This window comes from Tachyglossus aculeatus, chromosome 3 (assembly GCF_015852505.1).
Source record: "Tachyglossus aculeatus isolate mTacAcu1 chromosome 3, mTacAcu1.pri, whole genome shotgun sequence".
Lineage (NCBI taxonomy): Eukaryota > Metazoa > Chordata > Mammalia > Monotremata > Tachyglossidae > Tachyglossus > Tachyglossus aculeatus.
This window is the reverse complement of record NC_052068.1, coordinates 109,487,282-109,559,370: the sequence shown is the minus strand read 5'-3', so window position 1 is coordinate 109,559,370 and position 72,089 is coordinate 109,487,282. Positions and strand designations below refer to the sequence as shown.

At 45.5% G+C, this 72,089-nt stretch overlaps 2 pseudogenes; both read right to left on the bottom strand.

The window, feature by feature from the left end:
* Positions 1-29,257: 29,257 nt before the first annotated feature.
* LOC119925400 lies at positions 29,258-31,358 on the bottom strand (annotated as a pseudogene).
* A 10,894-nt stretch (positions 31,359-42,252) lies between these two features.
* On the bottom strand, positions 42,253-48,728 carry LOC119925399 (annotated as a pseudogene).
* Positions 48,729-72,089: the final 23,361 nt, after the last annotated feature.

Sequence of the window (72,089 nt, the reverse complement as noted above, 5' to 3'; positions counted from 1 at the left end):
TACAAAATGTATTCCGTGAGGCGAATTGAATTATTTAATTGTTTAGGTGCAGGGAATTGAACTTCCCTTTCGGGAGGAATGTGATGATTTAGTAATATTAGAGCTTCCCTAACAAGAGGAATACACTTGTACGTTACCCACACTTGGTGAGGCGGCTGGCCCTCACCACCTGCACTCCCGCTTGGGGTGGAATTCACTTATGATTTCCCCACCCATAATGGAGCAACTGGATCCCACCCACCAACGTTGGGCGAGACACTCACCCGTCCCGTGACCCTTCCTCGTTGGGTTGGTCCTCGTTGCAGAGCGGGCATCTGGCCTTCTGGGCAGAGGAAGACATGCTGGGTCGCTGCTGCAGCTGCTGCTACTGCTGCTGCTGCTGCACGTCTTGGTCTTCTACCCAGAAGGTCAGAGGCGACAGGTATTTATTACGTGTGATTTAGGCCGTCCCGGCTTCTGTCTTCTGCTTGCTCCATCTCCACCCCTTTCATCCACCATAACTTATTTGGTCGGCACTGAGGTGAGGGGCACCTATCTTTCTGCCACGCCCTCTCTGGCCAGAGAAGTTGTGTCACAGGTAGCATTTTGACCTAGGGATAGCCGGTGCCCAGGATCACATGGGCACACGGCCCTAGTACACATGGTCCCTGGCCCAAGGAACTGGACAATAAAAATGGGAGGAGGAACAAAAAATATATTTCCCAGTAGGAGGACGTCGTATTGGATGACGAAGTATAAAAGGACTGAAGCATAGGTTGAGCGCAGTTGTAACCCTCAAAAGTTGCCATAAGAGGGCAGTTACCAGGCCTCATCTGGCCCCAGCCGGCTTCTGTGAATTCCCAGAGCCCCGCTGCCATCGAAACGACCTTGCATCACCCTTAAGAAGCAGCGAAGCAATTTGGAAAGGGCACAGGGCTGGGATGTGGCAGACCTGGGACGAAGTCCTGGTTGCGACACGTTTGTGCTATTTAACCTTGGCCGAGACACTTTGCAATCTGTGTGACTTAGCTGCTACAGCTGTAAATCCAAGGATGAACTACCGTGTTAACTCTCTTCCACAGGCTGCGAGAACCAACGTGGGAGGCAGGCTGCCTCTGCTCTGGTCGTATGGTCCCGAAACCAGCGAGTGGCCAAGAGTAATCGCTGAACTACAGCACTGCGAGAAAGCGAAAGTGACAGAGGCCAGCCCAGGCATTTACCCAAACAGTCCGGGTGGGTGGTGGTGGAAGGGAGTGTGGCGTAGTAGATCGGGGACAAAGACTTATGGGAGTCGTAGTCTGATGGTCGCCCTTGACTGGCGTTCACCTCCATCTACCGAAATCCCACTCCCATCATGCCCCGAGAGCAGAAGGCATGGGCGGCAGTTGGTTAAAACGTTTTTCGCTTGCAATGGATAGTAATTATGATATTTCTTTAAGTACTTGCTATCACTCCCTGTGAGGTGTAGCACAGAAAACACACAGAGCCCAAACTCGGCCCAAATCGGACTCCTTTCATCCCATTCACTCTCGGAAGTTTTTACCACACAACTAACCACCAGGGCATTGAGTGGCCCCATGTACTGCAGGACGGCCCCTTAAATCACGAAATAGTTTTTATACAGCCTTTCAATGGCATGAGCCTGCTCCCCGCTAGTCCAGGCAGCTGCCCTTTTCCCTCCCCAAAATGCTCCCACAAGAGCGAACCCTCATTAGTTCCCGAGGAGGAGAGTGGTGGGGCGGCCCGGGGCACAAAGTCTTCTGGGAGTTGTATGATGCTCTTTCTAGGCAGCATTCACTTATGCCTACTGAACTATCACTCCCGTCATGCGCCATGGCTGGGCCCGTGGCCATGTCTGGCCCTGCTGGGACCAGAGCCTTCAAGACATCTCCATCTGGATGTCTGCCCGCATCTAAAAGTCAACACGTCCAAGACTGAACTCCTTATCTTCTCTACCAAACCCTGCCCTCTCCCTGATTTTACTGTCACTGTAGACGGCACTACCATTCTTCCCATCTCACAAGCCCGCAACCTTGGTGTCATCCTCGACTCTGCGCTCTTGTTCACCCCTCACATCCAATCCGTTACCAAAACCTGCCGGTCTCACCTCCACAACATATCCAAGATCCACCCTTTCCTCTCTATCCAAACCGCTACCTTGCTTGTTCAGTCCCTCATTTTATCCCGACTGGATTACTGTATCAGCCTCCTCTCTGATCTCCCATCCTCCTGTCTCTCCCCCGTTCAGTCTATACTTCACGCTGCTGGACGAATCATCTTTGTGTAGAAATGCTCTGGGCATGTTACTCCCCTCCTCAAAAATCTCCAGTGGCTGCTTGGCAACCTACACATCATGCAAAAACTCCTCACTCTCGGCTTCAAGCCTCTCCATCACCTCGCCCCCTCCTACCTCACCTCCCTTCTCTCCTTCTACAGCCCAGCCCGCACCCTCTGCTCCTCTACTGCTAACCACATCACTGTACCTCGTTCTCAGCTGTCCCGCCATTGACCCCCGGCCCACGTCCTTCCCCTGGCCGGGAATGTCCTCCCTCCACATGTCCAGCAAGCTAGCTCTCTTCCTCCCTTCAAAGCCCTACTGAGAGATCACCTCCTTCAAGAGGCTTTCCCATACTCAGCCCCCTTTTTCCTCTCCTCCTCCCCATCTCCCCCGCCCTACCTCCTTCCCCTCTCCATAGCACCTGTATATGTTTTTGTACAGATTTATTACTCTATTTATTCTACTTGTATATATGTACTATTCTATTTATTTTGGTAATGTTGTGCTTTTAGCTTTAATTCTATTTGTTCTGACGACTTGACACCTGTCCACGTGTTTTGTTTTGTTGTCTGTCTCCCCCTTTTAGACTGTGAGCCCGTTGTTGGGTAGGGACTGTCTCTATATTTTGCCAACATGTACTTCCCAAACGCTTAGTACAGTGCTCTGCACTCAGTAAGCGCTCAATAAATACCATTGAATGAATAAATGAATGAATTAATGAGAGGGAGAGTGACATGGCGGCTCGGTGCACAAAGGTTCTGAGAGTAGTAGTATGATGCTTGATCTAGACAGCGATCACCACCACCTAAAGGACTACCACTCCTGTAATGCCCTGAGGCAAGGCATGTGGCCATGTCTGGCCCCACGTAAGGAGAGAGAGATTGGCATGGCAGCTCGGGGCACAAAGACGTCTAGGAGTAGTAGTGTGAGGCTCGCTTATTGAGCGTTCACCTTCGGTAAAGGGTAACACTCCCATCATGCATGCAGGAGAACCGCGTCCAGTTTGTGGCGTGCGGAAGGTGCGGGAGGCCGATGTTCAGTGCGTTTTTTCATTCATAATGATAGTAATTATGGTATTTGCTAAGTACATGTAGTCACTCCTCTTGAGGTGTCGCATAGAGAACACGGAGACACCATTCTCGCTCCAAATTAGGTACCTTTAATCTCATTCCCTCCCAAAAGAGTTTGCCCCTCTAACAAGTGTCAAGGCACTGAGAGGGTCCACATTCTGTATTCGGGCATCTTACCCGAGCTAGGTTATAACACATCCTTGCATTTGAATGAGCCCACTCTGCGCTATCCAATGCAGATGGCTTTGTCTCTCTTGAAGATGGTCTCACAAGAACTTGAACCTGGTTCTTGCATTGGATTTTGAGAAGCAGTGTGGCCTAGTGTAAAGTGAATAGGCTTGGGGGTCAGAGGACCTGGACTGTAATCCTGGCTCTGCCACCTTTCTGCTGGGTGACCTTGGGCAACTGCCTCAGTTCCCTGACCTGCAAAGTGGGGATTCCACGCTCTGGGATCCGTGTGCCTCAGCTGCCACACCTCTAAAACTGAGGATGAACTACCTGTTAACTGTCTTCCACAGGCTGCGAGTCCCGATGTGGGATGCAGGCTGCCTCTGCTCTGGTCGTACAGTCCCCACAACCGCGGTTGGCCAAAAGTAATCGCTGAACCAATAGCACTGCGTGAAAGCGGAGGCGACAGAGGCCAGCCCAGGCACTCACACAAGCAATCCGATAGTGCGGCGGTGGGAGGGGGCGTGGCGTGGTGGATCGTGTCACAAAGATTTTTGGGAGTCGTTATCTGAACCTCGCTCTTGACTGCCGTTCATTTCAGCCTCCTGAACTACCAGTCTCATCGTGCCCAGTGAAGGGGCTATGGACCAGAGCGTGGAAGGCACAAGCGGGGGTTGTTTAGAACTTTTTCCGGTTGGGATTGATAGTAATTATGGCATTTTAAATATAATTGCTACCACTCTCTGTGGGGTGTAGCGCAGAGAACACAGAAACCCCAAACTCGGTACAAATCGGGCTCCTTTCATCCCATTCGCTCTTGGGCGAGTTTACCACACAACCAACCGCCAAGGCACTGAGCGTCCCAATATAATGAAGGCCGGGCCCTTAAATCAGGAGGGGTTTTACACATTCTTTCACTGGCATGAACCCACTCACCACTGGTCCAGGCAAATGCCCTTGGTCCTCCACAAGAGGCTCCCACGGGAGCCAACCCTCATTAGGACCCCGAACTCTCCATCAGATCCTCACGAAGCCCAGCACAGGCACTGACCCAGTCTATCAGACCATGTCAGGAGGTTTCTGTGGAGGCTTGAGTCCCAAAGGCTTCTGGGAGTCGTAGTCTGATGTTCTCTCTGGACAGCGATCACCTTCACCTATGAAACCACCATCCCCGTCATGACCCAGGGCCAATCTCGAGGCCGTTGGGGGGTCACAGCAGGCTCGGGTGGCTGATATTCAGTCACCAAAACACAGACTTGTGAAACAGGAAGAAATAATAATAATAATAATAATAATAATAATAATGGCATTTATTAAGCGCTTACTATGTGAAAAGCACTGTTCTAAGCGCTGGGAAGAAAGAAAAGAAATGTCGTACGATTTACAGTGATTTGAAAGGAAAGCAGCTGGATCTGGTAGTGAGAGCTCTAATTCCGGCTCTTGACTATGTCAACCTGTGGGCAGGTCCCCTCTTTGTAAATGACTGAATGATTAAATTTTTTCTTTCCTTATTTATTTCTGTATATTAAGTTCTGTCTCCCCCTCTAGACTGTGAGCTCACTGCAGGCAGGGATTATGCCTGTTCTTTGTGATAGTATACTCTGTCAAGCTCTGAGGACAGTGCTTTGCATACAGGAAATGCTCAATGAATGGTATTGAATGAATGAAGGAAGGAAGGAAGGAAGGAAGGAAGGAAGGAAGGAAGGAAGGAAGGAAGGAAGGAAGGAAGGAATTCTCGGGGCCTCACTGATCTCATCTGTAAAACGGGAAGGTGAAGTCTGTGAGTCCCATGTGGGACAGGAGTGTGCCCAACCAGAATAGCTTGAATTTACGCCAGCTCCGAGGATGTTACCTGGCACCTAGCCAGTGCTTAAGAAAAATATCAGTAGAAGAAAAAGCAAAGAGATAAAAATGCAGGTGTCGGGAGAGGTTTTGAATTGGAAGAGAAGGAGGACGGTTTTGGACCTGTGTAGTTGGAGGTGTCGGAGGGCCCTAGAACAAATGAACCCTGGCCCAAGGAACTGGACAATGTAGACGGGAGGAGGGACAAAAAAATATGCTTTTCCAGTAGAAGGACGTCATAGAGGATAACGAAGTACAAAAGGACCGAATCATCGGTTGAGGGCTGATGTAATACTCCAGAGTTGCCACAAGAGGGCAGTTCCCCGGCTTCATCTGGCCCCGGCTGACTCCTCTGGATCCCCCGAGGCCCGTCGCCATCGAAACAACCTCGATCACCCTTAAGAAGCAGCGAAACAATTTGGAAAGGGCGCAGAGCTGGGATGTGGCAGACCTGGGACCAGGTTCCGGTGGCGATACTTTTGCGCTGTGTGACACTTTGGTCAAGACATTTTGTGATCTGTGTGTTTCAGCTGCCGCTCCTGTGAATTTGAGAATAAACTGACTGTTAACACTCTACCAAAGGCTGCGAGCTCCGATGTGGGACGCAGGCTGCCTCTGCTCTATGCCGAAAGTCCCCACACCCGCGATTGTCCATGAATGATGGCTGAACCAACACCACTTCGATAATGCGGGTAAACTGGGGCAAGTCCAGGCACCGGCACCCAGTCAATCGGGCCGTGTGGCCAGGGGAGGGAGGGAGGCGTGGCAGTACGCGGCACAAAGGCTTCTGAGAGTCGTACTCTGATGCTAGCTCTTATGGGTGGAACAACCTGATCACCTTGTAACCTCCCCAGCGCTTTGAACAGTGCTTTGCACATAGTAAGCGCTTAATAAATGCCATAAAAAGGGTTGTCACCTCCGCCTAAAGAACTACCACCTCTAAGGTTTCCTGCAGTGCTGCCCGGAGCCATTGAATGGAGCTCCCCAAATGAGGTGTAGCGTAGTGTATCGAAGAGAACACAGAGACCACAACTCCTGGAAGAGTTTACCAAACAACCAACGTTGAGAACACTAAGCCCCTCGAACGGAGGGCGGGCCTCTTACACGGGCGGGGTTTTACATCACCCTTTCAGTGGCATAATCCCGTTCTGAGTTGTTACAAGCAGCTGCCCTTGGCCCTCCGCAACATCCTCCCACAGGACCAAACCCTGATTAGTCTCCCCACCTCGCTCCGTCTGGTAGACATGTAGCCCAGCCCCTAAAACCACCCAGACATCCAGACCTTATAATAGGGGTTTCAGTAGTGGCTCGAAGCCCAAAGTCTTCCGCTCGCTTTGGAAAGCTTTCGTCTCCGCCTACCAAAATACCAGTCCCCTCGTGCCTCTCGAAAGGGCTCACAGCCGATTCTTTCTTTCTTTTTCTTTCTTTCTTTCTTTCTTTCTTTCTTTCTTTCTTTCTTTCTTTCTTTCTTTCTTTCTTTCTTTCTTCTTTCTTTCTTTCTTTCTTTCTTTCTTTCTTTCTTTCTTTTCTTTCTTTCTTTCTCTTTCTTTCTTTCTTTCTTTCTTTCTTTCTTTCTTTCATTCTCTTTCTTTCTTTCTTTCTTTCTTTCTTTCTTTCTTTCTTTCTTTCTTTCTTTCTTTCTTTCTTTCTTTCTTTCTCTCTTTCTCTCTTTCTTTCTTTTTCTCTTTCTCTCTTTCTTTCTTTCTTTTTCTCTTTTTCTGTCTTTCTTTCTTTCCTCTGTCTCTCCCCCTAGCCTGTCAGCTCACTGTAGTAGGGAAAGTGTTTATTGTAATAGTTTACTCTCCCAAGCACTGACGACAGTGCTTTGTATACATTAATTACTCAATCATTTCCATTGAATGAAGGAAGGAATGAAGGAATGAACGGGAGGGGATTAACATCATCCTATCAGTGGCATGATCCTGCTCTGAGCTGGTCCAGGCAGCTGTCCCCGGCCCTCCTCAAGATCTTCCCACACGACCGAACCCTCAGTGGTTCCCACCCTCTCGTGGGGTTCCCATATAGCCCAGCCCAGGCACCAATCCAGACATTCATACTCTGTCATAGGATTTTTAGTGGAGGCTTGAGGCCCAACGACTTTTGGGCATTGTAGTCTTTTGCTTGATCTGGACAGCTTTCCCTTCTGCCTACGGAACTACCAGTCCCGTTTGGGCTTAGGGTCGTTGTCGGGAGGTCGATATTCAGACTGGCAAAGAGCGGCGGTGAGCGACGCTCCGGTGGCGCTGACATCTGCTGATCTGCTCCCCACAAACCTCAGCCCCCCAGCACTTCTGTCTATACCAGGAATCCAATTTTCCCTTTAGGTGTCTCTCTCTCACTACTGACTGAAAGATCCTAGTGGCCAGGAAATGTGTCCGTTATGTTGTTGGATTATATTTTCCCCAGGAGTTTTGTACAGTGCACTAGGTAACCCTGTGGGCAAGTCACCTTTCTGTAATCTACTGATTAAGTTTTTTCTTTCCTTCTTTGTTTCTGTATATTAACCTTTGTCTCCCTTTCTAGACTGTGAACTCACTCTGGGAAGGGAATGTGTCTGTTTATTGGTAGAGGTTACTGTCCTAAGCTCTGAGGATAGTACTTTGCATACAGTAAGTGTTCCGTCAATATGATTGTATTAATGAATGAATGAATGAATAAATGAATGATTTCTGAGGGCCTTGGTTAGCTCATCTGTTAACGGGACGGTGAAGACTATGAGTCCATGTGGGAAAGGACTGTGTCCAACAAGATTAGTTTGAATCTACCCCAGTGTTTAGGATTAGGGTTAGGGTTAGGAGTAGGTTTAGGACAGTTTGCTGCCCTGGGAAACTTATAAGTTGAATGGCATTCTTAGGGATGAAACGGCCTAACCACAGGAGCCCCGTGGTATGCTTCTGCAGTCCTGGTGATTTAGGGTTACTGTTATCTTTAGGGTTAGAATGAGGATTAACGTTAGAGCTAGGGCTAGGCAAGGGTTGAGATTAAGTTTAGGGTTAGTGTTAAGGTTAGGGTTAGGGCTAGGGCTAAGGTATGAGTTATGGTTAGGTCTTGGATGAGGATGTGCATTGGGTTAATGTTAGCATCATGGATAAGGCAAAGGTTAGAGTGAGAGTGAGGGTTAGGATTAGGGCTAGGTTTAGGGTTAGGGTTAGTGCTTTTGTTGGGCTAAGGTTTGCATTAGGGTTAGAGTTAGGGTTTAGATTAGGGTTGAGTCTAGGACTAGACCTGGGCCTAGGGATAATATGAGAGTTAATGTTAGCACTATTAGTAGGGCAACGGTTAGGTGAAAGTTTAGGTTAAGTCAAAGGTAAGTTCATGATTGGGGTTAGGATCATTATTACTTTTCAGTTCGGGTTAGGTTTAGGTTTAGGGTAAGGGTTAGATATAGGATTAGGATTACTTTTATTGCTAGGCCTAGGTTTTGGATTAGGTATAGGGTTAGAGCTAGTGTTAGGATTATAGGGAAGATTAGGGTTAAGTTTAAATCTAGAGTTAGAGGTAGGTTTACGTTTAAGTGTAGGTGTAGGTTTAAGGTTAGGTTTAGGGATAGGTCTAGGGCTTGGGTTGGTTTTGGGTGTAGGGTTAGGAATAGGGCTGGGGCTAGGATTTGGTTTAGGGTTAGGGTTAAGTCTCAGGTTAAGGATAGTGCTAGTGTTAAATCTTAGGTTAGGGTTAGAGTTAGGATTAGATTTAGAACAATTTGCTGTCAAGGAAAGACATTCTCAGGATTGGAAGAGTCTGGACTCAGTAGCCTACAGACCTGTTTATGTCAATCCGGGGAGTTAGGGTTAGGGTTATGTTCAGTGCTAGTTTTAGGGTTATAGTGAGGGTTAAAGTTAGGGTTAGGTTAGGTTTAAGGTTAGGGTGAAGACTAGGGTTGGAGTTCAGGCTAAAGTTGAGGTTAGGGTTAAGATTTGGTATAGAGTTAAACCTAGATTAGGCCCTCACCTAGGGTTAATTTTAGGATTAGGTTTAGCATTCGCACTATGAGTAGGGCAAGGGTCAGGGTGATGGTTAGGGCTAGGGCCAGGTCAAGGATTAGGATTAGGATTAAGTTTAGGGTTACAGTTTTCTTTAGGGCTAGGGTTAGGTTTAAGATAGGGTTCGGGTTAGAGTTAGGGATAGCGATAGGGATAGGGATAGGGTTATGTTTAGGGTTAGAAGAAGGTTGAAGAAGGAAGAAGCAGCGTGGCTCAGTGGAAAGAGCCCGGGCTTTGGAGTCAGAGGTCGTGGGTTCAAATCCCTGCTCCCCCACTTGTCAGCTGTGTGACTTTGGGCAAGTAACTTAACTTTCCTGCATCTCAGTTACCTCATCTGTAAAATGGGGATGAACACTGCGAGCCCCCCGTGGGACAACCTGATAACCTTGTAACCTCACCAGGGCTTAGAACAGTGCTTTGCACATAGTTAGTGCTTAATAAATGCTATCATAAAGAAGGTTGTTCATAGGACTAGGGTTGGGATTAGGGTTAGTGTTAGTTCTAGGGTTACAATAACAGTTAGGGGTGGAGTTAGGGTTACATTTATGGTTATGGTTTAAGTCAAGGATAGGGCTAAGATGTAGGTTAGGGTTTGGGTCAGGGTTAGGGTTAAGGTTAGGATTAGAGTTAGGGATACTGCTAGTGATAGGGTTAGGAGTAGGACACTTGGTTGACCTGGGAGATTAACCAGTTTAATGGCATTCTCGGGGTTGGCAGAGTCCATGGACATGGGCCCTACACATGTTTTCCTTCGGATTAGTGGTAGGCGTTAGGCTAAGCCTAGGGGAATGATTAACCTTAGGTTTGGAGTTAGACCCAAGGCTAGATTTAGGGTTCAGATTAGGTTTAGCATTAGTGGTAGACTTAAAACTACTCCTATGGCTAGGGATAGGTTTCAATTTAGGGTTGGGGTTAGGTTTCAGGTTAGTGGTAGGCTTAATCTAGGCCTAGGGTTAGTGTTACAGTTAGGGTTAGGGCTAGGCCTGTGGCTAGTGCCAGGATTAGGGTTAGAGATAAGGTTAAGTTTAGGTTTAGGGTTATGAGTAGGGTTATTATTGGGGCTAGGTTTGGGGTAGGGCTAAGATTCATATTAGATTTAGATTTAGGGTTATGGTTAGGGTCAGTCTTTGGGTTAGTCTTTGGGTTAGTGGTAGCCTTAAGGCTAGGCCTAAATTTAGGATTTTGGTTAGGTTTAGGGATATGCTTTGGGCTGTAAAGTTATGATTGTGATTAATTTTAGGGATAGGGTTAGATTAATGGCTACGGCTAAATTTAGGTTTAGGATTAGGGTTAGGTTTAGTTGTAGATGTAGAACAAGTCGAGGGCTAGGGTTTAGGATTAGGGTTAGAGATAAAGTTAGGATTAGGATTAAGATTAGTGTTCAAGTGAGGTTTAGGGACAGGCTTAAGGTTAGAGTATGGGTTAGGATTAGGGTGAGGTTTAGGGTCATGGTTAGTTTTAGAGCTAGGGTTAGGGTTACAGTTAGGTTTGGGATTAGTTCAATTTGTTGTTGGCAGGGTTTCAAGGTGAAGGACATTTTGGGGGCTGGAAGAGCCCACCCACACAAACTGTATGACACACTTTCATAGCCTCAGGGATTTAGGGTAGGGTGAGAGCTAGAATTAGGGTTAGATTTAGGATTATGGCTAGACTGAGGATGGTGTTTAGGGTTAGGGTTAGGTTTAGTATTAGGGTTAGGGTTAGGTTTAGAGGTAGGGGTAGGTTTAGGTCCTGGTTAGGGCTAAGGTAAGGGTTATTGACAGGGTTTGGGTTAGGGTTAGTGTTAGGTTTAGAGTTAGGATTAGGGTTGAGGTTAGAAACAAGCAACAGTTTGTTGCCTTGGAAGAGTTGCAAGGTGAAAGCATTTTCACGGCTGGAAGAGCCCACCCACATGGACCCCCAGACATGGTTCCACAGCTCAAGGATTTCGTGTACTGTAGGAGGGCAGGGGTCATGAGGTCTCCTGGGATTGTAGGGAAGAGAACTACAGTCTTCCTTGAACTCCAAGTGTGGATGGAGCTGCAGCTCTTTTGAGACTGTAGAAAGTGGTGGAAACAGCAGCTCTCTCAGGGTTGTAATGGAGGATAGAGCTGCCCTTCTCTTGGACCTGTGGGAGGAGAATGAACTGCAGTTCTCCACAGTTTCGGGAACTGAGCTATGTACAGCTCTCTTGGGAGTGTAGCTTGGGAGGTAGCCGCAGCTCTCCAGGGACTGTAGATGGGGAGGGAGCATTAACTCGCCTGGGACTGTATGAGGAGAGGCAGCCGTATTTCTCTTGGGACTGTGTGAAGGAAGGGAGTCACAGCACTTCTGGAACTGTAGGAGGGGAGGGAGTTGCATTTCTCCAGAGAATGTACGACAGGAGAGAACTGCACCTCTCCTGGAACTGTAGGGTAGAAGAGGGAATACCAGCTCTCCCGAAACTGTAGGAGGAGAGGGAACTGCAGCTCTCCTGGGACTGTAAGAGGAGAGGGAGCCACATCTCCTCAAGGACTGTAGGAGAGGAGGGAGGCACAGCTCTCCCTAGACTGTGGTGGGGCTGGGAACTGCAACTTATCTTGGACTTTAGCAGGACAGGGAGGCAAAGGTCTCCTAGGACTGTAAAAGCAAAGTGAGTCACAGCTCTCCGGAGACTGTAGAAAGAGTAGGAACCCCACTGTGCTGGGAGTGTAGAGGGTAAGGGAGACAGCTCTCCTGGGACTGTAAAAGGAGTGTAGGTACAGCTCTCTTGGAACTGTAAGAGGGGAGAGAGCTACAGCTTTCCTGGGACTCTTGGAGAAGAGGGAGCCACAGCTTTCCTGGGACAGTAGGATGGCATTCAGTCAATTGTATTTATTGAGTGTTTTCTGTGTACAGAACACTGCACTAAGCGCTTGGGAAAGTACAATATAGCAATGCAATGTACACATTCCCTGCCCTCAACGAGCTTACACTCTAGCGGGGAAGACAAACACTTATATAAATTAATGAAATAACAGTTATGTACATAACTGCTGTGGCTGGGAATGAGGATGAATAAAGGGAGCAAGTCAGGATGACGCAGAAAGAAGGACTTAGTCAGAGAAGGCATCTTGAAGATATGTCTTCAATAAGGCTTTGAAGTTGGAGAGGGTACTTGTCTGTTCAGATATGAAGAGGGAGGGTGTTCCAGGGCAGAATTAGGGTGTAGGTGAGAGATTGGTGGTGAGATAGACAAGATTGAGGGACAGTGAGAAGGTTAGAATTAGAGGAGTGACTTGAGCGAGCTGAGAATAGTTAGGTGAGGTAGGGGGGGGAAAGGTGATTTAGTGCTTTAAAGGCAATGGTAAGGAATTGTCGTTAGATATGGAGATGGATGCACAATTACTGGAGGTTCTTGAGAGTGGGGAAGTGTGACCTGAACATTTTTGCAGAAAAATGATCTGGGCAGCATAGTGAAGTATGTACTGGAGTCGGGAGAGAAATGAGGCAGAGGGTCAGTAAGGAGGCTGATACAGTAATGAACATATGGTAGGCTAAGTGCTTGGTTTAACGTGGTAGCAGTTTGGATGGAGAGGAGAGGGAGGATTTTAGTGATGTGAGGATCAACAGATAGGATTTAATGATAGACTGAATAGTCATTCAATCTGATAGAAAAGAGTCAAGGATAATGCAAAGGAGGGAGACCTAGATCTCCATGGACTAGGTGGTGAGAGAGTGTGCCAAGGTGACCCTGGGCAACGGCTATCCCAAGGTCAAAATACTATCTGTGATGTAACTTCTCTGGCCGGAGGGGGTGGGTAGGAAAGATAAGTGTCCCTCATCTCCGTGCCGACCAGATAAGGTATGGGGGATGAAAGGGGCAGAGATTGAGTAAGCATGGACAGAAGCCGGGACAGCCCAAGCCACCTCTGTGGCAGAAGACCGAGACATGAAGCAGCAGCAGCAGCAGCAGCAGCAGCAGCAGCAGCAGCAGCAGCAGCAGCAGCAGCAACAGGAGCAGCCGCAGCAGCAACAACAACAGCGGCCCAGGTGTCTTTCTCTGCTCAGAACTCCAGATGCCCATTATGCAAGTAGAACCAACCCCCTTTGGTCGCGGGATGGTGAGTGTCTCGCTGAACATTCTTGGGTGGGAGCCAGGTGCCCAACTACGAACAGGTAACATAAGTGATTCCTCCCGTATAGGAAGAGCAGATGGTGAGAGCTAGCCGTCTCACCATGTGCGGGTAACGTATGTGGATTCTTCCCGTGTTGGAAAGCGCACAGATTCTTCCCGTGTGGGAAAGTACATGGCGAGAGCTAGTCACCTCACCACGTACAGGTAACGTACAAGTGTATTCCTCCCGTTAGGGTAGCTCTAATATTACTAATTAATCACATTCCTCCTGGAAGGGAATTTCAATTTACTGTGCCAAAAAATTAAATAATTCAATTCACCCCGTGGAATAAATTTTGTATAAAACTCAGGTTTTCTGTCCCTGCCCCCCCACCGTGTCTCTCTCTCTCTCTCTCTCTCTCTCTCTCTCTCTCTCTCTCTCTCTCTCTCTCTCTCTCTCTCTCTCTCTCTCTCTCTCTCTCTCTCTCTCTCTTTTTCTCTCTCTCTCTTTTTCTCTCTCACTGCACCAATTCCTGAAAGAACCCGTCCCTGGGCGATGGGTGACACAGAGTCACATCTTTTCTGGGACAGCTGCTGGCTGTCCTTGAACTGTATGGCAGGGAAGGAGCAGTAGCTCTCTTGAGACTTTAGTAGCAGGGAGGGAGCTGCAGCTGCTCTGGAACTGTTGAAGGGAAGGGGTTGACGCATCTCCTAGGACTGTAGTAATGGAGGGAGCCACATATCTTAATGGGGCTATAAAAAGGGAGGTAGCTACTGCTCGCGTGTGATATTTTGATATTTATTATTTGCGATCTCTTGTGATGCAGCTTTCCAGGGATGGGAGCCCCAGCTCTCCTGGCACTTTAGGAGTGGAGAAAGCTGCAGCAGTCCTGAGACTAGCAGGAAGAACGAACATCTGCTCCTCTGCGACTGTAGAAGGACAGGGAGCCACATTTCTCCTGGGATTGTGGAAGGGGAGAAAGTTGTAACTCTTCGGGGACTGTAGGAGGGGAGGTATTCATTCATTCATTCATTCTTTCAATCGTACTTATTGAGCACTTACTCTGTGAAAAGCACTATACTAAGCTCTTAAGAGGTAGGTGAAGTTCTGTGTAGGAGGTGAGATAGCTGCAGCTCTCCTGGGATGTCGGAGGGGAGATAGGTGCGGCTCTCCAGATGCTGTAGTTTGAAAGAGATCCTGCTCTCCTGGGACTGTAGAGGGGCAGGGAGTAACATTTTTTCTGGGACTGTAGGTGCGAAGTGAGCTACAGCTAAACTGGGACTGTATGAGCTATATTTCTCTTGGGATTGTAGGAGGGAAGGGAAATGGAGCACTTCTGAGGCTGCAGTTGTGGAGTGATCCTTAGCTCTCCTGGGCTCTAGGAGAGGAAATAGAAGCAGCTCTCCTGGGACAGTGGGTAGAGAGGGAGCCGCAGGTCGTTCAATCAGTCAATCAATCATATTTATTGAGGGCTTAATATGTGCAGAGCACTGTACTGAGCACTTGGGAGAGTACAATATAACAGACACATTCTCTACCCACGAGGAGCTTTCAGCCTACAGTGGAGTGTACAGTCTAGAGAGTCTACAGTCTACAGTCTAACGGTCTCCTTGAACTGTAGGAAGAAAGGGAGGCACAGCTCTCCCCAGAATTTGTGTGTGTTGGGTGGGAGGGGCAGCGAGCCAATCGTCTCCTGGGACTGAAGAAGGGGAGGGAGCCACAGCTCTGCTCAGGCTGTCAGAGGGGAAGGAGCTGCAGCTCTTCTGGGACTGTTAGAGGGTGGTCGGAACAGCAACTCTCCTGGGATTGTAGGGTGGGGGGGGAACGAGCCACCTCCCTCCTGGGATGTAGAAAGGGAGGTAGGCACAGCACTCCAGGTAATGTAGGAGGAGAAGGCACTGCAGTTCTCCAGTGTTGTAAGAGGAGAGATAGAGGCAGCTCTTCTGGGATTATGGAGTGGAAGGAACCGCAGTGCTCCTGGTACTGTGGAATAGGAGGTACTGGCCTATCTCCTGAGAATGTAAAAGAGGAGGGAGCTGCAGCTCCCGTGGCCCTGAGGTTCCGTACAAATGGAAGGAACTGCAGCTCTCCAAGGATTGTGGGTGGGGAGGGAGCAGAAGCTCTCCTGAGACTGTAGGAGAGAAAGGAGGCATAGCTCTTCGGGACTGCAGGAGGGGAGGGAGCCGAATTTCTCTTGGGGATGGAGGAGGGATGGGAGAAACAGCACTTCTGAAACTGTAGGACTATGGGGAGCCACAGTTCTTCAGGGAATGTAGGAGGGGAAAGATCTGCAGCACTCTTGGGATAGTAGGAGGGGAAGGAGGCATAGTTCTCCTGGGATTGAGTGGAGAGGGAGCTGCAGCTCTCTAAGTACTGTGGCAGGTAGAGGGAGAATCAGCTCTCCTTAGACTGTAGGAGTGCAGGGAGCCACATCTCTCCTGGGACTGCAGGAGGGGAGGTCGAAGCTCCCCTGGAAATGTACGAGGGGAGGGAGCGTCATTTCTCTTTGCACTCTAGGAGGGAAGGAAGAAACATCACTTCTGGAACTATATAACAGGGTGAAGCCACAGTTCCCCAGGGAATATAGAAGGAGAAAGATCTGCGACACTCCGGGGCTGTAGGAGGGGAGGGAGTTACAGCTCTCTTAGTCCTGTAGGTGGTGCGATGAAGCTGTGGCTCTCCTGGGGCTGAAGCAAGGGAGGGAGTTGCCTCTCTCCTGGGACTATAGGAGGGGTACGACCCACGTATTTCCTGGGATTCTAGTGTGGTATGGAGCCACAGCTCTCCTGGGACTGTAGGAAGGGAGAGACTGTAGGTGGAGGGCGTGGAGCAGGGAAGAGTCCAGCTCCCCTGGAGCTTTACAAGGGGTGGGACCCACATACTTTTGGGACTTTAGTGGGGGATGGAGCTACAGATCTCCTAGGACTGTAGGTGGAGAGAGACACACAGCACTTCAGCGACTGTTTTGAAGGGAGGGAGCAACACCTCTTCTGGGATGGCAGTAGTGGAGGGAGCCACATCTCTCTTGGGACATTAGAAAGGGAGGAAGGTATAACTGTCCTGGGACTGAAGGGGTTGGGGTGATCCATGGCTCTCCTGGGACTGTAAATTTGGGGAGGGAGCCACAACTTTCCTGGGACTCTAGTTGGGGAGGGACTAAGGCTCTTCTTGGACTGTAGCAGAGAAGGGAGCCACAGTTCTCCTGGAACTGAAGGAGGGGATGTAAGCAAAGCTCTCCTGGAACAGTAGGTGGGGAGGCAGCTTCAGCTCTCCTGGGTCTGTAAAAGGGGAGGAAGCTGCAGCTCTCCTGCAAGTAGAGAAGGAGATGGAGACACAGCTCTTCCGGGACTGTCTCAGGGGTGAGAGCCTCAGATCTTTCGGGGCTGTAGAATGTGGGGGAGCAGAAGCACACCTGGGCTGTAGGAGGAGAGGTAGACATAGCTCCCCTGGGACTGTAAGAGGGTCAGAAACTTCAGCTCTCCTATTACTTAAGGTGGGGAGGAAACACAGCTGTCCTAGGACTGTAATTGGAGAGGGAGACACTGGTCCTTTGGATCCAAGACCCCACGGTGTGGCTGCCTGCCCTTTTACAGTCTCAGGGGAGCTGCTGGTCTCTCTTCCCGAGTTGAGAGTGGACTGAAGGTGGGCTCACGGCGCCGCCACTCTTTTTCTGAGGAGTGTGGGGGTAAACTTGATTTCGATTTTGAGTTCTATACCTGGGAGGAACAGCTGGATCACGACTGTCCAGTGATGATGAGCGGCATCCCCGAGCCAGCCCGGGAAGTTGCATAGCGGGTCGAGGAGTGTGGCTCTGGAACCTGGCACCACCACATTTCCCACCACCCCAGGTGTCCAGTGAAATTTTCGCATCTTCATGAGTGACGTGGGCGTGGCGATGTGATCCAGGGACGACGGGTGGTGATCCCTAGCCGGCCTGGGATGTGGAGGTTGGGGCGAGGGAGTGTGCCACCGGAGTATGGTGCTGTCATCCCTCCCACCCCTGAGATTCCCAGTGAAATTTCTGGGTCACTGTGGAGGGCACGCTGTGGCACCGTGATATGGGGATGGTAGGTGTGGTACCCAAGCTGGCCTGGGCATCGCCAGAGACAGGGCCCGGGGGTGGGGTACGTGGTGCAGCCACTCGAGTGTGCCCGTGCTGCCCCCCGGCCCAATCACCCCCTCTTCCCCAGACGCCCAGAGAAATTTTGGGGTCGCCCAAGTGAAACCACTCTCCCTGAATATCCTCAGCCCCAACCACCAGTCCAGTGGTGTAACCCCTCTCCACATTTCCGATTTGCCTGTCAGATTGAGTAGGATGGTAAGCTCCATGTGGGACAGGGACTGTGTCCAACCCGATTTGCTTGCATCCACCCCAGCGCTTAGTACAGTGCCTGAAACAGAGTAAACACTTAACAAACACCACCATTATTATTATTATTGCTCCGGCTGCAGGGCCCCCGGCAGTGATTTCCTCACACAGGTGGTCAGCCTTTCATTGGCCCTGGGCCTGTTTCGTTCAGCCCTCCAGCCCGCCCTATGCCACGCTGTTGCCTTATAGCGATGGCAGCTCCATTTCTTCCCCCCACCCACCAACTCATTTGATGTTCGCCCCTCCCATAAACCCATAACATGTATGTATAGATCTTAAAATTATTATAAATTACCTATTTATCCATTTTAAAGAGTCTCGCCCCCTCTAGACTGTAAGCTCGTTCTGGGCAGGGAAAGTGTCTGATAATTGGTTTGGTGTGTTCTCCCAAACGCTCAATAAATATGATTGATTGATTGATTGATCCACCCACGCCCTCGAGAAAGGGCTGGCAGTGGGCTCGCGTAGCTGCTGAATCTTTTCTGCTGGGGAGTAACTAGAGACTTTGCAGTCATTCCTCGGAGAAGTACATTAGGAACTCTGCGGTCGGGACACGGGTCGGGGGCAGCTTCCGCAACTGTCCCAGTGGGCGGAGATGGGGGCGGTAAGGAAGGGGGCACACTCACTCCCTTGATTAACTCATTCGCTCCCTCGGCTTCAACTATCATCTCTATGCTGATGACACTCAAATCTACATCTCTGCCCCTGCTCTCTCTCCCTCCCTTCAGGCTCGGGTCTCCTCCTGCCTTCAGGACGTGTTCATCTGGATGTCTGCCCGCCATCTAAAACTCAATATGTGAAAGACTGAACTCCTTATCTTCCCTCCCAAACCCTGCCCTCTCCCTGACTTTCCCATCACTGTAGACGGCATTATCATCCTTCCCGTCTCATAAGCCCACAACCTTGGTGTCATTCTCGACTCTGCTCTCTTGTTCACCCCTCACATCCAATCTGTCACCAAAACCTGCCAGTCTCACCTCCACAACATCGCCAAGATCCGCCCTTTCCTCTCCATCCAAACCACTACCTTGCTGGTTCAATCTCTCAATTTATCCTGACTGGATTACTGCATCAGCCTCCTCTCTGATCTCCCATCCTCCTGACTCTCCCCACTTCAGTCTATACTTCATGCTGCTGCCCGAATCATCTTTGTGCAGAAACTCTCTGGGCATGTTACTCCCCTTCTCAAAAATCTCGAGTGGCTCCCTGTCAACCAAAAGCTCCTCACTCTCAGCTTCATGGCTCTCCATCACCGCACCCCATCGTACCTCACTTCCTTTCTTTCCTTCTACAGCTCAGCCCGCACCCTCTGCTCCTCTGCCGCTAACCTCCTCACTGTACCTTGTTCTCGCCTGTACCGCCGTCGACCCCCGGCCCCCGCCCTTGCCCTGTCCGGGAATGCCCTCCCTCCACACACTCGCCAAACTAGCTTTCTTTCTCCCTTCAAAGCCCTACAGAGAACTCACCTCCTGCAAGATGCCTTCCCAGACTGAGCCCCATTTTTCCTCTCCTCCTCCTCCCCACGGCACCTGTATATATGTTTGTACAGATTTATTCCTCTATTTATTTTACTTGTACATATTTACTATTCTATTTATTTTGTTAATGATGTGCATTTAGCTTTAATTTTATTTGTTCTGACAATTTTGACACCTGTCCACATGTTTTGTTTTGTTGTCTGTCTCCCCCTTCTAGACTATAAGCCCGTTGTTGGGTAGGGACCGTCTCTACATGCTGCCAACTTGTACTTACCAAGTGCTCAGTACGGTGCTCTGCACACAGTAAGCTCTCAATAAGTACGATTGAATGAATGAATGAAATGTCTTCGGAGCTCCGCCAAACCGCTTTACCGCCCCGGCCAGATGCACACTTAAATTTCAGGATTCCTCATTACACTCTCCCTCATTACCCTCAGCCTCACTCACTGATTCCCAGTTGAGACACCTCTCTCTCATTATCCTTGACCCCATTCACAAACCTAGGTATCAACTCTCTCTCTCATTATACTCTGCCCCTTCCACGGGGGTACCCGGGTGTAAACCTTCTGTCTCAGGATCTTCAGCCCTACCACAGGTCCCCAGCTGTAACCCCTCTCCCTTGTTATCCTCAGCCCCACCCACTGCATCCCAAGTTCAACCCCTCTCCCTCATTATCCTCGGCTCCACCCAAAGGTCTCGAGCTGTAACGCTTTTTTCTCATCATCTTCAGCACCACCCACCTATGCCGAGGTCTAAACCCTCTCCCTCATTATCCTTGGCCCGACCCACCTGTCCCCCGCTTGTAACGCCTCCCCCTCATTATCCTCGGCCCTACCCACCGGTCCCTAGGTGGAACCCCTCTCCACGGGTCTGGCCTGGGTCTCGGATTGTTCCGGCAGCAGGCCTTCCCCCTTGCCCCTCTCCCCACTAGTGGTTTCCTCACACCGTTTGCCAGGCCCGGAGAGGCCTTGGGCAGGTTTCGTCTGGGACTCCGCTCCTTCCCCCGAAGCGCCCTTCCCACTGCCGCGCGTTCGCCCCCTAGCGACCGCCGCCTGGAAGCAGCACCTCCCTCCCAGAGAGCAGGCTGAGCGCGGGCTCGAGGCGCCGCCGCTTTTTGTCTGCGGGGGACGGGGGAAACTTGTCATTTTAGAGTATTTCCTCGGAAGGCCGCGGGGCGGCCTCCACGAGTCGGACCGGGCGGCAAAGGGATGGGACTCGCATTAAGGCGTCACCGCTTCTCCCTTCCCCCCACCCCCAAACACCCAGAGAGATTTAGGGGCCATCGCGGGTGAGGGCAAGTGTGAACTTGGTCAGGGTCTACCGGGCCGCTGGTGTCCAATTGCTGTGCATATGAGTTCCCTGAAGGGTCATGGATGAAGAAATCTGGTCAACAATCACACGGTCCCCAGTAGCTTTTGACCTTCTTGTGGACAGTGTCTCTTTCTTGGGTCGGATGTGGTGAGACTTTCATTCATTCATTCAGTCTTATTTATTGAGCGCTTACTGTGTGCAGAGCACTGTACTAAGCGCTTGGGAAGTACAACTCGGCAACATATGGAGATGGTCCCTACTCAACAGCAGGCTCACAGTCTAGAAGGGGGAGACAGACCACGAAACAAAACATGTAGACAGGTGTCAAAATCGTCAGAACAAATACAATTAAAGCTATATGCACATCATTAACAAAATAAATAGAATAATAAATATGTACAAGTAAAATAGAGTAATAAATCTGTACAAATATATACAAGTGCTGTGGGGAGTGGAAGGAGGTAGGGCGGGGGGGATGGGGAGGAGGAGAGGAAAAAGGGGCTTCAGTCTGGAAAGGCCTCTTGGAGGAAGTGAGCTCTCAGTAGGGCTTGGAAGGGAGGAAGAGAACTAGCTTGGCGGATGTGTGGAGGGAGGGCATTCCAGGCCATGGGAAGGACGTGGACCAGGGGTCGACGGCGGGACAGGTGAGAAAGAGGTACAGTGAGGAGGTTAGCAGAAGAGGAGCAGAGGGTGTGGGCTTGGCTGTAGAAGGAGAGAAGCGAGGTGAGGTAGGAGAGGGCGAGGTGATGGAAAGCCTTAAAGCTGAAAGTGAGGAGCTTTTGCTTGATTCGTAGATTGACAGGCAGCCACTGGGGAGTTTTGGGGAGGGGAGTAACGTTCCCAGTGCCTTTCTGTACAAAGCCGTCCGATGGGCCAAGGAAAAATCTAGTTTTAGCAAACCACTTTCTGTCCTTCCCCATTCTGAGACTCACAGCAATTAACAAGGAATTGTGGAGCAGAGAGGAGAGGGTGGTGTGTTTGTGCAATGAAGACCTTGAACAGAGAAATGATGAAGAAGGGGGCGGGGTCAAGCGCTTAGTACAGTTCACTGCACACAATAAGTGCTCAATAAATACGATTGGATGAATGAAAGTCTGGGACAAGAACTGTTCATGGTTTTACTTCTACCTTCGTCTGATGAAGCCCCATTTTTAGTAGGGTAGAGGCTATGTAGGATCATCCTGCTCAACCTGCCAGAGGGGCTGACTAGGTCTCCTTCGAGCATCCAGGCTGGCCAAAATGGCTGCGTGGCTGCCTGACTACCAGGCCTGACGTGGAGCTATGAAATGTGAAATGTCATCTATTACCTCATGGTTAAAAGGGCACGCTGAGGTTGCTTGATTTAGTCTCTCTTTAAAAACTATTACCAAGAGTGGGCAAGACTGTGCAGTTTCTTTTTGTATTACTGGATTCAGAGCCCTAGGTAAAGGAGTTCAAGTCATCAAGCCTGTTCTTCATTGATGAGCAGGACAACTGGAAGAATATATGGAGGGGGAGGATCCAGGCCTGCTTTTACAGATGCAACAATGAAACTGTTCATGCAGCAACCTGGGCTGCAGCGTCAGATCAAAGCAGAGGGGAGGTGAGCATAAATCCCACTGTCCAAAAAGATTTACACTGGAGGAATGAGCAGCAAAGAATTCAATTTTATTTACATGTATGGGAATGCCTTCCCCACAACACAATGGATCATGTCCGAAAAACAAGAAATGTTTTTCTGCCCTCAGGCTCAGGCCAGGAGCTGGATGTGTCCACTCAGCCAGGGGATAAACAGAATACTTCCTATTCTGGACTTCAGAATTAATAGAATCAAAAAGCACTCTCTTTAGCAGGGCATACAGCACGGCGTCATCAAATGAAAACTAGTTAGAAAATTTCGAGTAACGAGGACTCAACTTGGAGTGAAAGCAGGAAATGTTGGAGCTCAGTTTTACTGGATCTAAATTCTAAAAATTCTCCTGTACTCCCATAGCACTTATTGCAGCGCTCTGCACAGAGTAGATGCTCACTTAATACTAATGCCTAATTGGAATCAGATAAGGTATGTTTCCATGAATAGGCATTTGGGCTTCTGCATGAGTTTGTTATCGCTTGGAAATGCAAGAAACTGGGCATCTCTCTGCCTGTCCTGCAGTCACCATAGCCTCAGGCGCTGTCTGGTTTCTCTTGAATCCTGGTGATGCTAGCCCAGGCATAGTGGCTGGGTTACCAGATCCTTGCAGCAAAAAGGGCTGAGTTGGAAAATGAGTAGAATTGCATGAATTAAATTCTGAAGTGGACAGACATCTGATATGTGGAGAAATATATTGGCTGATTTATCCAAAAGAAGGTTTTAAAATGGAAGCATCCAGATTTAAAGCCCTGGCCAGTTTAGGTATTCAGAGAACACTTTTTGATGAAATGATTTTCAATCTCACATAATGCAATTTTCACAAAAGAAATAAATTACATTTTAAAAGAAAGGACTGATAAATACATTATTACAGTGTTACTACACTTCTTAAAACAATAAATTATTTTATTTTAAAGTTCAAACTTGGAACACTAATCTGCTTAAGAAAACACTGAGTTTTTTTATCAATAGATGCTACTAAGTTCAATTAGCTACTACTGTTCTTCTCTCTATGATTTGAACCAAGCTGGATAGGAAGAAATTGAGCATTTTGTGACATGCCCACTGAAATATACTATAATATTAGTAATAATGGTAATAATAATAATGGTATTTGTTAAGTGCTTACTATGCACAAAGCACTGTTCTAAGCACTGGGGAGGTTACAAGGTGATCAGGTTGTCCCACGGGGTTGGGGGGCTCACAGTTTTAATCCCCATTTTACAGATGAGGGAACTGAGGCCCAGAGAAGTTAAGTGTCTTACCCAAAGTCACACAGCTGACAGTTGGAGGAGCCAGGATTTGAACCCATGACCTGTGACTACAGAGCCCGTGCTCTTTCCACTAAGCCATGCTACTTCTCCATATATGTATAGGTATAGGTACTATAGGTATTTACACTCCATTAAAGAGTACAGCAGGCAAATGGACTCCCCACAGACTCTCCTTCAAATGACATTAATCACAGTAATCTCTCCTAATAAAAGACTTGTTGACAAAGAGACTTCTCATCTTAATATCACGGTGTGACGAAACAGACCTGCTTAATCAAAGAGCTACCTTTACTCAAACCTAGGTCAGGGTTTTTTTTTTCACTTTCAAGGGCCAACCTGTTACAACCCATTTTAACTATATCCCGAAACACCTGCCACATGTCTGCAAAAGAACACTGCATTTTAGAAATCCCCTAAGCATTTCCAATTAAGAAAAATGAAAGGCCTATCAGAAGAAAGTGATGAGAGAATCATTCCCACTATACGTTCTGTGTCTCTTCACTCAGGCTGCGTTTGGCCTCTGCAAGCATCTGGAATTGGACACAAAGAAGAGTTGAAATTTGTAGGAAAATGAAGGCAAGCCTTAAGGGTTTAATTGAGTTTCAATGGGCTTATACACTTATGCATCAGCAGAAAGGGAAGCTACTCATCTCTGATTCCCTTTCCACTGGAATGTCCATCTGTGTTGCCCATGATTCCTCCAAGCCTCTGAGTGGGACCCGCCTGTCATAACGTATTTAAAATGTTTGGAAGGTTGGGGCTGTTGGAACACAAGGAAGCCTAGAAAATTGAACCCCAATTCTACTTTTGCTCGTATTCTTTTCGATTTTAAGCTATTTTTAACATTTGAATTCACTTTTGTGCATCTGTTGCCATTCCTTCATTACATTTTTAGACTGCGAGCTCTTTGAGAGACAAGGACCCTTCCATACACAATTCTCATCCTTGTATCCCAGTAACTGATAAATATCATCAATAGCATTCCATGAGTGAATGGATGAATGAATGAATGAATAAAAAGGAGAACCTGAGATGTGCATTCACTTATTTATTCTGTTTGCCGTATTTGTGAATATTTTTATACCTGTCTCCCCTGCTAGAGATCATAAATTCTTTGTACATAGGGAACATGTTCTGCATTTCTGTTTACCTCTCCTAAATACTTAAAACTCAGTACTCAACAAATTCCATTACTACTACTAATAATAATAAAAATTGTGGTGGTTGTTAAGCACTTACTATTTGCTTGGCACTGTACTAAGCGCTGGGGTAGATACACGGCAATTGGGTTGAACACTACGACTACTACTCCTGCTGCTACTATTACTACTACCTCTAGTACTCCTATTAGGTACTTAGGACGGTTCTCAGCACACGTAGACATTCAGGACACTGCTTTATAAAAGAGTGCCCAGCACAGCATTTCACTAAAAGTAGGCACTAGACTAGTTTGAATCTATCCCAGCACTTGGTAAAGTACCTGACACATAGCAAGCTCTAATGAAGAAATAACAGGAGAAGAAATACAAAGAAAGAAAGTAAGAAAAGTTCCGGGTCTGGTTTGAATGGGAAAAGAAGTAGCTGTGTTTTGGACATGTGTAGTTACATGTAGTTACCCCGCTTACTTGGGCGGGGTTTCACATCATCCTTTCAGTGACCTGATACTGCTCTGAGCCCATCCAGGCAGCTGCCCTTGGTCCTCCTCAAGATCCTCCCACAGGACCTCATTAGTCCCCGCCCTCTCTTTCGTGTTCCCATGTAACCCAGTCCAGGCACGTACCCAGCTATTCAGACCCTGGAATAGGGGATTTAGTGGAGGCTCGACTCTCCAAAATTTCTGGAAGTTGTAGTCTTTCCCTCGCTCTGGAAAGCATGAGCCTCCGGATATCGAAATATCAGTCCTGTCGTTACCCTCGACTGGGCTCGCGGCCGTTGCAGGGAAGGCGCATGGAAGGCACCTGAGGCCGATATTCAGCCTGGCGAACGGCCGCGTTGCGTGGAGCTGCGGCCGCGTTGAGGTCTGCTGAGCCCCTCCCCACAAAAACCCAGCCCCCCAGGACTTCCGTCTATACCAGTAATCCAACGAATCCTATGGGTGTCTCTCTCACCCTGGAGACTGAAGGCTCCTTGTGGCCAAGGAATGTGTCTGTTATATTGTTGTGTTGTCCTGCCCCCAAGAGCTTAGGACAAAGGTCTACACGCAGAATGCACTCAATCAACACGATTGAGCGATCGATTGAGCCAACTCAATTGCTCAATGGCTCTGGCTGGCTGAGCCAAACACTCCCCCAAAGAATCAGGCTTGTGGGACAGGAAGAAAAGTGGTACAATCTACAGTGATGGGAAATAGAACTCTAAGTGGCTGATGGAAAATAGAACTCTAAGTGGGTAGAGTTTTAAGACTGGCTTTCAACATGTTGACCCTGTGGATATGTACCTCTCTTTAATTTACTGATTTATTCATTTATTCTTTTCTTTCTGTATTTATTTCTATACGGTAACCTCTGTCTCTCCCTCTAGACTATGAGCTCACTGTAGGCAGGGAAAGTGTCTGTTTATTGTTATTGGTTACTCACCCAAGTGCTAAGGACAGTGCAAAGCATACAGTAAGCACTCAATCAATTCGATTGAATGAATGAATGAATGAGCGAATAAATGAATAAATTCTGGGGGCCTCTGTTACCTCTTCTGTAAAAAGGAAGGTGAGGGCTGTGAGTTCCATGTGGGACAAGACTGTGTCCAGCGAAATTGGTTCGAATCCACCCCAGCGCTTAGAACACTCCCTGGCACATTGCAAGTGCTTAAGAAGAAATAACAAGCCCAAGCACATAGCAATCGCTTAAGAAGAAATACCAGTATTAGAAAAACCAAAGAAAGAAACGAAGAAAAATCTCCAGTGGCTACCAGTCAACCTACGCATCAGGTAAAAACTCCTCACTCTCGGCTTCAAGGCTCTGCATCACCTCGCCCCCTCCTACCTCACCTCTCTTCTTTCCTTCTACAGCCCAGGCTGCACCCTCTGCTCCTCTGCCACTAACCTCCTCACTGGCCTGGAATGCCCTCCCTCCGCACATCCGCCAAGCTAGCTCTCTTCCTCCCTTCAAAGCCTTACTGAGAGCTGACCTCCTTCAGGAGGCCTTCCAGACTAAGCCCCCTCCTTCCTCTCCCCAGCCCCATCCCCCCGCCCTACCTCCTTCCCCTCCCCACAGCACCCCTATATATGTTTATACAGATTAATTATTCTATTTTACTTGTACATATTTACTATTCTATTTATTTTATTTTGCTAATATATCTTGTTTTGTTGTCCGTCTCCCCTTTCTAGGCTGTGAGCCCGTTGTTGGATAGGGACCGTCTTTATATGCTGCCAACTTGTACTTCCAATGCACTTAGTACAGTGCTCTGCACACAGTGAGCACTCAATAAATACGATTGAATTAATGAATGAAAGAAAACAAGTGTCAGGTCTGGGTTTGAATAGGAAGAGAAGGAGTGTGTTCTGGACTTGTGTAGTTGGAGGTGTGGGTGAGATGTAGTTCTCATGGTCCCTGCCCCAAGAAATTGGACAATGTAGATGGGAGGAGGGACAACAAATCTCTTTCTGGTAAGAGGCCGTCATAGAAGATGACGAAGTACAAAAGCACGGCAGCATGGGTTGAGTGCCGGGTCTCTCTTGAGAAGCTATATACCCTCCCAAAAGCCATTTCAGCACTCCTAGTCAACTTTAGCACTTCATCTCCATTTCTCATTGTGCTTGTATACATATGCCCTATTTTTAAGCATTAACCCTTGTACCTATACCTCTTTTCCTTCTTTCTCATATCTGTAATTTATTTTCATGAGTAAAACCTCCCTCCCCCAAGTGTTTAGTGCAGGGATCTGCACAGAGTAGACATTCAATAAATGCTATTGACTGATCAGTCAATGCATGGATATTCTCTCTTTGGCAGTAGTCATCTTTGCTATCTGGTCTTGCTCGGTATCGATCAAGAACATTCATTGAATATTTTCTGCATGCAAACCATGGTGCTAAGCATCTGTGGGAGTACAAAATGGAAGTGACACTCCCTTCCCACAAGGAACCTACTGTCTAGATCGGGAGGTGGACATGAAATTAAATTAAGGATATGGACATAAGTGTTGTGGAGCAGAGGGTGAGGTCAATATCAAGTGTTTAAAAGGTACAGATCCAAGTGCATGGGGGATGCAGAAGGGAGAGAGAGTAGCAGAAAAGAGAGCTTGGTCAGGGAAGAGATGTGGAGGAGATCTGAATTTATTCATTCATTCAATCAATCGTATTTATTGAGCGCTTACTGTGTGCAAAGCACTGTACTAAGCGCTTGGGAAGTACAAGTTGGCAACATATAGAGACGGTCCCTACCCAACAGCGGGCTCACAGTCTAGAAGGGGGAGACAGAGAACAAAACAAAACGTATTAACAATATAAAATAAATAAAATAAATATGTACAAATAAAATAAATAAATAAAGAGTAATAAATACGTACAAACATATATACATATATACAGGTGATGTGGGGAGGGGAAGGAGGTAAGGTGAGGGGATGGGGAGGGGGAGGAGGGGGAGAGGAAGGAGGGAGCTCAGTCTGGGAAGGTCTCCTGGAGGAGGTGAGCTCTCAGTATGGCCTTTAAGGGAGGAAGAGAGCTAGCTTGGCTGATGTGCGGAAGGAAGGCATTCCAGGCCAGGGGAATGACATGGGCCGGGGGCTGACGGCGGGACAGGTGAGAACGAGGCACGGTGAGGAGATTAGCGGCAGAGGAGCACAGGGTGTGGGCTGGGTGAAATATGGTGTGCGTACATAGGCCGTGACAGAAAAAATGCAGCATCATGGGGTGTGTGAAACTCATTACACAGTACATCAATCGAAGGCACTCGCTTTACGTAGTCTTCCGTGCTGACATTGTATCCTAAAAACCCACCAAACTGTACCAGAGTATCATGACACTGGTCATCAAGCCTTCCCACTAACTTCAAGTGTTTCTCCCCTCCTTCCTGAAAGATAACCCCATTCCTCTGCTGAGCCATAAGCAAACACAAAGGAAGGGCAAGGTCATGATCCAGTAATGCATCTTTTAATCTCTGGGAGGACTTCTTAGTGTTCTGAATTTGTCCAAAGTGGCCACCCTCGGCTTTTAACTGTTCCCCACCAGTCATGGCTTCTAGTTGCTCCATTGTCATTTCTTCTGTAATCTCAATGCCAGCCATTTTTTGGACCACCTCCTTCAGGATAAGCAGACCGAAGCTTTTTCTGGCTTTTAGTAGATTTGCCACATACTGAAGAAGACTGGCAAGCTCAATCGGATATTTATGAAAAACTGCATCACAGAATTTAGTTCAGATTTTTGGGGAGAGTAGTGATGCTAAGGGATCTACTAGTCAACAGCATGAGGAGAATTATAATAACAATAATAACGGTATTTGTTAGGCACTTACTATGCACCAAGCACTGTTGTAGATACAAGGTAATCAGATTGTCCTATGTAGGGCTCACAGTCTTAATCCCCATTTTACAGATGAGGTAACTGAGGCACAGAGAAGTCAAGTGACTTGCCCAAAGTCACACAACTGATAATTAGCAGAGTCAGGATTAGAACCCATGGCCTTTGACTCCCAAGCCCATGTTCTTTCTACTAGGCCTTGCTGCTCCTCGCCAAAACATACCCGAGAAGACACCTGGTGCTCTGATTCTGGGAATCACTGCAGCCCCAAATTTATTAGCACGAAAAGGCAAATTACAATTGAGCAATATTTGCCATTTTCCTAAAAATACCAACAGAATTTTTCCAACTTGAATAAGTACAATCATTTTTACCCAGGCCATCTATTTGCAACCTGAAGTCACTTTAGGGCTCCATTACTTCCGCGTGGCATATTTCACCTCTGCGTTCCTCACGGTGTAAACTATGGGGCTTAATATATGGGTGATGACTGTAAAAGATACAGCTACTGACATCTATTGAGAAGGTGGTCATGGGCCTCAGGAATCTGAAAATGCACGGGAAAAAGAAGAAGATCACAACAATGATTTGGGAGACGCAAATGGAAAAAGCTTTGCCTCTCCCTGCAGAACTCTGAGTTTTCAGGGTGCTGAAGATGATGACGTAAGAAACGACCAAAAGGAAAAAACTCAATGTGCACATTGCCCCGCTGTTGGCCACGGCTAGCGGACTGAGGCCGTGGGTGTCGGTGCAGGCGAGATTCAGCAAAGGTAACAGATCACACATGAAGTGATCTATCTCATTGGGACCACAGTATGGTAAAGGCGACATGAAGAGAATCTGCAGGATTGCGTGAAGAAAGCCCCCACCCCCAAGATACCCCCATCAACAGGCTACACATGGCCTGCCTCATAATAGTCATGTGGTGCAGTGGGTTACAGATTGCCAAATACCGGTCGTAGGCCATGGCCAAGAGAAGGACAATCTCAGCCCTGGCACAAAAATGTTCGATAAAGCAGAAGCAGCATGGTTCAGTGGAAAGATCACGGGCTTGGAGTCAGGGGTCATGGGTTCAAATCCAGGCTCTGCCACTTGTCAGCTGTGTGATTTTGGGCAAGTCACTTAACTTCTCTGGGCCTCAGTTACTTCATCTTTAAAATGGGGATTAAGACTGTGAGCCCCACGTGGGACAACGTCATCACCTTTTATCCCCCCAGTGCTTAGAACAGTGCTTTGCACATAGTAAGTGCTTAATAAATGCCATCATTATTACTATTATTATAAAGACTTGAGCCATACATCGGTTGAAGGAGATGTATTCCTCACAGACAGCAGATCTTCGAGCATTTTGAAGGTGGTGGAAGTGGAGTAGTAGGCATCGATTAAGGACAGGTAGGTGAGGAAGAAATACATAGGGCACCCCAGAGTCGAGCTGGAGGTTATTGTTACCACAATGAGCAGATTCCCCACAAGAGTTCATTCATTCATTCATTCATTCAATCGCATTTATCGGGCGCTTACTGTTTGCAGAGCACAGTACTAAGCGCTTGGGAAACATAAGTTGGCAACATATAGAGACGGTCGGTCCTTACTGTGGGCTCACAGTCTAGATGGGGGAGACAGACAGGAAAACAAAATATATTAGCAAAATAAAAATGAATAGTAAATATGTACAAGTAAAATAGAGTAATAATTTGATTTATTAATTTATTCAGCGCTTACTGTGTGTAGAGCACTGTACTAAGCGCTTGGGAAGTACAAGCAATGTACACATTGAGAAACACAACAAAGGATAACTTTTGCTTATCGGGGCTCTGTGTGAGACCCAGTGAAATGAATTCTTTCACTTTCTTTCGATTTTCTATCTCTTCAGGATAAGGGAAGTTCTGGGTGCAGCGATGAGACCTGGTTTACCGGAAAAGAGAATGAGAGTTATAAATACCATATCAATATGTACTATAATCTTCAACTATTTGCACTACCAGTAAAACTAACAGGGCTGAAAAGTAGAGGAATAATAAGCATTACTGCTCCCATTTTGGCTGGTGTGGACACAGAGATTCAGACAATTTGATTGATGTATCCAAAATCATGGCAGTTTTATCAGCAGCACTTATAATTCAAATTGACCAATCCTATTCAGTTGCCTTCAATCAAATACTGTGGACTTTACTAAAGATATATATGTATAAACACACACACACACACACACACACACACACACATTGTGACAGTGGAATGTCAGCTTCGGCGCTGGTGTCGGATGAAGCAATGAAAAAAGAAACGTTTGGGGCTAGGCGAGTCACCAAAGATGACTGACTTTATTTACAAGTAGCTGTCTTTTATAGTCACAGACAAACATGTTTTTCAAATTCCGTTAGCTCTTAAATGATAAGGACAAAGTACATTAAGAAAGAACATTCTGTTTTCTTCTCCAAGATCTGGAGTGCAACTGTAGGGCGGGTCCTTGCCACGTCCTATCATATCCTTAGATGGCCTTGCCTTGCAAAGGCCTAAGCAGGATATAGCTGGCTCTACACATCTCCCCCTTTTTTATTCATCAACCTCAATTCGTGTATTGACGTTGCTAGTGGCTTCAGGACCACATTCAGTATTCTGGGTTGACAACAATGCAACCATCACTAAAAACACTAAGTCCAGGGACGTAGGATGCCCTTGCGTAGCTACCATTGTCATAGCTTTAGTCGATAGGGCCTTAATTTGTCCCCAAGTCCGTAACTCCATTTTTCTGGTTTTCTGACTCAATCTTCGCTGTTTCCTTTGGATCTGAAGCTTGCCCATTGCATTGGTCAGTTGTGGTACACGCCCGGACATTCTTTTCTGGTATCCAAATAGGTTTTGTTGCTTTTTCTGGAAATACACAAGCAAACCCTCTTCCCCAGGTTAGTAAAGGGTCAGGCTCTTCCCATTTTCCACTTACTGGGTCCTTCCACATAACCCTGACTGTCGGTTTCTCTTTTGGTTGAAACATCTTCTCCGCTGGAGTGGTTTCACCATCTCCTTTTACTAGAAAATTCAACGTGTATAACACCTTCCTCAATCTTCTTTGAGGAGTATTAGTACCTACTCCCCCTTTCTGTTTTTCCAAATATATCTTTATCTCTTTATTTTTGCGTTCAGCTATAGCTTGGCCCGTAGAGTTATATGGGATGCCCGTGAAGAGAGCTATTTGGAACATCTGACAAAAGGAGAGAAGGGTCTTGGAGGTGTATGTGGGGGCATTATCAGTTTTTATTTGTTTAGGAGTGCCCAAGACTGAGAAGGCAAGGAGCAAGTGATTAATCACATGTTTGGCTGCCTCTCCTGTTTGCGGGGAGGCAAATGTAAATGAAGAATACTTGTCCACACACACACGTACAAACGATAATTTACCAAAAGATGGTACATGAGTGACATACATTTGCCAAAGATGATTGGGTTTAAGACCCCTGGGATTAACTGCTGTAACAGAAACAGGGATGTGTATTACACACTCAGGACAGGATTTTACAATTTGCCTTGCTTGTTCCCGGGTAATGTGAAATTGTCATCACAACGAATTAGCATTCTGATAAAATTGGCTATGATTCTGTACTGCCTGATGGACATTAAAGGTAAGAAGCGCAGGTTCCTCTCGTAGTTTAGAATCTATGATGTGATTTTTCATGGATAACGGTCCAGGGAGATTAGAGTGTGCATGGATATGTGTAGCATAAATCGGGTACTGCCGGTGATGATAGAGGGTCTGCAATTTAAAAAACAACGTGTATAGGTTGTCTGCATATGTATGTTTTAACTTTGCCGTTTCAATACTTTGGCACACATATGCAGCATATCGACTGTCCGTAAGCACATTAAGAGGTTGTGAAACATCTTGTAGCAGCAACACAAGTGCTGCCATTTCAGCCTGTTGGGCTGATGTACACGTCGTTTGTATTACTCGATATCTAGCGTTATCAATGTAATAGCCAGCTTTTCCAGTACTAGACCCATCAGTGAAGGCAGTAAGTGCCCATTAGAGGGGAGAATGAACAGTAATTACTGGAAAAATTATCGGGTGGTCTTCAACAAATTGAAAAAATTTTGATGCGGGCCTATGATTGTCTAAACTTCCCTGATAAGTGGCCACTGTTACTTGCCATTCTTGATTGTTCAAAATCAAATCTTTTATTTGCTTTTGTGTGTATGGCTGATGGACAATTAACAATGGCTGTCCTATCAATTGTAAATGGCGATGAGCCAACTTTTGAGTAAGTAATGCGACCATTACAGGATAGGTAATCAAAGAAGTCGCAAATTGATGTGGTAAATGAAGCCATTCTATTAATCTAGCATTTTGAAATAGGACTCCCTTGGGGATACACGGGGTGAGTAATATAGCCCCTTGAATAGACCCTTTCAATTGAACACGAGTAAGTTGTGCTTCAGCATTTTTTGTTCAACTAACTGTAAATCTTTTTCTGCATCTTGGGATAATTTACGTGAGGAATTCAGATCAGGGTCCCCTCTTAGTATGGAAAAGAGGCTAGATAATTGGTGGGTCGAGACTTGCAACATAGGTCTTAACCAATTAATATCCCCTAACAATTTCTGAAAATCATTTAACATCTTTAAACCATCTCGCCGTATTTGCATTTTTTGAGGGCGAATCTGTTTGTTATATATCAGTTGGCCCAAATAAGGCACAGGTGGATGTCGTTGAACCTTTTCAGGTGCAATAATAAGACCCCACTCTTTTAAGGATTTCTGCACCTGAACAACTACATCTGCTAAGGTCTTGTCATGTTCACAACTGCACAAGATATCATCCATATAATGTATTATCTTTGCTTGAGGAAATAAAATCCGAATTTGTTGCAAGGCCCGAGCCACAAAATGTTGACACATAGTGGGGCTATTCTTCATCCCTTGAGGGAGTACTTTCCATTGATATCGTTTTGTAGGTGCTTCAGCATTGATGCTCAGAACGGTAAAGGCAAAACGAGGGCGATCTTGTTTCTTTAATGGTATTGTAAAATAACAATCTTTAAGATCAATTACTATGAGGGGCCAATCTTGGGGTACCATGGTGGGTGTCAGCAGGCCAGGTTGCAACGGCCCCATCGTTACCATAGTTTTATTAATTGCCCTTAAATCATGTAACATCCTCCATTTTCCTGACTTCTTTTTTATGACAAAGACCGGTGAATTCCATGGACTTGTGGAAAACTCGATATGCCCTGCATGTTCTTGTTCCTTTACTAAAAGGGAAAGAACATCAAATTTCTCTTTGTTTAAAGGCGACTGTTCTACCCACACAGGATCATCGGAGATCCATTGAATTGAATCAGCAGTGGGTAGAGAAACATGAACAGTGGCCATTACAGAAAATCCTGCCAAGGGCGGTCTATGTTGGGTGTGTGAACTGTATTACCAGCAATCATTTGCACTCCCATTTGCTCTAATATATCTTTTCCCCATAACCATAAATTAATAATTAGTTTATCCAAAACATATGGTTGAAAAAAGCCCATTCTTCCTTCCATATCTTCCCATCTTCCATATCTTAGAGCACTTCCTTGAACGAGTTGTCTACACGCGCTGCCTAGAATTCCTTAACAACAACTCTCTCCTCGACCCCCTCCAGTCTGGCTTCCGTCCCCTACATTCCACAGAAACTGCCCTCTCAAAGGTCACCAATGACCTCCTGCTTGCCAAATCCAAAGGCTCATACTCTGTCCTAATCCTCCTCGACCTCTCAGCTGCCTTCGACACTGTGGACCACCCCCTTCTCCTCAACACGCTATCTGACCTTGGCTTCACAGACTCCGTCCTCTCCTGGTTCTCCTCTTATCTCTCCGATCGTTCTTTCTCTGTCTCTTTTGCAGGCTCCTCCTCCCCCTCCCATCCTCTTACTGTGGGGGTTCCCCAAGGTTCAGTACTTGGTCCCCTTCTGTTCTCGATCTACACGCATTCCCTTGGTGACCTCATTCGCTCCCACGGCTTCCATTATCATCTCTACGCTGATGACACCCAGATCTACATCTCTGCCCCTGCTCTCTCCCCCTCCCTCCAGGCTCGCATCTCCTCCTGCCTTCAGGACATCTCCATCTGGATGTCTGCCCGCCACCTAAAGCTCAACATGTCGAAGACTGAACTCCTTGTCTTCCCTCCCAAACCTTGCCCTCTCCCTGACTTTCCCATCTCTGTTGACGGCACTACCATCCTTCCCGTATCACAAGCCTGCAACCTTGGTGTCATCCTCGACTCCGCTCTCTCATTCACCCCTCACATCCAAGCCATCACCAAAACCTGCCGGTCTCAGCTCCACAACATTGCCAAGATCCACCCTATCCTCTCCATCCATACCGCTACCCTGCTCGTTCAAGCTCTCATCCTATCCCATCTGGACTACTGCATCATCCTTCTCTCTGATCTCCCATCCTCGTGTCTCTCTCCACTTCAATCCATACTTCATGCTGCTGCCCGGATTATCTTTGTCCAGAAACGCTCTGGGCATATTACTCCCCTCCTCAATAATCTCCAGTGGCTACCAATCAATCAGCACATCAGGCAGAAACTCTTCACCCTGGGCTTCAAGGCTCTCCATCACCTCGCCCCCCCCACCTCACCTCCCTTCTCTCCTTCTACAGCCCAGCCCGCACCTTCCGCTCCTCCACCGCTAATCTCCTCACCGTACCTCGTTCTCCCCTGTCCCGCCATCGACCCCCGGCCCACGTCATCCCCCGGACCTGGAATGCCCTCCCTCTGCCCATCCGCCAAGCTAGCTCTCTTCCTCCCTTCAAGGCCCTGCTGAGAGCTCACCTCCTCCAGGAGGCCTTCCCAGACTGAGCCCCTTCCTTCCTCTCCCCCTCGTCCCCCTCTCCGTCCCCCCCATCTTACCTCCTTCCCTTCCCCACAGCACCTGTATATATGTATATATGTTTGTACATTTTATTACTCTATTTATTTATTTATTTATTTTATTTGTACATATCTATTCTATTTATTTTATTTTGTTAGTATGTTTGCTTTTTTTTTCTCTGTCTCCCCCTTTTAGACTGTGAGCTCAATGTTGGGTAGGGACTGTCTCTATATGTTGCCAATTTGTAATTCTCAAGCACTTAGTACAGTGCTCTGCACATAGTAAGCGCTCAATAAATATGATTGATTGATTGATCTTAAAATTTGTGTACTCCTTAATGGCAAGGTAACACTACCCCTGTTAATGTAGTTTCTCCTGTTGTAATGGCCATTTATTGGGCCATAACGGTAATCTGATTACGGATTTATCCGGCCCAGTGTCAATTAACCCAGTAAATCTTTTCTTTTATATATAGGTGGTCAGTTGTGGGCAAGTGCTAGTGATAAATTGCGCCCAGAATGCCTGCTGTCCAGTGCTACCAAAACCCGCTGACCCACGAATAGGAATTCCACTTTGTCTTCCTAATGGCATGTAATTCAATATTAAAATTTGGGCTACCCTACTATTCTTTGGTATTTCCACTACCCTCATGCTCCATCCCAGAACCTGAATTTCCCCTAGGAAATACTCATCAATGACTCCTGGGATAACAATTAACACTTGCATGGTATAGCCACTTCTTCCAATAATTAATCCGCATGTACGAGTGGGTAAGGGTCCATACGTTCCAGTGGCTATTTTTGGACCCCCATTTCTGGTGTTAATACAACTCTATATTTAGCATATAAGTCTAGTCCAGCACTTCCGGGGGTTGCTCTGAAAAGGTCGGCAACGGAAGGGGGTGGTCGTTGTGTTCCATCATTGCCCTCATTGTTTGTTGGGGCCGGGGCTGGCCCCATCGTTGGTTTCCTGATGATATCGTCATCCCCTTCTTATCAAAACGTGACCTACACTCAGATGCCTAATGATTGCCCTTTCTACATTTTGGGCAGATCCCCTGAGGGTTATTGTTACGGCACATATTTTGTCCCACTGATTGTTTTCTACAATCTCGAGCTAGGTGCCCCTGTTTTCCACAATTAAAATAAGCCCCTCTTTTCTCTCCGCTTTCAGATTTCATTGTGGCGGCAACAAGATTGGCATTGTGAGAGGCGGTTCCCACATCTTGGCATCTCCTAATCATATCTGTAATAGATATGGTCCGTTTAGATCCTGCTAACGCCTTTTTACAATCAGTATTGCAATTATTATAAGGCAATTGTTTTATTAAAATGTTCGCTGCAGTAGCATCGCTAACAGTTCTTTGAATGGCCATAGAAAGACGATTAACAAATTGTTCAAAAGTTTGTGAGGGTCCCTGCAATATCTTTGTAAAACTCATATTTGATTCTCCTTTTGCCGGCAACTTCTGCCAGGCTGTTTTTGCTGCCATATCAATCTGCTGATAAGCCTGTAGAATCCACTGCAATTGGTTTCCTACTTCTAAAAATGGTCCCGTACCGGTTAGCATTTCAAACGATATGTTAACCTGCTCTGCAAAATTCTTTCGGGTCTGATCCATGCATATATCATGATAATTCATTTTCCACAATAAATAATCCCCTCCTTCTAAAGCAGTCTTTGCAGTGGTATACCAGTCATATGGGCACAACACATCCGTGGCTAAAGTTTCGATCATTGCCATTACATATGGTGCAGTAGGGCCATATGTAGCAGCAGCATGTTTTAATTCTTTTAAAATTTTAAAATTAAGAGCTTGGTGAATCCTTTGATGTTGACCAGGATTATTGGGGCCAGGTATCTCTAAGATGGGAAGAGCCTGCAAAAACTCCAAGGGAACATCCTCCCCCTTTTCCACAGCTTTTGGTACTGCTGTTTGTACAGAGGATTTTGGCAACGGTCGAGCGTACATAGGAAGAGCTGAGGGGGAAGTGGAAGTAAATTTGCGAAATTGACAAGCTTTGATCGACTCTGTGGGGATCCCCGGATCCTTCGCATTTTCTGATTCTGAGTCATCACCGCCCCCCGGACCTACTCCTATATCATTTTTTATGATTCTTTGTACCATGGGAACTTTGCCTTCTGGGGTGAGACAAATTTTTAAAATGTTCTATGCTGTGAAAGCGGATATGGGAAAATTCTGGGGCCCATCTTCTTTTAACCTCTCATTCATTTGTTTTCCAATCACTTCCCATCGTTCCAAATCTATGGTCCCTTCTTCAGGGAACCACGGACAGCAATGTTCTACACAAGTCAAAAATTCCTCCAATTGTCCCTTTGTCATATAAAAACCCCTCTCCTTCACTACTTTCTTTAGCACTTGCAGATACTGTTCCCTATCCCTGAAATCTTTGAACTGTAACTGCCCCATCTTCAGCATCCCCCGATAAACCTAGTGATAATCCTCTTACGGTAATCGTGAGTACTCCGGAGTTTCGTTCTTTTTGGTAAGACGTTACTTCATCTCTTTTCAGGTCCCTGTTCGGGCACCAAATGCCAGCTTCGGCGCTTGTGTCGGATGAAGCAATGAAAACAGAAACGTTTGGGGCTAGGTGAGTCACCAAAGATGACATTTTATTTACAAGTAGCTGCCTTTTATAGTCACAGACAAACATGTTTTTCAAATTCCGTTAGCTCTTAAATGATAAGGACAAAGTACATTAAGAAAGAACATTCTGTTTTCTTCTCCAAGATCTGGAGTGCAGCTGTAGGGCGGGTCCTTGCCACGTCCTATCATATCCTTAGATGGCCTTGTCTTGCAAAGGCCTGAGCAGGATATAGCTGGCTCTCCACAGTGGAAAGAGCAGGGGCTTGGAAGACGGAGAACATGGGTTCTCATCCCTGCTCTGCCACTTGTCTGCTATGTGACCATGGGCAAGCCACTTAATTTCTCTGTGCCTCAGTGACCTCATATGTAAAATGGGGATAAAGACTTAGATAACTACGAACCAAATGTTTTATTTTAATTTCTTTCAGTGAAATAGGAATGGAAAAAGATTTTTTTGTTGAAGGTAAAAAAAGTACAGATTAGCTCAGTTAGGGTGTTCATAGATGAAAGGCTGATTACATGATCAATAATAAGAAGTATAGCAATAGTACTTGTAAAGTGCATTTTTGTACAAAGCACTGGGGTAGATACAAGATAGTAGTCAGACAAGGTCTTGTCCCATATGGAGTTTAAAGTCTAAAAAGAAATGAGGACAAGTATTTAATCCCCATTTTAGAGTTGAGGAACTAGGGCACAGAGAAGTTAAATGACTTTCTCAAGGTCACACAGCAGGCAAGTGACAGATTGATAATTAGAACTCAGGTTTTTTTACTCCCAGCCCTATGGTCTTTCTAGTAGACCATGCTGCTGCCCTAGCTAAATTGATGAGGTCCTGAAGGGACCTGGCCTGACAAGGCCTGAGAAAACCCAAGGTACAATCGAGAAAGAAAAGAATTCCAGCTGCCCCTTCCTGATACCAGCCCAGGGGCACTTCCCAGTCCCTCCTTTCCAGTTTCTTGGTGGGAATCTAACTGAGATTTGGAAAACAAAGTATGCTATTCTGATTTGTCTAGAAGCTGCCCTTGGGAAAAAAAAATTAAATATCTTCAAAGCCAGAAGTGCAGAACTTCAGAAACCTCCAGTGGATTTTAGTGCATTTTCCCTGTATAACCAATCTCTCCCTATAACAGTGGCTCAAGAGTTTGCTCTTAAAAATCCCATGATCACTTTGGAAATAGTTCTATTGAGTGCCCAGCTGATGGTTCAGCAGCTTCACCTTCAGCCGGAGATTCCTCTATATAACTCACCGGATTCACCCTTCTGAAGTGTCTGTCCTTCAGTTGAATTTCATTCACTCATTCATTCATTCAATCATATTTATTGAGCGCTTACTGTGTACAGAGCACTGTACTAAGCGCTTGGGAAGTACAAGTTGGCAAAATATAGAGACGGTACCTCCCAACAGTGGGCTCACAGTCTAGAAGGGGGAGACAGAGAACAAAACAAAACATATTAACAAAATAAAATAATTAGAATAAACGTGAACAAATAAAATAGAGTAATAAATACGTACAAACATATATACATATATACAGGTGCTGTGGGGAGGGGAAAAAGTTAAGGTGGGGGGGATGGGGAGGGGGAGATTGAATAGTTGGGCATATTTTTTTCTCCTCCCATTACAAGAGGTATTCATAAGGGATTCCGTTTAAAGTTTGGGCACCTAATGATGAACCAAGCCCTCAGCCTCTCATGGAGTCATAGACTTGTGTCCTCCATGAGTAAAGTATGCAAAACAACCCCGTCACACCGTGTTTTCCTCTAGTCAAATGATCGAGATAAAATCCATATCCCTAGCCATTTAGCTCTAATGTGCTACAATTGTATTCAAATTACTTTTTTGGAAACACGTGGTACTCCCCCCAGTGGTTCAGTGGCCGATATAAGGGAGAGACAAGAAATAAAACATTAAATGCCAAAAGTGTGAAAAAAATTTCATGGTTCTGCTCTGGGGCATTTTTGGTTTGTGATTTCTGTATAAACAGTGCTTGTTGCTGTATAAACGACACCTTTTACATATTGATGCTATGGGAGTCATGTGTGGGAGATCCTGCCCCACGTGGGATGACTGATTAGGTTGTACATACCCCAGTGCTTAGAACAGTGCCTGACACATAGTAAGCGCTAAACAAGTATAATAATAATAGTAATGATAATAATAATAATAATAATAATAATAATAATAATAATAAATCAATTGCATTTCTTGAGTGCTTATTGTGTGCAGAGAACTTGGGAGCATACAATAAAACAGAGTTGGTAGTCCCTGTCCACAATGGTGGGTGAAAGATATTTGACCAACTGCTTTGGTCTCCGCTGGGAGGATCCAAAATGCCATGCAAAACTCAGTGTGTGATGCACAGGGGGCCATAGCTCTTCTCATGCTGTACAATTGAGTGTTCTGCTCCTAATAGCGAAATAGTTTCCAACGTATTTGTGATCATGTACAAATTATATTGCATGTTATCTCATAATAGAGTACTAGTCTTTGTGGTTAAAGCATTGAGACAACTGAGAAAATTCAGAAACTGCGTGATGTGGTTAATTCAATCATAGAGGATAATTGTGATTGTTCTGTTTTGCTGAATTTTCCAGCCCATCACCTCAACCTCACATGCAATTTCCCAAGAGTAAGTACTGTACTTTGAGAAGCAGAGCTACTGGCTCCTCCTGGCTCAGAGACCAACGATGACAACCACAGCAACCTCCTTAGCCTTCCCAACATTCTATAATTTGTGAAAGAATTGCTGCAGGTGTGTGAGTATTTTCTGGCCCGACTGACCCAGGACAGGTCAGGAAAGAAGCCCCCAGGATAATCGTAATCATCATCATCATCATCAGTAGTATTTATTGAGTGCTTACTATGTGCAGCACTCTGTCCTAATTGCTTGGGAAAGTACAATACTTCAGACACAATAGACAGCGTAGACACAGTACCAGCCCATAACGAGCTTACAGTCTATGAGAGGGGCGGAGACATTAATATTGATAGATAATTTATGATCCATAATTTAATGTTTTGGTGCTGGGAGTGGGGTGAATATCAAATGCCCAAAGGTCTCAGATCGAAAATTCTTAGACAATGCAGAAGGGAGAGAGAGTTGGAGAAAAGAGGGCTTAACCAGGGGAGGCCTCTAGGAGGAAATGTGACCTTAATAATGCTTTGAAGGTGAAAGGAGTGATGGTCTGGCAAATTTGGAGGTGGGAGGGAGTTCCAAACTAGAGGGGGACAACGGGGAAGGGCGGGGGGGGGGGACCATGGGAAAAGGAATGGAGGTGAGTTAGACAAGATCAAGACACAGCGAGTAAACTGGTATTAGACTATCCAATCTGATGATCTTGTACCTACTCCAGTGTTTTGTATAGTGCTTAGCAAATAGTAATCGCTTAACAAAATACCATTATAATTATTACGGAGCTCCTTGAGCTATAGGGCACAGGATGGTCTGGTTCAATCTTACAGAGGTCTGAGCCTACATGTCTTGCCAGTAACACTTCGATAATATTACAGGAGCCTTTAATGTGCCCCCATTATGAAAAGGAGTGCATGGCCAACCCTCTTTATAAAGACTAAGAACATTACTGTTCCAACTTCCAATCTGGTGGCCCTAGCTAGATGACTGGGGGCATCTTGGGGGAGGAGGAGAGGGGAGGGCACGAACTGGGCCCCAAGAAGAGACAGTTTTAATGGTAGTGTTCCTAACTACACCAAAAGGAGAAGATATAAGTGGCTTGTGGCATGACAACCCAGCCTTCATTCAGAGATTTGGGTTTATTTATTCTTCCCCCTGTATCTGTGCCCAGAATGAGCCCAGATTTTTATGTTCATGCCCCAGATGATCTGGATCCAGCAAGCAATTCCTGTCCCTTCTCAATCTCCCAGGTCAACTCTCTCATCACCCAACCATTTGCATAAATGAAAGAATTCATTTCACTTTCCTGCTCCACAGCTTCTTCATGGCATTTTTCACCTCCACGTTTCTCATAGTGTAGATGGTGGGGTTCAACATGTAGGTGATGATAGTGTAGAATATAGTCACCGACTTGTCCACAGGGAGAATGCACATGGGCCTCATGTAAATGAAAATACATGGAAAGAAGACCAAAGCAACTATCCGAATGTTGGAGACATAGGTAGAGAGGGCTTTCCATCTCACCGCAGAATTCTGAGTCCTCAGGGAGCACCAGAAGAGACATAAGAAAACACCAGTAGGAGAAAAGTAGTGTACACATCACCACGCTGTTGGCCATGACAAACAGGCTGCAGTCACGGGTGTCAGTGCAAGCAAGTTTCAACAAAGGGAACAAGTCACAGGCGAAGTGATCGATCATGTTGGGGCCACAGAATGGCAACTGGACCATGAAGAGGATCTGGATGGTTGTGAAAAGGAAGCCTCCTCTACAGGCCACCCCGATCAGCAGGCCACACACATGTTGACTCATGATGGCCATGTAGTGCAGGGGCTTACAGATGGCCATGTAGCGGTCATAGGCCATCTCCATAAGAAGGACAACCTCGGCACCGGTGAACAAATGACGTGCAAAGAGCTGTGACATGCAGCCATTGAAGGAGATCATTTTCCTCTCTTGCAGCAAATCTATAATCATTTTGGGAGCCATGCAGGATGTATAGCCGGCATCTATGAAGGACAAAAAAGGCTAGAAAAAGTACATGGGGGTGCCCAGCGTTTGACTGGCCTTTAGGGTTATGACAATAAGCAGATTCCCCATCACGGTGACAAGATAAGATAAGAGATAAATGATGAAGAATGCTATCTGAACCCCCAGACTTTGAGTAAAACCCAGGAGGATAGATTTGGTCACATTATTTCTTTTCTCCATGTTTTCCATGAAGGAGGTGGGTAAGAGCTGGTTTATCTGGAAAGAGAATAAAAATCTGATCTATATTGGAATCATAATGACCAAATAAGAAGACATTTGAAGGTTCTCTACTGTTGCATTTTTGATAGATTTCTAAAATAATTAGGCTAAAAGGGACTTCTAGGTTTCAACTCTTCTAATTGCATAGTCACATAGCAGCAATGATTATCTAAGCAACAGCTCTGTTCAGAAGACAAGGGAGGAGAAAACTCACTTCCTGTCCTTGAAGAGTTTTCTATCTAACAAGAAGGTACCATAAATATATAAAATAAAATGTGCATTACAATACCACTTTACATAAACTGGATTCTTTTTCATGGAACTGGTTAAGTACTTACCATGTTCGAGCTCTGTACTGTTTTGAGATAGATACAAATTAATCAGGTTAGACATAGTCCATGTCCCAAAAGTGGCTCACAGTCTTAATCCTCATTTTACAGATGGAGTAACTGAGGTACAGACAAGTGAAGTGACTTACCCTAAGTCACACAGCAGGCAAGTGGTGGAGCCAGTATTAAAACCCAGGTCTTTCTGACTCCCAGACTCGTGCTCTATCTATCTTCTTATGCTGCGTCTCTGATTATTCAGAACTAAATACAATCCAGTTAGTAAAAAATCCAGATAATCAATAATCTAGATGTGCTAGACCTAAAAGGCATTCTCATCACTACCTGATGGTAGATAATCAATCAATCAATCATAAGTATTTGTTGAGCACCTTCTTTGTGCAGATCACTTTGCTAAATACTTGGGACAGTAAAACATATTTCTAAAACATAATCTTCACTCTCAAGGAAGGCATAGCCTTGTGGGGGGTCAGGCACAATGAGCATTACAGAAAAAGAAGAGAAAGAAAAAATGGACATCAATCAATCAGATCATATTTATTGTGTGCTTACTATGTACAGAGCACAGTAATAAGCACTTGGGAGATTATAACACAACAGAGTTGGTAGACATGTTCCTTCCCACAATAAGCTCACAATCTAGAGGATATATACATGTTCAAAAAGATAGTGAACCATTTTAAGGCGCCCAAATACACTAGGTTGTTTATGTAAAGGTGTACAGGAATAATATGTCCGTCGGAAATATTCTTAGCCTTCTTTTTACTGCAACGGGAAGAGGAAGAAGGTGGCAGATATCTTACTAGTATATAGAATGGTTGATGTATTTTCAAAGGGAGAGAGCACTTTCAGGTGAGCAAGGAAAAGGTGATCCATCTAGGGAGAAACAATCCAAATTACAATTATATGATAACAGACTCAGAGTTATCAAGCATGGTTGAAGGAATAAATCTCAAAGTAACTGTCGATTTGTGATCTGGTTGCTCCATTTTAAGAAAGATAAAGTGGAGCTGGAGAAGAACCAGCGAAGAGCAACAGAGATGATCGGAGGTGACGAAGCTTCCTTGTGAAGAGAGAATTAAAACATTAAGGTTCAAATCTGAGAAGTGGTATCATCAAAGTCAATAAACATGTGAAGGCTGCAGACAGAGCAAATCTGAAATTTATAGTCATTAATTAATTTATTTACTCATTTCATTCAATTGTAATTATAGAATGCTTATTTTGTGCAGAGCAGTGTCCTAAGTGCTTAAAAAGTACAATTCAGCAATAGAGAGAGACAATCCCTGCTGACACTAGGTGTACAGTCTAGAAGGGGGGAGCAAATAACACCACATGAGGAGAAGGTGACACCTTCAAGGCATTGGGAGGACGGTTCAAACCAAAGAAAACACTTCACCCTGCAGTAATGAGCATTTCCACTTCACTGCAGTTTCTTTTGTTCAACGGTATTTTTAAAACACTTACCATGTTCCAGGCCCTGTACCGAACCTGTAGGTACAATCTCATCAGATGAGGTAACTGAAGCCCAGAGGAGTGGACCTACTTGCCCAAGGTCACAGAGCAGACATGTGACAGAGTCAGGGTTACAACCCAAGTCCTCTGACTCCCAGGACCATGCTCTGTCCACAGGCCAAGGTACTTCTCTGTAACTGTTCACTGTAACATGAAGAAAAGCTGGTGGAAAAAATTGGTAGGTTCAGGAGGTTCGAATTAATGTGTGGATGAACAGGTCAGAATGATTTGCTAGAGGGACATAGTTATATTGAAGGGGAGATTAGGAATGTAACTCCTTGTCTTCCCTCCCAAACCTTGCCCTCTCCCTGACTTTCCCATCTCTGTTGACGGCACTACCATCCTTCCCGTCTCACAAGCCCACAACCTTGGTGTCATCCTCAACTCCGCTCTCTCATTCACCCCTCACATCCAAGCCGTCACCAAAACCTGCCAGTCTCAGCTCCGCAACATTGCCAAGATCCGCCCTTTCCTCTCCATCCCAACCACTACCCTGCTCATTCAAGCTCTCATCCTATCCCGTCTGGACTACTGCATCAGCCTTCTCTCTGATCTCCCATCTTCGTGTCTCTCTCCACTTCAATCCATACTTCATCCTGCTGCCCGGATTATCTTTGTCCAGAAACAATCCGGGCATATTACTCCCCTCCTCAAAAATCTCCAGTGGCTACCAATCAATATGCGCATCAGGCAGAAACTCCTCATCCTGGGCTTCAAGGCTGTCCATCACCTCGCCCCCTCCTACCTCACCTCCCTTCTCTCCTTCTACAGCCCAGCCCGCACCCTCTGCTCCTCCGCTGCTAATCTCCTCACTAAACCTCGCTCTCGCCTGTCCCGCCATCGACCCCCAGCCCACGTCATCCCCCGGGCCTGGAATGCCCTCCCTCTGCCCATCCGCCAAGCTAGCTCTCTTCCTCCCTTCAAGGTCCTACTGAGAGCTCACCTCCTCCAGGAGGCCTTCCCAGACTGAGCCCCTTCCTTCCTCTCCCCTGTCCCCCTCTCCATCCCCCTCATTTTACCTCCTTCCCTTCCCCACAGCACCTGTATATATGTATATATGTTTGTACATATTTCTCTATTTATTAATTTATGTATTTTATTTGTACATATCTATTCTATTTATTTTATTTTGTTAGTATGTTTGGTCTTGTTCTCTGTCTCCCCCTTCTAGACTGTGAGCCCACTGTTGGGTAGGGACTGTCTCTATATGTTGCCAATTTGTACTTCCCAAGCGCTTAGTACAGTGCTCTGCACATAGTAAGCGCTCAATAAATACGATTGATGATGATGATGATGAAAGTAATAATCAATCAATCACTCATACGAATTGAGCACTTACACTATGTTCAGAGCACTGTACTAAAGTGCTTAGGAGAACACAATACAACCAAGTTGCTAAACACATTCCCTGCCCACAAGGAACTTACAGTCTATTTGGGTAAATAGACATTAAAATAGATAAATAAATTAATAATTAGTGCTGTGGGGCTAAGGGTGAGATGAGGAGCAGCATGGCATAGTGGATAGAGCACAGCCCTGGGAGTCAGATGTCATAGGTTTTAATCCTGGATCTGTCAGTTGTCTGCTGTGTGAACTTGGGCAAGTCGCTTCACTTTTCTGGGCCTCAGGTACTTCATCTGTAGAATGGAGATTGAAACTGTGAGCCCCATGTGGGATGACTATGTTGAGTGTTTACTATATGCCAATCACTATTCTAAGCAATGGGGAAGACACAAGCAAATCAGCTTGAACACATTACTTGTTCCCAGTGGGGCTCACAGTTTCAATCCCCATTTTACAGATGAGGTAACTGTATGTTAGAGCCCACTCTGGGTATGTCCATTCAGACAATTAGTAATAATATTCACACTTTAACAATAGATTACAAGAGCAAATTTGATAGTGTTTGCATTGACATAAGACAAAGAAAAAAATTGTGAGTTGTTTTTGAGAAATAAAAAACAAACATAAGCCAATATTCAAATCTTACATTTGCTGCATTCTGGAAGTAGATTATGTCCTGTGTCTGAGTGGGGTTTTCTTATCAGCTCTTACTCTCAGGTACTGAACAATGTCAGATTGCAAAGTACCAGTCCACCTTCAGGATAGAAAGTAAAGATTAGCACTCAATTCTGTCACTGACTTTAAAGGACGTTGTGTCCTAAGTGGACTTGTGTCAACAGTATCAAGTTATTTCCTGAACGTCTTGATCAGACCTTGGTACATCTTACTGTCCTCAGAAACCAGGAGGAAGCTTGCCCTGCCATTTGGAGTAAACACTCTGCTAACAAGGTAAGCCCAATCTGTTTTTTGTCACCATCAGCTCTCTAACCATCTCCTCACAACAGATATTTTATCTTATTCAAAGTTCAGAGACCTAGTTAAGTACCAATTTTCAGTCTCTCAGAGTAATGACTAATCTCCCCTGTTAAGAACATTTGCCAAAATGTATCTACACCGGGCTTTGTCTGGGTCAAATGTTTGAGGAAACGTTTCTGTCCCTTCTGAATCTGTCCTTTTTATGACTTGCTAGCTAGACTTAACTGAAGCACTGAATGTAAAAACCTCTCCCTTTTTGGAAGCAGCAACCGGAGAGGAGGCAGGGCCTGCGGTTCAGGTGGAGAGAGATGGGGATGATGGACTCTTATAGGCATAATTTATGCCCAGAAGTACCTGCAGAAGGGCAGATCTTCTAGACTGGAAGTTTGTATCTTCCAACTCTGTTGTATTGTACTCTCCCAAGAGCTTAGTACAGTGCTCTCAATGAATATCATTTATTGACTTAAAATAGCAAACTTAGTCATTTGGAAAATTCTGTTTCAAAAGGAAGTTATTATGAAAATGGATATTTGAATGTTTTTAACATCCTGCTTTAATTAACTCAGGACACTTATTCTTGGTACATTTTTGAGAGGCAGAGATGGGTCACCACTATTTGCATTTTACAAGTAACTTGAGCAAGATTCTGATGCTAGTCCCATGAAACAAAAGTTCAGGTTTCCTCTTTCTGCTAAATGATCCTTCTTTCTGTTCTCTTTTACATTCGAGAAAATCTATGTGTATATGTATATATATACACACATGTATATATACATATACATACACATACATACACACACACACACATATACATATATATATATATATATATATATATATAGTTGTCATTCATACTCGAGGCCATTATGATTATGTTGATTATTAGTAGTCAGTTCACACAGCTCCTGGAAGTGAGAGAGGAATTGCTCCAGCCATTCTTCAGGTGTTTAACTCCACTGTCTAGAGAAATAAACAACAGAATCATAATTGGGATGGCAGAATCCCAGCAGCTTTACAGCTGATGACTTAGCCTCTTATGGGATGTGGGTGGGATCAATATTCAATTGACAGTATAGCCAAATTAACACAAAGGACAGAAATGTCCAAGAATGTTCTCTTGTCCATGCATAAGGGGAGTAGAGGAGAAAGTCATTCGTTCATTCATTTATATTTATTGAGCACTTACTGTGTGCACAGCACCGAAGTAAGCAAGCTAGAGCTTAATTTACTCAGCTTACGAGCAAGTATAGCTAGGCAGTCAATGATTTACTACATGCCAAGCACTGTTCTAAGTGCTGAGGTAAATACACGTTAATCATGATACCTTGGTCGTTATTCATTTTGCTCCATGAAGTGATGCTAATGGAAGAGCTCAAGGAAACAGACACAGCTTTGCAGTGGTTGAAAATCATCACTTCGGTCTGAATTCTAATGTCATATTGCCTTCACCTAAGCAAATTTCCCAAAAGATATGCTGGCCTTCTCCATTAATCAATATCATCATCATCATCATTAGTGATGCTATTTATTGAACACTTAATATTTGCAGAGAACTGTACTAAGCACTTGGAAGAGAAAAATACAACAGAGTTGGCAAAGATGTCCCCTACCCACAGTGAGCTTACAGTCTATTTGGAGAGACAGACATTAATGTAAATACATAATTTCTAACATTTAATTTAAAAGGTATGTTCATAAATGCTGTACTGTTATTTTCTTGATTCTTGATTCATTTTTTTTGAGTATTTACCAAGTTCCTTCTAACCCAAAGAAGAAGTGGTCCAGTCCATGTCCTCCTGATGCCAATAGTAAAAGGGATGAATAAAGTCAAGCAGAATCCTGTTTTATCAGTTAAATCCCTCAAGTAAAATCTTTTGGGTAAAGCTAATGTCCATGGGTTTCGACCACAATTAACATGATCATGGAGGATACTTTCAGACCTATCTTCCCCAAATTTGGCCCTTGTGACTTCTGGGAAGACTAGTTTTAAAATAAGGTTGTGGTTGACGTTCATCCAAATGAATACAAAATAGAATAAATACTGATAATATTTAAAGGTACCAAAAATATCCTGAGACTTATACGATATTCAACAGGTATCCAAGAAAGAGGGATGTAAGTGAGTTTTACTTAAATAAACTTCATGGGGCTGAAAATGATTAGCTATCTTCTGAAGGAACAGAAACACTCTCAGGTACCCTCACATTCAGCATCTTCCCAGATGCATATTTTCTTGGAAGGAATATAAAGTTTAGTCTGGGGAGTAGCTGAGCAAGAGTCTTGATAAATAAGCAGTATGACCTAGTAGATAGAGCATGGGCCTAGGAGTCAGAAGGTCATAGGTTCTAATCAAAGCTCTGCCACTTGTCTGTTGTGTGACCTTGGGAAAATCTCTTAACTTCCCTGTGCTTCAGTTGTGTCATCTGGGATTGAATCTGTGAACCGCATGTGGGACAAGGGACTGTGTCCAACCTGATGTTCTGGAATCCATCCTAGCGCTTAGTACAGTGTTTGGCACATAGAAAGCGCTTAATAAATACCACAATTATCATTATTATAAGAAGGCCTGAGCTGGAGTAGAGCCTTACGCAAGTGGTCAGAAGGTTTTACTTGGTACAGAGAGGAACACGTTCTCAGATTTTATTGGGAGTGAAGAAGCATGCAGAAAAATGATGTGGGAAGCAGAGTGAATTATGGACTAGGAAGGCTAGGGCCTGGACTGACAGAGGGAGATTAGTAGGGAGGCTGATGTCTAGCCAGAATCTGTCATGTGTCGAGACCTGGGTATTGGCCATTTTTGATGAAAGGAAGATGCAGATTTGGGAAATGTAGTAGCAGGAAAAATGTCAGGAGTTATTGACAGAGTGAATGTGAGAGATGAAAGAGAAAGGGGTCAGGACATTGTCAAGATTGCTGGCTTCAAAGATGGGGAGGATGGTGGTGTTCTCAACTGTTCCGAAAAAGTTGAATGGACAAGTGGATTGGGGAATGAAGTTGAGTTCAGTTTTAGATATGTTGAGTTTAAGGTAGCAGCTGGTCTTCCATGTGAATATGTCTTAGAGGTACTGATTTCCTACTACAACACTATCCACTCACTTTGCTCCTCTAATACTAACATTCTTACTGTACCTCGATCTCACTTATCTAGCCACTAACCTCTTGACCACATCCTCTCTCTGACTTGGCCTGAAAATCTGACAGACTACCAGTCTCTCCACTTTCAAAGCCTTGTTAAAATTGTAAATCCTTCATGATATCTTCCCCAACTAGGCCCTCATTTCCCCTGTACCCTCTCCTTTCTGTTTTGCTCTTGCACTAGGATTTGAACTCTTTAAGCACATGATATTCACCTCACCCTCATCCCTCAATACTTCTGTACATATTCATAATTTATTTTAATATCTGTCTCCCTCCCCCAAGCTGTAAACCCCCTGTGGGCAGGGAAGACTTCTACCAAATCTATGGTATTGCACACAGTGAGCACTCAAAATGTATCATTGATTGATTAATTCATTCAATCATATTTATTGAGCGCTTACTTTGTGCAGAGCACTGTACTATTGATTGATTGATTAATTCAAATACACTTTTGGCCTCCGCATTTGAAAGGGGATGTGGAGAACTTGAAAAGTTGAGAAGGGTGGCGTAAAGATATAGGTATAGGAACCAAAACACCCACGTGGAAAGACTGAGGAACTGGGACTATTCAGACTGGAGAAGACTAAGGTGAGCTAATTATTTTCTTCAAATATGTAAATGGCTCTTACATGCAGGTTGGTGATAAATTGTTCTTGATATACCTTGAGAAAAGAATAAGAGAATGGGCCTCAAAGCCATCCTAAGAAATTTAAATTGCTTTTGAAAAAGAATTTCCTGACAGCGAAAGCCACTAGGCAATAATGCTGACTGAGAATTCTTCCCTAATATTTTCCAGAGAGGCACAGATCCCATGACTTAGAGGAAAAAGCATGGGCTCAAGAGTGAGAGGTTGTGGGTTCTAATCCCAGCTCTACTATTTGTCAGCTGTAAGACTTCAGGCAAGTCACTTAACTTCTCTGTGCCTCAGTTACCTCATCTGTAAAATGGGGATTAAGACTGTGAGCCCCACGTGGGACAACCTACTTACCTTGGATCTACCCCAGCGCTCATAACAGTGCTCTTCACATAGTAATCGCTTAACAAATGCCATCATCATTATTATTCTTATTATCCCCAGTGCATTTTGATAATGTTCATGGGCAGGGGGAAATATTATATTTTTATGATATCATTCTAGACTGTGAACCCGTTGTTGTGTAGGGACCATCTCTATATGTTGCCGACATGCTCTGCACATAGTAAGCGCTCAATAAATATGATTGAATGAATGAATGAATGATATTTGTTTAGTACTTACTATGGGCTTACCAATGTACTCTCCCAAGTGCTTAGTACAGTGCTGTGCATGAAGAAAGTACTCAGTAAGTACAATTGAATGAATGAATGTGTCAGACACTGTTTTAATCGCTGGTGTAGATACAGGTTAATCAGTCGGACACAGTCTCTATCCCATATGGAGCTGACAGTAAATACAGGAGGGAGAAAAGATACTGATTCTCCAGTTGAGGAAACCAAGACATCTAGAAGTGATTTGCCTAAGTTGAATTCTCTGAGGTCATTTCCACTCTTCTGAGTCTATGAGGAGCAAGAAACATTCCTAAATCCATAGAAAAATGTCTCCTCTTCAGATATATTCAGAAACCATTCACATTATTGGCCGGATTCCTGAAGGCCACTTTGTGCTTTCTCCATTATAGTGCATGAGAGGGACCTCAAAGATGTCCAGATCACAGAAGCCACCATGTACAGAGAAGAACGTTGGATGGAACATCAACGCATATGCTCCACACTCACACTGACCAAAAACTGGTCTCCAAACCACTAAACTCCAAGAGGAAGAAGATAGCAGCCAGGAACTCTAGCAGGTTCTAGCTAGTTATCCTGCTAGGAACCCTGCTGAAAAAATAAATCAAACCACAAATACCAACCAACACAGTTAATGGAAATTATTGGTGAAGCTGTTGCAGGCAACTTTTTAGAACTTGGACAAGGCCAAGAGAAATCATCAAGAGTGTTACGATGCAAATGACCCAGAAATGAAAGAGCTATGTGCAGCTTGCTATGAGACATCGATGGCCCTAGCAGCATCTTGCAGCACCTGAGAATTCAGACTGGAATAAAGCTTTCGAAACCATTACTGTAACTTGCCACTCAAATTCAGGAACAGGAATGGTTATATGCATGAACAGAAGAAATTGCTACAAAATCAAAAACATCTGTGCTTTGCTCAGGTGTCCTTTGAACACGGAATAAGCAATAGAAGAGGTCTCCCAGACTAAGCCCTCTTATTCCTCTTCCCCTCCTCTTCTCCCCATCACTCCAACTGGCTCCCTTTTCTCCATCCCCCTCCCCACCCTACAGCACTTATATATATATATGTGTGTGTACATATTTAAAATTATGATTCTATTTATTTTTAATTAATGATTTGCATATAACTTTAATTCCATCTATTTATAATGATGCTACTGAGGCCTGTTTACTTGTTTTGATGTCTGTCTTCCCTTTTCTAGACTTGTGGGCAGAGATTGTTTCTGTCAGCCCGTTGTGGGCAGAGATTGTTTCTATTTGTTGCTGAATTGTACTTTCCAAGTGCTTACATTCAGTGCTCTGCACACAGTAAGCACTCAATAAATAGTACTGAATGAATGATTCTGTTGCTATTTTTGTCCTCCGTATGAATAAATTTATTTTCACTTCGGATTCTTCACAACCTGATTCGCTTTTATCAATCAATCAATCAATCGTATTTATTGAGTGCTTACTGTGTGCAGAGCACTGTACTAAGCGCTTGGGAAGTACAAGTTGGCAACACATAGAGACAGTCCTACCCAACAGTGGGCTCACAGTCTAGAAGGGGGAGACAGAGAACAAAACCAAACATACTAACAAAATAAAATAAATAGAATAGATATGTACAAGTAAAATAAATAAATAAATAAATAGAGTAATAAATACGTACAAACATATATACATATATACAGGTGCTGTGGGGAAGGGAAGGAGGTAGGATAGGGGGATGGAGAGGGGGACGAGGGGGAAAAGAAGGAAGGGGCTCAGTCTGGGAAGGCCTCCTGGAGGAGGTGAGCTCTCAGTAGGGCCTTGAAGGGAGGAAGAGAGCTAGCTTGGTAGATGGGCAGAGGGAGGACATTCCAGGCCCGGGGGATGACGCGGGTCGGGGGTCGATGGCGGGACAGGCGAGAACGAGGCACGGTGAGGAGATTAGCGGCAGAGGAGCAGAGGATGCGGGGTGGGCTGTAGAAGGAGAGAAGGGAGGTGAGGTAGGAGGGGGCGAGGTGATGGAGAGCCTTGAAGCCCAGGGTGAGGAATTTCTGCCTGATGCACAGATTGATTGGTAGCCACTGGAGATTTTTGAGGAGGGGAGTAACATGCGGAAAGCATTTCTGGACAAAGACAATCCGGGCAGCAGCATGAAGTATGGATTGAAGTGGGGAGAAACACGAGGATGGGAGATCAGAGAAAAGGCTGATTCAGTAGTCCAGACGGGATAGAATGAGAGCTTGAACGAGCAAGGTAGCGGTTTGGATGGAGAGGAAAGGGTGGATCTTGGCAATGTTGCGGAGCTGAGACTGGCAGGTTTTGGTGACGGCTTGGATGTGAGGGGTGAATGAGAGAGCGGAGTCGAGGATGACACCAAGGTTGCGGACTTGCGAGACGGGAAGGATGGTAGTGCCGTCAACAGAGATGGGAAAGTCAAGGAGAGGGCAGGGTTTGGGAGGGAAGACAAAGAGTGCAGTCTTGGACATGTTGAGTTTTAGGTGGCGTGCAGACATCCAGATGGAGATGTTCTGAAGGCAGAAGGAGACGCGAGCCTGGAGAGAGGGGGAGAGAGCAGGGGCAGAGATGTAGATCTGGGTGTCATCAGCGTAGAGATGATAGTTGAAGCCGTGGGAGCGAATGAGGTCACAAAGGGAGTGAGTGTAGATCGAGAACAGAAGGGGACCAAGCACTGAACCTTGGGGAACCCCCACAGTAAGGGGATGGGAGGGGGAGGAGGAGCCTGCAAAAGAGACTGAGAATGAACGACCAGAGAGATAAGAGGAGAACCAGGAGAGGACAGGGTCTGTGAAGCCAAGGTTGGATAGCATGTTGAGGAGAAGGGGGTGGTCCACAGTGTCCAAGGCAGCTGAGCGGTCAAGGAGGATTAGGATAGAGTATGAGCCGTTGGATTTGGCAAGCAGGGGGTCATTGGCGACCTTTGAGAGGGCAATTTCCGTGGAATGTAGGGGACGGAAGCCACACTGGAGGGGATCGAGGAGAGAGTTGGTTTTGAGGAATTTGAGGCAGCGCGTGTAGACAACTCGTTCAAGGAGTTTGGAAAGGTATGGTAGGAGGGAGATGGGGCGATAACTAGAAGGTGAGGTGGGGTCAAGAGAGGGTTTTTTTAGGATGGGAGAGACATGGGCATGTTTGGAGGCAGAGGGGAAGGAACCAGTGGAGAGTGAGCAGTTGAAGATGGAATGTAAGGAGGGGAGAAGGGACGGAGTGAGATATTTCATAAGATGAGAGGGAATGGGGTCAGAAGCACAGGTGGCTGGTGTAGCACTTGAGAGGAGGGAGGAGATCTCTTCTGAGGCTACTGCTAGGAAGGATGGGAGAGTACCGGAGAGTGTTGAGAGCCGGGGGGTTGGAGAAGGCAGGGGAGTGACTTTGGGGAGGTCAGACCTGATGGATTTAATTTTATGAATGAAGTAGGAGGCCAGATCGTTGGGGGTGAGGGAAGGAGGAGGGGGAGGAACCTGGGGCCTGAGAAGGGAGTTGAATGTACGGAAGAGTTGACGGGGACGATGGGCATGGGTGTCAACAAGGGAGGAGAAATAGTTTTGTCTGGCAGAGGAGAGGGCTGGGTTAAGGCAGGAAAGGACAAACTTTAAGTTAACAAGGTTGGCATGGTGTTTAGATTTTCGCCAGCAGCGTTCGGCAGCTCGAGCATAAGAGCGAAGGAGGTGGACAGTGGCAGTGATCCAGGGCTGTGGGTTAGTGGTACGAGAGTGGCGAAGGGAACGGGGAGCGAGTGAGTCTAGCTGAGTAGAATGGGTAGAGTTGAGAGCAGTAATCTGATCATCAAGATTGGGTAGATAGGAGAGGAAGGCTAGGTGGGATGTGAGGCACTCAGATAGATGGATGGGGTCACGAGAGCAGAGAAGTTGTGCCATTGAGTACAGAAAGCTTCCCATCCTGGCCAACCCCACCATCAGTCCACAAAGCCCACCGATTCATGATGGTCATATAATACAGAAGTTTACAAATGGCCACGAAGTGGTCATAGGCCATAACCACTAGGACAAAGACCTCAGCACCTCCAAATAAATGTTCCACAAAGAGCTGGGTCATACTGCCTTTGAAGGAGATGGTTTTCTTCTCATAGAGTCATCCATCAAGGACAAGAAGTATATGGGGGAGCACAGATTCTGGCTAGCGATTACTGTTACCACAATGAGCAGATTCCCCACTGTAGTCACCATGTAGATGATTAAACAAAAGCACAAATAATACTTTCTACAGCTCAGGATTCTGGGAAAGTTCCAGGAGAGTGAATTCAGTCCCGTTGTTTTTATATTACATCTCTTCCGTGGAGGGGGTCAGCTCCAAAGTGTTTACCTGTTTACCTGCAAATACAATGTAAATTACAAAAGAGGAAGTCTTGGATACAAGCGGAGCTGCTCTTTGTAGGACTGCAAAGATTCCATTTCTATTATCTCATTTTGTCGCTGCAAACTCTGTGAGAGTGAGATGGAACTATGTTTAGCTTCTTCATTTTACAAAGGAGAAAATGAGGCTTAGTGAGGTACATTAGCAACTCAGTGGCTTATTTGGAATTAGAGGGCAAATAAAAACCAGATAAAATCTAGGACCTAGTGCAGTGTCCATGCTACATCAGTGAATTCACATTAAGTAGCCAGCTCAGTCAAAACAATAAGATTTCCTGTCTCCAAGAGCAAGAAAATATTTCCAAAAGTTAAAGCATGAAATTTTAACATTCAAACAGATTATCTACAGTGTTATTTGACTGTCTGCACCTTGTGGACAGGGAACATGTCTATCAATTCTGTTATATTGCAGTCTCTCAAATGCTTAGTACAGTGACACACAGAAAGTGCTAAATGAATATGATTGATTGATTGAATTATAAATATGGTAAATGAAATACTTATAACTGAGGTAATAATATTCCTTGTTACATTGCTCTAATATTGTCACCAAACAATTCCTGAATGCTGATATTATACAAATATTTTAGAATATGCAATCCTTGTCAAACTTAATTTTTAAATGTTTAATATATTTTTGTTTATTTCTTCATTGTACAAGTTAAAAAACAGTGATAAGAAAGTAGTAATACTGTCAGTGTAATGCTCTGTTTTGGGTTTTATGTTTTTTACAAATTTGTTAAACACTATGTTTCAGGCTTTGTACTAAAGTGCTGGGATAGATACAAGGCAATTGGATTGGACACAGTCTCTGTCCCACACAGGGCTCACCATTTGAATTCCCATTTTACAGATGAGATAACTGATGTCCAGAGAAGGTAGTGACTTGACCAAGGTCACACAGAAAGTAAGTGGTGAAATTGGGATTAGAACCAAGGCCTTCTGATTCCCAGGCTCATGCTCTTTCCACTAGAATACACAGCTTTCCTATTCAGAAGCTTAGGAAGTACATAACAAGCAGGTGACACATACCCTGCCACAGTATGATCTTACAGAAGTGTGAAGAATATCTTTGTTAGATTCAACAAGCATATGAATTGTCCACAAAGTGCCTGAAGTCCATTTTATGGATGAGGAAACTGAAGTACAGAGAAGTGAGCTGGCTTGCCCAAGGCCACACAGCAGACAAGTAAGCAATGAAGGAATGGAGAGTGATCATCGGTTCTGACGACTTTGACACCTGTCTACATGTTTTGTTTTGTTGTCCATCTCCTGCTTTTAGACTGTGAGCCTGTTGTTGGGTAGGGACTGTCTCTATATGTTGCCAACTTGTACTTCCCAACCGCTTAGTACAGTGCTCTGCACACAGTAAGGACTCAATAAATACGATTGAATGAATGCATGAATGAATGTGGGGAGGGAGGGAGTTCTGGAAAACCACTGGAAGTTCTCGGGAAGTGAGGAAACATGGACTGAACTGTTGTCTAGAAAATCATTTGGATTTTCGAGAAAAATGTATTACGCTCCCAAGTCTTCAGTGCAGTCTTCCCTCTCAGTCCAGAAATTCCCAGCAATGACGAGCCTCTATCCACATGCTGGACCAGGAAAGAGGAAACCGACAGACCACCCAGATAGATAATAATAATGATAACAATCTTGTTTGTTAAGCTCTTACTCTGTGTCAGACACAGTACTAAGTGCTGGGGTGGATAGAACCAAATCGGATTGAACACAGTCCCTTGTCCCACTTGGGGTTCACGCAAATGTTTGACCTTTTAGTTGTCACTACAGTGAATCTTAATATTTGCAATACTTCTTGTCACTCATGTTGTCATTTTAGCTACCCTGAAATCTCTCAGCTCTGAGGCGAGATGCCAAACTCTCTCGACTTCTGCTACCCACATCAGTGTATCTTATTTTTGTACATTTTATCTTTGTGTGTGCGACCTACATCCACCCTGCCCATCGATGTGACAGCAGTATTTTATTCTATTATAAGCCCCACACTAAACCCCTAAATCTACATTCCAAGAACCTCAGAAGTGAAAAGTTTCACAGAAGGGGTACAGTGCAGGAAAGTGGCCGGTTTTCATGCATTAATGTCTCACTATCAAATGAATTTCTTGGTATATTGAGAAATTTGTTAAAAGAGATTTTCCGTTAATTTTTCGAGGATAAATTTCCCCACTATTGATCAAAAGGATTCTGGACACTGAAATGAGTAGATCATACATCTACACAAGCACATTGTAACCCTTTTCAACCAGGTTTCATATTCATATTTATGTCAGTCTCCCCATCTAGACTGTACGTTCATTACGGGAAGGGAATGTGCCTGCTAATTCTCTTGTATTATACTCTCCTAAGTGCTTAGAACAGTGCTCTGCACATAATAAGCACTCATAGAAACCTACGACTTCTGATTTCCAAGCCCGTGCTCTTTCCACTAAGCCACGAATAGGCCTGGTGAATTGTTTGCTATAGATAACTGTTGTCTCTTTTTATTAGACAAGGAGTCTAATAACATGCCATAACATGTTAATTGTTGAACTACCCCCTCTGATGCCATGGCCTACTTATATCATTTCTATTGTTTTATCGCTTCTGCATCTCAATTGTTAACCTCCCGCTGTACTGTCACTCGCCCTGCTGACCTCACCATGAACTTTCAATTCCCTTGCTCCCACCTGCCATTCCCATTCCTCACCTTGCCCTTCCCCTCTCCCACCCAACTTTTTCCCTCCCTCTCGCCCACCAAGACCACTCCCCCTCACCCCCTACCAAGGATCCCTCTGTACCAGCGCCAGTCCTCCACTCCTCCCTCCCAGCCCCCTCCCTCCCCTTCTCCCTTCCCCCACCCCATCCCAGTTCTCCTTTCCCATCGCCACCCCTCTTCCCACTCTCCCCGCCTAGTCCCCCGCCAACTCATCCCAATCCAAACCCTCCCCACCCCTCGCACTCTTCCTCCTCCCTCCCCTCCCTCGACAGCTGCTGCCAAGTGTGGTCTCTGGAACCCCTGCTCCATTTTAAACAAGATCCCTTTCATCCTGGACCTATTCCTTTCCAGCTCTCTACTTCTCCTCGCCCTAACTGAAACATGGTTGTCTCCGGACGACACTGGCACTTCTGTGGCTCTCTCCAGTGGAGGCCTCCTCTTCTCCTCTCTTCTCGGTTTCCTTCACGCCCCTCAATGTCGCTTTTGCAGTATCCCTCCTCCCCCTTCCCTGTCCTTCCCTTCCTTTGAAGCCCACATTATTCGCCTCTACCACCCCCTCCAGATTCTTGTAGCCATCATCTACCGCCCCCCTGGCCCCACCTCCCACTTCTTTGACGATTTTGACCCCTTCCTCACCTACCGTCTCTCATTTACCATGCCCACTCTGATCCTCGGAGACTTCAACATCCACATGGATATCCCTGATCACTCCTCTGCCGCCCGCCTTCTATCTCTCTTCGACGCAGCCAACCTCTTGCTCCAGCCCACCTCACCCACTCACCAACTTGGTCATACTCTCGACCTCATCATCTTCTATCGCTGCACTGTGTCCACCCTCACCAACTCTGAAATCCCTCTCTCTGATCATAATCTTCTCACCTGCCTCCTCACTCACACTCCTTTCCGCTGTAAATCCACATTACTCCCTCACAGAGATCTCCGCTTTCTTGACCCCATCCATCCTTCTGAGCGCCTCACACCCCGCCTCGCCTCCCTCTCCTCTCTACCCAGTCTTGATGATCAGAGTACTGCTCTCCACTCTACCCTTTCTACTTAGCTAGACTCACTCGCTCCCTTTTCCCTTCACCGCTCTTGTACCACTAACCCATAGCCCTGGATTACTGCCACTGTCCATCTCCTTCATTCATATACTCGAGCTGCCGAACGCTGTTGGCGAAAGTCTAAACACCAACCTCGTTCACTTCAAGTTTATCCTTTCCTGCCTTAACTCAGCCCTCTCCTCTGCCAGACAAAAGTATTTCTACTCCCTTATTGACATCCATGCCCATCATCCCCGCCAGCTCTTCCGTACATTTAACTCCCTTCTCAGGCCCCCGGTTCCTCCCCCTCCTCCTTCCCTCACCCCCAACGATCTGGCCTCCTACTTCATTCATAAAATTAAATCCATCAGGTCTGAGCTCCCCAAAGTCACTCCCCCCCCCCTTCATCAACCCCCCTGCTCTCAACACTCTCTGCTACACTCCCATCCCTTCCAGCAGTATCCTCAGAGGAGCTCTCCTCCCTCCTCTCAAGTGCTACTCCGGCCACCTGTGCTTCTGACCCCATTCCCTCTCATCTCATGAAATCTCTCTCTCCATCCCTTTTCCCCTCCTCAACCTCCATCTTCAACCACTCAGTCTCTACTGGTTCCTTCCCCTCTGCTTTCAAACATGCGCATGTCTCTCCCATCCTAAAAAAACCCTCTCTTGACCCCACCTCACCTTCTAGTTATCGCCCCATCTACCTCCTACCATTCATTTCCAAACTCCTTGAACGAGTTGTCTACAAGCGCTGCCTCGAATTCCTCAACACCAACTCTCTCCTCGACCCCCTCCAGTGTGGCTTCTGTCCCCTACATTCCACGGAAACTGCCCTCTCAAAGGTCACCAATGACCTCCTGCTTGCCAAGTCCAACGGCTCATGCTCTATCCTAATTCTCCTCGACCTCTCAGCTGCCTTCGACACGGTGGACCACCCCCTTCTCCTCAATACGCTATCCGACCTTGGCTTCACAGACTCCGTCCTCTCCTGGTTCTCCTCTTATCTTTCCAGTCGTTCATTCTCAGTCTCTTTTACAGGCTCCTCCTCCCCCTCCCATCCCCTTACTGTGGGGGTTCCCCAAGGTTCAGTGCTTGGTCCCCTTCTTTTCTCGATCTACACTCACTCCCTTGGTGACCTCATTCGCTCCCACGGCTTTAACTATCATCTCTACGCTGATGACAACCAGATCTACATCTCTGCCCCTGTTCTCTCCCCCTCCCTCCAGGCTCACATCTCCTCCTGCCTTCAGGACATCTCCATCTGGATATCTGCACGCCACCTAAAACTCAACATGTCCAAGACTGAACTCCTTGTCTTACCTCCTAAGCCCTGCCCTCTCCCTGACTTTCCCATCTCTGTTGACGGCACTACCATCCTTCCCGTATCACAAGCCCGCAACCTTGGTGTCATCCTCGACTCCGCTCTCTCATTCACCCCTCACATCCAAGCCATCACCAAAACCTGCCGGTCTCAGCTCTGCAACATTGCCAAGATCCGCCCTTTCCTCTCCATCCAAACCGCTACCCTGCTCGTTCAAGCTCTCATCCTATCCCGTCTGGACTACTGCATCATCCTTCTCTCTGATCTCCCATCCTCATGTCTCTCCCCACTTCAATCCATACTTCATGCTGCTACCCGGATTGTCTTTGTCCAGGAAAGCTCTGGGCATGTTACTCCCCTCCTCAAAAATCTTCAGTGGCTACCAGTCAACCTACGCATCAGGCAAAAACTCCTCACCCTCGGCTTCAAGGCTCTCCATCACCTCGCCCCCTCCTACCTCACCTCCGTTCTCTCCTTCTACAGCCCACCCCGCATGCTCCACTCTTCTGCCGCTAATCTCCTCACCGTGCCTCGTTCTCACCTGTCCCGCCATCGACCCCCGGCCCACATCATCCCCCGGGCCTGGAATGCCCTCCCTCTGCCCATCCGCCAAGCTAGCTCTCTTCCTCCCTTCAAGGCCCTATCGAGAGCTCACCTCCTCCAGGAGGCCTTCCCAGGCTGAGTCCCTTCCTTCCTTTCCCCCTCGTCCCCCTCGCCATCCCCCTCATCTTACCTCCTTCCCTTCCCCACAGCATAGTATATATGTATATATGTTTGTACGTATTTATTACTCAATTTATTTTACTTGTACATATCTATTCTATTTATTTTATTTTGTTAGTATTTTTGGTTCTGTTCTTTGTCTCCCCCTTTTAGACTGTGAACCCACTGTTGGGTAGGGACTGTCTCTATATGTTGCCAACTTGTACTTCCCAAGCGCTTAGTACAGTGCTCTGCACACAGTAAACTCTCAATAAATACGATTGATTGATTGAGTACTTACTGTTAGGTTAGGTTTATTCCCTCCTCTCACTGTGAATGTCTCCAATGGCACAAGTTAGGACAACTAAACGTTCCTCTTTCAGACAATCCTGCTTCTGTGATTCCACTCCAGAGAGACTCATTCATTTATTCAGTCATATTTATTGAGTGCTTACAGTGTTCAGAGCAATGTACTAAGTGCTTTGGAAGTACAAGTTGGCAAAATATAGAGATGGTCCCTACCAAACAATGGGTTCACAGTCTAGAAGGTGGAGACAGACAACAAAACAAAACATGTCGACAGGTGTCAAAATCGTCAGAATAAATAGAATTACAGTTATATGCACATCATTAACAAAATAAATAGAGTAGTAAATATGAACAAGTAAAATGAATCGAGTAATAAATCTGAGCAAATATGTATAAATTCTGTGGGGAGGGGAAGGGGGCAGGGCGGGGGGAGGAGGGGAGGAGAGGAAAAGGGGGGAATCAGTCTGGAAAGGTCTCCTGGAGGAGGTGAGCTCTCAGTAGAGCTTTAAAGGGAAGAGGAGAGCTAGTTTGGTGGATGTGCGGAGGTAAGGCATTCCAGTCCAGAGGTAGGACGTCGGCCAGGGGTCGATGGAAGGACAGGTGATAACGAGGCACCGTGAGGAGAGCCCTGAAGCCGAGAATGAGGAGTTTTTGCTTGATTCGTAGGTTGACAGGCAGGCAGTGGAGATTCTTGAGGAGGGGAGTGACATGCCCAGAGAGTTTCTGTACAAAGAAACTCCGGGCAGCAGAGTGAAGTACAGACTGAAGTGCGGAGTAGGATGGGAGATCAGAGAGGAGGCTGATGCAGTAATCTAGTCGGGATAGGATGAGAGATTGAACCAGCAAGGTAGCAGTTTGGATGGAGAGGAAAGGGCAGATCTTGGCGATGCTGTGGAGGTGAGACCGGCATGTTTCGATGACAGATTGGATGTGTGGGGTGAATGAGAAAGCAGAGTCAAGGATGACACCAAGGTTGCGGGCTTGAGAGAGGAAAAGATGGTAGTGCCGTCTCCTAGTAGTACAGTGACAGAAAATTCAGGGAGAGGACTGGAAAGTTTGGGAGAGAAGATAAGGAACTCAGTCTTGGACATACTGAGTTATAGATGGAGGGTAGACATCAGATGGAAATGTCCTGAAGGCCGGAGGAGATATGAGCCTGGAAGGAGGGAGAGAGAGCAGGGGCGGAGATGTAGATTTGGGTGTCATCAGTTTAGAGGTGATAGTTGAAGTTATGGGAGCGAATAAATTCGCCAAGGGAGTGGGTGTAGATAAAGAACAGAAGAGGATCAAGAACTGACCCTTGAGGAACCCCTACAGTAAGGGGATGGGATGGGGAGGACGAGCCTGCAAAAGAGAAAGAGAATGAATGGCCAGAGAGATAAGAGATAAGACGCCCTCGCAGACAATGGGCTCTATTGCTGAGAGGAAGCAAATGGCCACAAAGATTCCTGAAAATGTTCATAATCCATAAAACTACAATCTCTCTGCATTTTTATTTTCAATATAAGGGATTTAATTATTAAATTAAGTATATTGGATCGTATTTTTAGTCCTGTTATCAATACGTCATTCAATCAGTGGTATTATTGAATGCCTGGATGCATTCAATGCCTAAGAGAATACACTACTATACAGATTGTAAGCTCATTGTGAGCAGGGAATGTGTCTGTTATAACTGCTATATTGTCCTCTCCCAAGCATACTCTGCACATAGTAAATTCTCAATAAATACGATTAACTAACTGACTAGAGTCAGCAGACCTCTCCTCAGAGCGCCGCCATAGACGCCCGGGACTCCGTTCCCGAGAGGCAGGCCCGCCCGCCCGCCCGCCATCACACCGCATGGTCCTCGCTGCTCCCGGAAGGCTCCTCTTCTCAGAGCGCCGCCATAGACGCCCGGGACTCCGTTCCCGAGAGGCCCGCCCGCCATCACACCGCGTGGCCCTCGCTGCTCCCGAAAGGCTCCTCTCCTCCGAGCGCCGCCATAGACGCCCCCTGCTTCCACCACCCCCCACACACTTAAGCGACCTTCCTTATAGTGCCCCCCAACCCTCCTTCCCGGTCCGGTCTTGACTGACTCTCCCCTCCTCCCCACCCCACCCCGGGAAAAAGGCCCTTGTTATCACCAAGTTACATTAACGACAACCTCATTCGCACCTACTCAGCCCTCCTGTCCCGCCATCGACCCCCGGCCCACGTCCTCCCCCGGGCCTGGAATGCCCTCCCTCTGCCCATCTGCCAAGCTAGCTCTCTTCCTCCCTTCAAGGCCCTACTGAGAGCTCATCTCCTCCAGGAGGCCTTCCCAGACTGAGCCCCTTCCTTCCTCTCCCCTTCGTCCCCCTCACCATCCCCCACATCTTACCTCCTTCCCTTCCCCAAAGCACCGGTATATATGTATATATGTTTGTACATATTTATTACTCTATTTACTTATTTATTTATTTTACTCGTACCTATCTATTCTATTTATTTTATTTTGTTAGTATGTTTGGTTTTGTTCTCTGTCTCCCCCTTCTAGACTGTGAGCCCACTGTTGGGTAGGGACTGTCTCTATATTTTGCCAGCTTGTACTTCCCAAGCGTTTAGTACAGTGCTCTGTACACAGTAAGCGCTCAATAAATACGATTGATTGATTGATTGATTGAGTAGACCTAATAACTGCCCACAAGGAGGTCACAGACTGGAGGGAGTGGCAGATATTAAAATAAATGATAGATGGGTATGCGCATAAGTGCTGTGGGGCTGGGATGAATGTCAAAGAGTTTAAAGGGTAGAGACCCAAGTGCAGGTGTTGCAGAAGACAGGGAAAATTGGAGAAGTGAGGGCATAGTCAGGAAAAGCCTAATGGAGGAGACCTGATTTTAGAAGGGAATGTGTTCGTAATAATGTTATCCAGTGCTTAGAACAGTGCTTTGCTCATGGTAAGCGCCTAACAAATGCCACCATTATTATTCTCCCAATCGCTAAGTATAGAACTCTGCACACAGTAAGCACTTGACAAATACGATTTAATGACTGACTGACACCACATGCCATATGCTCCACTATGTCTTGGTCAAAAGAGGAAAGAAGCTGCAATGTTTGCTTTTTTCTTTTGTTTTTTAATGTTTTGTTTTTTAATATCATTTGTTAGGTGCTTACTGTATGTCAGGCATTCATTCATTCATTTATTTGTATTTATTAGGTGCTTATTGTGTGTAAAGCACTATATGAAACTAAACGCATGGAAGCATACGATATAACAACGAATAGACACACTCCTTGCCCACAATGGGCTTACAGTCCAGAGGGGGAGACAGACATTAATATACATAAATAAATAAATGGATAGGTAAATAAATCACAGTACATACAGGTGCTGTAATAAGTGCTGGGATAAGTACAAGCTAATCACGTCGGATACAGCAGTGTGAGAAGCAGTGTGGCTCAGTGGAAAGAGCCCGGGCTTGGGAGTCAGAGGTTATGGGTTCTAATCCCCACTCCGCCACTTGTCAGCTATGACTTTGGGAAAGTCACTTCACTTCTCTGTGCCTTAGTTACCTCATCTGTAAAATGGGGATTAAGACTGTGAGCACCATGTGGAACAATCTAATTACCTTGTATCCCCCCAGCGCTTAGAACAGTGCTTTGCATATAGTAAGCAATTAACAAATGTCATTATTACTATACAGTCCATGTGACACATGGGGCTCACAGACCTAATTCCCATTTTATAAATGAGGTAACTGAGACGTAGAGAAGTGACTTGCCCATGGTCCCAAAGCAGACAACTGGCAGGGCTAGGTTGAAACCAAAGCCCTCCCAGGTTGCTTCAGACTACATTCTAGAACTGGGAAATCTCCCAAAGGAATCATCAACTCATTAGCAAGTTGTAAATCACCCCCTTTAACGAGATGGAGGTCAAACAGATAGGGGAGCCCAGGCACATCCATAATACAATCAAATATCTCTTAGGCAAATAGCACCACCCCTCACCACCTCCTCTATCCATCATGTACTTGCTGCTGGGCAAAGAGCTAACATCATTTCAACACATTTCATCACTTGTCTGCTGTGGTACTTTGGGCAAATCAGTTCACTTCTCTGAGCCTCATTTACCACATTTGTGAAATGGGGATTGAGAATGTGAGCCCCACATGGAACAGGGACAGAAGTCAACCTGATATGTTTATATCCACCCAAGCACTTAGTACAGTGCCTGGCACATAGTAAGCACTTCACAAATACCACAATTATCATTATTAGTAAACACTTAACAAATACCACAATTATCATTATTAATACTATTTCATATGTATCCTGCTGAGGGTACCGTGGAGGCCACGCCCTTTTTGGGTCTAGGTAGTGAGTGCAGGAACTGACAAGTATGACCAGGCACCAGGATCAGCAGGAAGGAAGAATTGGGCTCTTGAGATATTGATGGCAACATCAGGAGATAGCTACAAATAACTAGAGGGACAATGTCCAGCAGGATCTAAAATTTGGAAAACCCATTTGTAAGCAGATTTTGAAATTAAGCTTTAAAAGTAAAGTTTGATTATTCTCCTCTTGCTTTAAAGAACATCTCAACTCTTCCTTCTATCCCTCTCCATCTCTTTAGGAGGTTTGCACTCGGTAACTTCAGAGAATTGATTGACCACTTCACAACCAACAGTCCTGGCTGCTTGCTGAACAAAGTAAGGCCTCTTGAAACACTGAAAAATCAAGGAGGTGAAAGGCTAAGTCTGGGGCATTTGGCGGGAGCTAAGGACAGCTGCAGCAAATCGCCATAGCTCTAACACTCCCTATTTATTTCCCAGCCCGAATCTTTTCCCCAGGGGAGGTAGAGGGACTTAAAAGCATCTCAGCATCTCTGAGTCCTGGTTTAGGGGCAGGGGAGGTGTTCTCGCCTACATCCTTGTGACAGCTACCGAACATGGAGAAGACCTGACTTCCTTGACTTGACTCTTGGATCACCCATTCACTCTACCAATCAATCAATCAATCAATCAATCAATCAATCAAACAATGGTATTTATTCAGTGCTTATTATGTGCAGAGCACTGTTCTAAGCACTTAGAAGAGTATAATACAAGAGAATTCGCAGGCACATTCCCTTCCCATGATGACCTTACAGTCTAGATGGGGAGACTGACATAAATATGAACATGAAACTTGGGAGAAAAGGGTTACAGTATGCTTGTCTACATGTATAATCTACTTATTTCAGTGTCCAGCATCCTTGTGATCAATAGTGGGTAATTTATCCTCAAGAAATCAACAGAAAATCTCTTTTAACAAATTTCTCCATATACCAGGAAATTCATTTGGTACTGAGACATTAATGCATGAAAACCTGTCACTTCCCTGCACCGTACCTCTTCTGTGAAACTTTTCACTTCTGAGATTCTTGGAATGTAGATTTAGGGGTTTAGCATGGGGCTTATAATAGAACAAAATACTGCTGTCACCTCATCGATGGGCAGGGTGGATGTAGGTCACACACACAAAGATAAAATGTACAAAAATAAGATACACTGATGTGGGTAGCAGAAGTCGAAAGAGCTTGGCATCTCCCCTCAGAGTGGGGAGATTTCAGGGTAGCTAAAATGACATGTGTGACAAGAAGTATTGCAAAGATAAAGATTCACTGTAGTGACAACTAAAAGGTCAAACATTTGCTTGAACCCCAAGTGGGACAAGGGACTGTGTTCAATCCGATTTGCTTCTATCCACCCCAGCACTTAGAACTGTGTCTGACACAAAGTAAGAGCTTAACAAATAAGATTATTATTATTATTATTATTATTATTATTATTATTATTATTATTATTATTATTATTATTATCTATCAGGGTGGTCTGTCGGTTGCCTCTTTCCTGATCCAGCTTGCCCATAGAGGTTTAGCGGCTCCTCATTGCTGGGAATTTCTGGACTGAGAGGGAAGACCTGGGGGACTTCCCAGCAACTGCCGTCAATCATCTGGGGTGTCCCTGCCATTCAGAATGGTTGAGATAGGAAGGCTCTCTATTCTTTGAAAAGCTCTCAAGGGAAGTGTGCCAGTCAATGAAACCCTTTTATGAACCTCGGTGGTGGATGGACTGCTGGCAGGTGTTTTGTCCACAGAAGGAATTCATCTTGTTGGTGTTTTCATACCCAAGAGTCTCTTCAGAGCCTGAACCTCAGTTAGGTTTACATGGAAGGTGATGAATTCATTGGGGGACTGCAGAAATCCTCTCTGAATTCACAGAATAGACAGCATCAGGGACAGTCCATTCAAACGATACAACCTTGTAGGTTGTTATTGTTCAACACATACCCACAGGGTGCTGAGCCCTCCCACTGCCCACCACGATGGGAGCTAATGTCAGAGTCTACATAATAACTGGTGCTGCTTTCAAGGATGAAGTCAAGAACCTGTTACAAGACAAGGCTTGTAATGAAAAGAACCAATTAGTCAAGGACAAAGGTATTTTCCCAAAGAACTAGCCAAATTCACGTAAGGCTTAACCACTGCTTTTGGTATAAATACCCTACCAGAAAGGGAGGTAAGAAATTCTACAGAGACGCAGAGCCCTTGTATTGCAATAGGTCCCCAACAGTCCCATAGAGGCAAATTTAAATGTTGTTCTGTAACCCAAAGAAAAATCTGAGTAAGAGCAATTTGAGAGTGGGGCTAGAGGGAGAGCTATTAACTGCAATTCTTTCCTGTTTCTGTGGCTATAGATTTGAAAAGGGGAAGTTCAGAATGTCCTCCCTGGTCTATTCATTGTCCTGTCTCCTTAATGAGCAAAGAGGTTCGGTGAACAGGATGTGAATTTCTACCACTAAATACATTTCCCTGAGAAGATTTACTAAAATGAATTGCTGACTGCTGACACTGTGGCTAGACAATCTGAATTTTCTGCTTTAAGGGCATATTTTGCCTCTAATCTGTAAAGGACTTTATCATGTGAAGAGGTAAGCAGAGAGTTAAGGATAAAGCCCCAAATCTTCAGACCTTTTCAGCATCAACACATCTGACTAATGTAAGTTTTCCAGCCCTCCTGATTTTTACTTTTCATTCACATTCAAAAATACACATTTTCATCATTATTCTTTAATATTTTTGGTGATGTATACAAATAGATCCTCTTCCTATAGCTCACAAAAATATCCACATATCTTTCTAGGTCTATACTCACATTCACTTGATATATTCTTTAAATGATTCTTTTATAAACATATTGCAACTGGGAGCAGTATGGCCTAGTGGAAAGAGTATGGGATTGGGAGTCAAAGGACCTGAGTTCTAACCTACCTCTGCCACTTGTCTGCTGGGTGACTTTGGGCAAGTCACTTCACTTCACTGGGCCTCAGTTAGCTAATCTGTAAAATGAGTGTTGAGACTGTGAGCCTCACGTAGGACAGGGACTGTGTCCAACCTGATTTGCTTGTATCCACCCCAATGCTTAGTGTATTGCCTAGCACAGAATAAATGCTTAACAAATATCACTATTATTACTATTATTATTATTATTATTAATCGTGGTGGTGTCTCTTTGCTGAGCACACAATCTTGATACCTTCCTAAATCCATTCTCATCTACTCACTGTGCACATTGAGACCTATCTGAGTATCCTTGTTCCAACGGAGCTGCTGTGCATTTGCCACCAAGGACCTAAGAAGCAGTGTAGCCTCTTGGATGGAGCATGAGCTGAGAATCAGAAGGACCGGGGTTCTAATCCTAGCTGCAACACTTGTCTGCTGTGGAACCTTGGGCAGGACATGTAACTTATCTGTGTCTGAGTTACCTCACCTGTAAAATGCATATTAAGACTAAGAGCCCTATGTGGGACAGGGCCTGAGTCCAGCCTGATCAACTTGTATCTACCCCAGCACTTAGTACAGTGCTGGCACATCGTCAATACTTAACAAATACCTTTTATAAAAGGACTATCAATCAATAAAACTTATTTATTGAGCCCTTACTGTGTTCAAAACACTGTACTAACCACTTGGGAGAGTACAGTTTAACAATAAGCGGACAGGTTTCTTGACCACAACCACTATTCAGGTCTTTTCTCAGAGTTTGATAGTTTTTGAAAGTTTTGTTACCACCTTCCAATGCTTTGTTTGTACCAATACCATGCATTAAAAATTATAACAAAGAGTTTAAGCTTGGTCCTACCACCAGTAGAAGCTGGAGAGGTAGCAATTATCACTCTTATCAATGGAAAGAGAGACTGCTAGTTTACATTACATTCTGAGTTTATTGTGTGTTTAATGTCTCTATGTGAGATTCCTGGGTTACCTAAAATCAGTTTCCATGACAGAATGTCTTTTCTTCTGTCTCTGGAAAATAAATCATCACTTGTCCCATAAGAAGGAGGAAGAAACCTAAAGCTGACATGAGGAGAAATAATCTCAGAAGAGCATCAGGGGAATACAAAAGTTGCAGGTTTCTTATCTGCTAAACATTTGGTTTATTATTCTCTGACCAGTAGGATTTTAAAAAGTCCTGAACCATCAACCTAATGCACCTTTCTCCTAGGGGGAATGTGAATGTGATTATAAGTTGTCATGAGACTGGAATAGTCAGAATTACTGAGCTTCTTGTCTATTGAAAAGGGCATGGAAATCAAACAGAGTGTACTCCAGGGATGACTGCATCGAAAAGGCTCTGAAGATATTGACTATGTTCCCACCTCCACTACTGACTATTTAGGACACCTCTGGGAACATTCATTCATTCATTCAATCATATTTACCAATATGATTGAATATCATATCAATATGAATATCAATCATATTCATTCATTCACTCATATATTTGACTGCTTACTGTGTACCGAGCACTGTACAAAGCACTTGGGAAAGTACAGTATAACAATAGTGAGCTTACAGTCTAGATAGGGAGACAGATATTAATATAAATAAATAAATTACAGAAATGTAAGTAAGTGCTGTGGGGCTGGGGGGCAGGGGGATGAATAAAGAGAGCAAGTCAGGATGATGCCGAAGAGAGTGGAAGAAGAGAAAAGGGGGACTTAGTCAGGGAAGGCCCCTTAAAGGAGATGTACCTTCAAAATCTTTGAACCAGTGTAGAGTAATTGTCCTTTGGATTTGAGGAGTTAAGTTAACCTGACTTGCTTCAATTTCCCACTGTGTGAACTGAGTACAGTAAATATTTTCCCATCCCACCCTGGGGTTTGGAGAAAATTGACAAGATGATATGGTGCTTTGAGTTCTGTTACTTGATTGTTTCAAAGCAAAACTAAATGAGGATCATAATTCTCTATACAGAATCTGCAGCTCTCACCTGTGCCCTCATTGCCTATCCTGAGCTGATGGGTAATAAAAGCAATGTGGCAGAATTCATTCTATTGGGACTTAGATCGAATCCAAGGATGCAGAAAGTCATCTTTGTTGTCTTTTTAATCATCTACATCATCACCATGGTGGGAAATCTAATCATTGTTGAAACCATAACTGCCAGTAAGACTCTGGACTCCCCCATGTATTTATTTCTGGACTATTTGTCTTTTATCAATGCCTGCTATTCTTCTGTCAACACACCTAAACTGATCGGTGACTCTCTCTATGAGAAGAAAATCATCTATTTCAAAGGCTGTATGAGTCAGGTCTTAGGAGAGCATTTTTTTAGCAGGGCCAAAATTATTCTCCTCACAGTGATGGCCTGTGACCATTGCATGGCGATATGTAAGCCGCTGCATTACACGACCATCATGAACAGGCATGTGTGTGGTGTGCTGGTGGGGGTCATCTGGACAGGAGGCCTGGTGCACACGACCATCCAGATTCTCTTCATGGTCGATTTACCCTTCTGTGGCCCCAACATCCTAGATCATTTCCTGTGTGA